General features: G+C 34.6%; 1 protein-coding gene and 1 long non-coding RNA gene across 2 annotated transcripts; one reads left to right on the top strand and one right to left on the bottom strand.

Annotated features, from left to right (window-relative positions):
- The first annotated feature begins 240 nt into the window (after positions 1 to 240).
- LOC123668174 lies at positions 241 to 11,086 on the top strand. Its single transcript, XR_006745519.1, has 2 exons — positions 241 to 297; positions 11,040 to 11,086. It is a non-coding gene; the product is annotated as an uncharacterized LOC123668174 (long non-coding RNA).
- Positions 11,087 to 11,946: 860 nt separating this feature from the next.
- Positions 11,947 to 55,085, bottom strand: LOC123668209 (homeobox protein DBX1). Its single transcript, XM_045601998.1, has 5 exons — positions 54,356 to 55,085; positions 32,655 to 32,774; positions 31,507 to 31,578; positions 29,809 to 29,954; positions 11,947 to 12,294 (listed from the first exon to the last, which is right to left on the bottom strand). Exons 1-5 carry the CDS (start codon positions 55,083 to 55,085, stop codon positions 11,947 to 11,949), a joined length of 1,416 nt encoding a protein of 471 aa, XP_045457954.1.
- Positions 55,086 to 60,948: the final 5,863 nt, after the last annotated feature.

Below are 60,948 nucleotides of genomic sequence, written 5' to 3'. Positions count from 1 at the left end.
TTTGAACATTATTGAGGTTCTGTTGTCAAAGCTTATAACTCTATAATAATAAATAAAAGAGTATATATGCGTGTGTGTGTGTCAAATACACGGTAGTGTGTGTAATGTCTTTTTAATAATTTAATGTATTTTTATGCATAATTTTTAAAAAGTATGAGCATTCTACACTCCTCTATATAAACTATAAGTGTGAGAAATTTCATACTTCTCCGTCCACGCAATTTTTGTAATAATTGTGTTTGCTCGCAAACGAAAAAAAAACCGACTTCAATTACATAGACAAGTAATACAACGAAAGTTGATTCACTACGATTTTCGAGGGTTTCCCTTAATTTCTTTAGAATTCCGTCATCAGATCCTGGTTTCTTTATCATGGTATTATCCCTGGGATATCTTCTTTTCAACAAGAAAAGAATTATCAAAATCGGTTCATAAACGACGAAGTTATACCCGAAAATACATTTAAAAAATATACAAAAATATACATTTGAGTAACCCCTTCCATTTTTTAAGTCGGTTAAAAGTAGGTACAAAGTTCTGCTTCGCGTATTAATATATAGAAGATATATTGTATATTTGTAATAAATGTAACAATGTTACAAATTTTCTGAAATGTTGGTGATATTAATTAAATGTTGCAAAATTCACAAATATTTTACGTTATAATCCGACCCTGTGGACGTCAAGTGCTGTGTTTACAAGCACTATGCTTGTATGTTCACTATTGATGGCTTTATGGATGAGAGTTGCGTGGATGCGGCGTTTTATAATCATTTATACGTATACATTTGGAATTAAAATAAATATCTTTTATCTTCTTTCGTTATTAAAAAAAGTAATTGGACAAAAAAATGGAATAGAACAATAATTTTGCTAGATATTAACATACTTAAAGACGGTAAGATTAGTGAAATTGCGGGTATGTTGCCGACCTTTAGGGAAAGATTGTTTGCAAAAGCTTTTAATACCTAAAAAATTTTCTATTAGGGTTGTGCGAATATCGTTCGAATCAAATCGAATCGAATATTAATATATAGACTAACCGCTTGGCGTAGTTTGTAGTGGCTATGCTTTCTGCTTCACAGGTTGCGGATTCCGAGTCTGGGTGTAATATTTGTATTTATAAATTTATATATGTAATATTTCTATGTATATGTATATGTTATACAAAAAAAACTATTCAGTTAAATCAGTCAGCTGTTACCTATAACCTTTAAGTTGCTTACTATAGGAACAGACGATGGTATGTGTATGTTATATATTATTTTTTATTTATTATAAGAAATGATTCGAAATTCAAATCGAAAAATTCAAAAATGATCGAAAAATTCGTAAGTTCGAATTATTCGCACACACCTATTAACAATCTTTTCCATTATTTTCCTCGAGAAAGCGTTTTAAATGGTCACAGAAATTAACGACATCTTTAAACATATAAAAATTAATTAATAAGTCACGTCTGTTCGTTTTCTCACATCGTTGGCGCGTGTGATGTACAACACAACACAACACAACACAACATTCAACTTATTGTTACTTATGAAATAACTGCTCGAACACTGAATTATTTTCACACAAAATTTGAAAACAGGAAAATAGTGTACATAAATATAAACCTTTGTTTAAGTTTTTGTGTTTGAACACGCTAATCTCAGGAACTACTAGTTCTAGTGGTATTGCAAAATTCTTATTGAGTTGGACTGTCTATATCTCGAAGAAGGCTATAGGCTATATTCTATTTTAGTATAAACTAGCTGACCTCGTGAACTTCGTACCACCTTATTTTTTCTTCTTAAATATAATAATTACATATATCAAAATAAATATAGCCTATCTGTCAAATTGGATCAAACAGCACACGGTGTGCAAATTTGATTAAAATCGGTTACGTAGTTCAGAAGTCCATCGCGGCCAAACAACGTGACGCGTATTTTATACCTACATACTTACTAGCCGACCCCGCAAACGTTGTTTTGCCAATTATGTTATTAACCTCCTAAATCCCCCCTTATAACTTAGGGGTATGAAAAATACATGTTGACCGATTCTCAGACCTACCCGCCGCCCAGCCGTTTCATAGGAGTATTGTAACTAACATTGTGACATGAGAATTTTATATATAAGATGATTGACTGTGTTTTAAAAGGGAGTTTCTTGCTGGTTCTTCTCTGCAAAATCTACATTCCGAATCGGTGGTAGCTTCACTTTAAAAATAATTAAAATTTAAATTTTTAAAACAATGATTTGAAGGTGCTTTTAAAGCTATGATGTCAAATATGAACAAAGATCGTTTTGATCGTATTGATCAAAAGTGCTTTTCAAGTCTACTTGAATAAAAAAAAATTGCTTTGGTTTTTATTAACCGACTTCAAAAAAAGGAGGAGGTTACTCAATTCGACCATATATATATATATATATAAATGTGTTCGGGGATAACTCCGTCGTTTATGAACCGATTTTGATAATTCTTTTTTTTTTTTGTTGGACTGGAGATATCCCTAGTTTGGTACCATGATAAGGAAACCAGGATCTGATGATGGGATCCCAGAGAAATCGAGGGAAACTCTCGAAAATCCACATAACTTTTTACTGGGTATAGCGATTTTGATGATTTTTAATTTAATCGAAAGCCGATGTTTATCGTGTGGTCAAATTTAAATTTCATCGAGATCTGATTACAACTTTTGGAGTAATCTTTGATAATGCGTATTTACTTGACTATTTTTTCGTCTACCTATGTTGTATTACTTGTCGATATAATTAAAGTCGGTTTTTCTTCGTTTACTGCAAACACAATTATTGATTTAGACTATCACTAATATGTAAAACCATGTAGGTATGTATTTACCATATTTCTTGTCACCTTGTGTTCCGTTTTTAGGCTAGAAAAAATATTAAGAGGAAAAAAATTGGTTTTAATAATAATAATAATATTTAACTATTTATTTCAGATTTACATCCATTAAATTGTTAGTAACATATGAAAACTTAGAAACTAATGTTAGTAGGTAATTTTAGTACGACACACTGTAACACAATTTGGTTTCAGTAGATACTGTAAATTAAGAAAAATAAACGACGGAAATTGTAAATAGCCCGTTTTACGTCTCAATAATAGCTATTATATTTATTTATTTGTTTGTTTATTTATGTGTTAACACAGTTTCACTACCACCTTGGAACTTATAAAGCCGACCGATGGCGGGATAAGCATCCAACTGCTGGCTTTGAAATACACAGGCGGAAGACGGGCAGCAGCGTCTTCGATGCGATAAAGCCAGCCCTGCGGTCACCAACCCGCCTGCCCAGCGGCAGCGTGAACACTATGGGCAACACATATGAGTTCACGCCATTTTTAGCGCGAATTTATGGGGGCCAATGTCAAGCTGTGGATTGCGATAGGCTGAAGTGATAACAATAAAATATTAATTACAAAACAGAACACACCGCAAACACTACATGCATTCAAATCAGTTAATCCAAATAGCGACATATCAAATGCTACAAAACTGGCAACTAGAATATGTAGCAAGATGGTTTTGTGGTATTTTTATAAAAAAAAATATGGTATTATAGCAGTTTTTTAAGTCTTTTTTGTTAAGTATTATTTCGTTCTCACGCAGAAATGTCTAATTGTAACTAAATTTGTGTAAACATACCTTTAGAGCTTATCCGCTATACAAAAAACGTATAAGGCTTTAAAAGGCCACACGCAATGGATGTACGATTGCTATTTTTACAATTTATACTTGTACATTGAATATTTTGAACTGTTTTATTTATTTTTCAATTTTCATTATTTTATACTTTCCCTGTGTATATTTACATTTCTTTTCAAATTTTTAATCGTTGATAACATACTTTTTTATTTTTTCAATTAAGTTTGAATACATATAAAATACGTTTATATTACGTTTATAAGTACAGAAACTAAATTTCGTATTTGAGTAACATTTTAAAACAATATTCATTTAAATTGTTACAATTAATCGTTAATAATAAAGCAAAGTCAAACGCAATAGCTAGTATAACTCTCACCCCTTAAAAATACTGACGCATGAACGCACCCAAAAAAAAACAACAATGGACAATATGGCGGCTAATTTGACATTTAAAAAACGCGCCAATTCAATTGTCAGATAATTTATCGATGTTTTGATAGTAAACGCTTTTTTAAAACTAATGATTGTGTATCTTTTTAAATTCATTCTCTCGTGTTGGGAGGTGATAAATAATATTTCATGCAACAGTTAATTTTTAAATGTTGCTGTATAAAGTAGATTGTTGTCATTTGTAGCTTTTTTTACTTGTTCGTTTTTTTATTTGTCAAATGAAAAAGACTTAAATATTTATTTACATACTAGCTGACCCGCCGAACTTCGTATCGCCTAACAGTGACTTTTAAGTATTATCACAAATCTTTTGTATGGGAGTATAGAAAAGTGTTGTTTTTAGACTTTTTCAGAAAATTAAAAAAAAAATTTTTTTTAATTTTTCTCTCCGTAAGAACCATCCTCGTACTTCAAGGAATATTTTAAAAAAAAGAATTAGCGAAATCGGTCTAATCGTTCTCGAGTTTTGCGCTTAGCAACACATTCAGCGACTCATTTTTATATTATAGATGTAAAGTAATCCATATAAGTTTAGGGCGACTAAAATGATACTAAAATTATTAGTAATTACGAAATTACTTTGTTTTTCATAATTAATTATTTTGGAATAAGTTCATTAATTTGGTTAAATGGCGCCAAAAGAGAACAGATTTCGCCAATGTCACATAGAACGGAGAAGACACGAAGGAGATTGATCGGTGCGGTTGAGATCACAACCTTAATCCTTAATTATATTATAAAGATATAAATATAATTTGTTTAAAATTTAACTCGTTAATAAAATAATTTTCACTCACCTCAAGTTTAAATACATTTTTTACTTGACGTTAAAACAGATTTTTTTTTTTAATATTAATTTATTAATTAAATCCAATTTATAAATTTTCATGAAAAAATTAACCTAAGTGGATGGTTTTTTTAAATATTAACAGTAAGTGATAAGGCCGCCATTGTCTTTTTTTTTAGTTTTTTTTTGTTAAACTTGTAAAATGATTACTATTTGTATTATATGCAATAATACTATTAATACATTTGACTATTATAATTGTCAAATGTCATAAAATTTAGTACAATTGTTATTTTCCATATTTCGGCACAGTTCTTTTAAAAAAATTTTTTCCCTAAGAAAACCAAAATGGCCCAGCCGTTCTCCAGTTTTGCTCTGAGTTACATTTGCAGTTTTTTTTACAGAAGAAATGTGTTTTATATTACACATTAGAAAATAATAAAAAAGGGTTACATTATGTTATATTAATAATATCTGTGGGGTCGTAACTCAACTAATTCAATAGTTAACTATTGATAAATAATATTTATAATACATTTTACGTACCATTAGTTAATTTGTTGATTTATTGAAGAATAATAAATTTATAAATAATCTTGATACAGGATTTTAAGAGGTTTTACTTTGTAAAGAAATTTATACAAGATTTAAAAAAATCATTATAGAGTTCCTTGTAGGGTTATTTGTGTTTCTGTCATAGTTAGATAGATTATATTATTTGTATTAAGATTTATTGGGAATTTGAACTATTTTCATAATCATTGAACCAGTAATTTTGTTTATTATTTTGGGCAATAATAAATTAGGTCATGTCATACTTTTAGTGAGAAAATTGAACACGAGGTTTTTTTGATCTCTATAGTCTAGGTAGTAGAAATTAGTGAAACTCAATAATGGTTATGACATTAGAAAAAAAAGTTTTCTATTTAAGTTGTTAAACAATAAAATTATTCATTTGACTGTGTTGTTTAAAACATTAATAACATTATGCGTTACAAATTTTAAACCAACAAGTTTTAAAAAATAGCATCCGAAAATCGAAAAATTCCTAACTTCAGTCCGCCATTTTGAAGCGGCAGAAAAAGGCGGTAAATAAAACAAAACAAACAGCTACAAAATAGCAGCTGCCCGAAGCAGGCTCGCTTTGATTGAGCCTCCGCCTATTTCAAATTTCCAACGCTTTTGACACGCCACGGGAAGTTCAGGTGTCCGGCCGGATACGGATTTTTTTCAACTTTTTATTATATAGGACGTTCGGTTTTTTTCTCTGTAGAATGTGTGACTTTTTTTTTGTTTTATTATGATAATAATTACAAATAATTATGATGAAATCGTAAAGAAGTCGTTTTGAATACACATTTCTACTGCAGATTTAGCCGTGATACACAACTACCTAGTATCTAACTAATAAAAACTTGTTTAAACCGGTTTTACAATAACATTTTACTAACTCATTTTACGCACCATATACTTTATATATTTGTAAATATTTAATGTATCGTAAGATATCAAATTATTAGAACTAGTTTTATGACAATAGTCTTTTGAAACAGATTGTGATTTTTTTTAAGTTCTCAATTAAATTTGTAGACAAAGGTAATAGATATGTTGGAGATAGTGTGGTTCTTCCTGATAGACCCGAGAGCCTGTCTTGGTACGGGCCTAGAGGTACACCTCATTACCCGGGCTTGCCACACGGGGGCACGTTGCCTCCGGGGTCTCATTATTTTAAGCCCGTTGGGCCAGTGTCAGAGACAGTCATTAATACAGTCTAAAAACCAAATTTGACGAGGTATTTGGAGGTTGGCAGCACTGTCGGGCATTCGATCAAGATAGCAAGACAAACATGTCGCACGATAGAGAAGAAATTTATGAAAATCATTAAAATGAAAATCTTGGCAGTTAACACGTAATGTCTTTACTTAAGTATTAAGTAACTTGTCTAATAAGAAAAGTATTGACACCTCAGCAGCTCTTTACCTTACTCATTACAAAAACTAAACGTTACTCGAGAGCAGAATTATTCTTATGTGGATCTTCTGTCTGTAACCCAGACTACTCCAGCTTTTGAGCAAAGAGCTTGCTGCATCTCAATAGTGCTTTGACTATCGTATTTTTTAATTCCTTAAAGATTAATCTTTGACAATAAAATACACAATGTTGTTGGACACGACATGTCGATGATATAAAACGCAATGCATGGAAAATCTCTTCAAGTGGTCACGTGACTGGCGCGTGGCATCTGCTTTAAGACTGGGACAAACATAGAAAAAAACAGAGAAAGATATAGACGTATTTAGTAATGGTTTTAAGAATTAAGCTCATGTTTACAAATCAACCGTGCAAGATTATATGAATAGCTTTGTCTTGCAGTTACATTACATACATTACAGCCTATGCAGTCCACTGCTGGACATAGGCCTCCACAAGTTTACGCCAAAAATAACGTGAACTCGTGTGTCTTGCAGTTACACCCGCGTAATTTCCGATCAAATTTCAGGATAATAAAAACGACGAGACGAAACGGAAATAGCTAGAAAATTCATCTATTTTCACAAGGTTTTTGCATTTATAATATGAGCGGAACAAAGATATATGGACTTGAAATGGGGCGTTGGTTTTCACGATATATGAATGAGCTTATAATATATCTTTTTGTTAGCAGACTTCAAACAAAGGAATCAAAAAGGAGTTCTCAGTTCGTCTGTTTTTTTTTGTTTGTTGCTTCATAACTTTTTAATACTGGCTTACAATTTTGAGTTTTTTTTTAATGTTTAAAAACCAGTGCTTGACGTGTGCTTCATCTAATGTCAAATTGAGAACCCCGTTCTTTATTTAAAGTCAGTTGGTAAAATCTTGATAATGTAAAACAAACTATTAAACTGGTGTAGCACCATCATCTCAATCGATACCACCAGATGGTGCACGTGTCGCACACGTCAACTACACGCGCTTGATCTTATATTTAGGGGAATTAAATAAATTGCCCTCAGTCACTGATAACCATCCTAGTTTAGTGGTGCGAGTGACCTGAGGGTCGTAGGTTATATTTGTGTTTGTACAAATATTTCAAGTGGAATTGCGGCGAAGTTTAGATGACTAGTTTTAAAAATCATCTCCTCTTTTTATTCTTCTCGATTTGTTTCTGGAGTGTCCTTGTAAGTCTTTTAGTATCTTGAAGAAAAATGAGATAAAAAAAATGAAAATCATATATTAAAAAAAATACTAAAATAATATATAATAATATTAAATACTGTGTTTAAATAGGCTTCAAAAGCACTTTTATTCCATCTCTATAAAATATATGGTGTAAAAAATAAACACCTAAAGGCGTGAAGGTGGTAAATAAATGACCCTCTGCTCCCGACGTGTCGCACCTTAGTATTTATAACGTGTGACCGCCCACTGGCCGGAAATGTACTTTTTTCATTTTGACGTTAATTTGGGCGGGAATTCAGTTTAGGTTATTTTATGTCTTAAGTAAATGATTTTTTACTTATTACACATACATTAAATCGCTATTGAATATTGCTCTCAATTTTTGTATCTTTCAATGTTTCTAATTTATAAACAAAATCTTGTTAATTTTTTGAAGTATTTTATGTATTTTACCCTTAAAAAGGTGTGTCAAAATACGGCCAAATAACTGTCAGTTTTGGAGTTTTCTTCCTTTTTTATTATTAACAAGCCACGATATGGTTACCTGCTAATTACCAAATATTTAGTAATTATTAAAATTTATTGTTTCGGATATAGGTGCTACAATTTTTTTGAAATATCGAGTACCACCGATTTTTTTAAATTTGATTTTTTAAGGTTTGCTTTTCAAAAGAGGTTTTTATTAAAACTTGAACTTGAAAAAGATTTAAAAAAAAATTAAAAAGTAAAAGAAAAGTCGATAAGGGATTTTCAAATTTTATTTTATCACATGTATGACACAGAATTATTTTATTATTCGGTAACTTTTAAAACTTAATTAATATTTACATTTTTTGGTGCATTTAAAGTTCTTTGAAATTTATTTAAAAGTGTTTTCGTATATTTATACAGTAATACACAATTTTATCATTATTTAAACTAATAAATACAGTAAATACATACAACAGTAATGTCTCGAATATTTTTTAATAAAAAAGTTTTTTTTTTTAATAATTTCAATAACAACTAAAGAAAGAAAAATACCAAGTTCGGCAGTTCTGCACCTATATATACTTCGACGATTCATAATAAATATGCTAGCTATATAACTCAATTGAAACCAATATTTCTTTAATTTTTGTTACTTCTTAATTTTCCAGGTATTACATACTGTATGTAGAAAATAATTTTAAAGTTAAATTAAACCTTATTGTAGGATAGTATATTATATATTACACATTATTAATTATTATATACTTATTTTATATATTTACAGCTTCATTTATTAAAATTATTAGTCAATGTTATGCTAATAAAATGAAATACAATTTACAAAAATTTGAATACTAGAGATAAATAAATTTGTCGATTTATCTTTCAGGTTCTTAGTTGTGTGATAACTTAACTCTAAATAATACATTAATTAAACAATGATTCAAAAATTGTTTTTAAGCCTAGTTAAATAAAATTATTTTTAAATTTTACTTCACATAAAAACTTTTTGATAAATAATGAAGTACTTGTGAGTAATGGTTATTCTATGTACAATATCAAAATTATATACTTTGTAAGTTTTTACTTTTTCTACAATAACTTTACAAAAAAAAAATCTACAACAAAGAATTGTAGAGTTAAATCTTTTTTATTATAAACTTGCCGTTTTATTAAAAGAAAAAATAAATAAATTTAATGACTGATTGAAGAATTAAATGTATTTAAAAAATACAAAATATATACAATACAAATACATCAATGCCTATTTATTTTACACGATCTTATAATATAATTACAGATTAATTTTCTTTGAAGTAATTACAAAGATAAATAAAAAGTTTTCATTTACATGTCTTATTTAGACTTAAAGGTTTATCAAAACTTATTCAATGTTATTTGCCAAATAAGTCCAAATTGGATATGATACAAATCATAATTTAATCCTTGTTTGACAGTACACATTCGTCCTTCAAACTAGCTTGTCAAATATACGATTCTACATTGTATAATCATATGTTTGACTAGCAAGTTTGGAAGAGCAATTTTTTAAACATGTTTAATAAATAGTTAAAACGTTGACACAGCGTGTAACTAACTTTTACACGAGAATTTAACTTTGAAAGAACAAAGCCTATAATAAACAACACTTAAAATGTCTCGATTTAAATTTAACGACAATTACCATAAATTGTTCATATTCAACTCCTCAGTAAAAAGTTATTGCGGATTTTCAAGAGTTTTTCTGAGACCCCATCATCAGATCCTGGTTTCCCTATCATGGTTCCAAACCAGGGATATCTCCTTTCCAACAAAAAAGAATTATCAAAATCGGTACACCCAGTAAAAAGTTATTGTGGATTTTCAAGAGTTTCCCTCGATTTCTCTGGGATACCATCATCAGATCCTGGTTTCCCTATCATGGTACTAAACTAGGGATATCTCCTTTCTAACAAAAAAAGAATTATCAAAATCGGTACATCCAATAGAAAGTTATGCGGTATAATACAACGTAAGTCGACGAAAAAAGCGTCAAGTAAAAACGCATTATTAGATATAACTCGAAAAGTAGTTGTTAGATTTCAAATAAATTTAAATGAGACCAATAGACACACACCACGTTTCGACTAAAAAAAAATTGTCAAAATCGGTCCACACGGTCAAAAGTTCTGATGTAACATACATAAAAAAAAAAACAGTCGAATTGAGAAACTCCTCCTTTTTTGGAAGTCTGTTAAAAATAAATCTATACACAGAGTTAATATTTCAAAGAGATTTAGTTTTAGTGTTTTGATTTTATTTTTTATATTTCTGTATAACAATAGAAATCACTATATGTTTTATAGGTATAAAAAATAATGTACTGATCAATTTCCTTTGTGTCGTCTAGATTGTGTGCATTGGGCAAGAAAACAAATTTACTTCTTATTAAATTTCTATGATATTTGTGTTTGCTTGAAAACGTAATAAAAACCGGCTTCATTTACATGGACCAGTACCATACAACGTAGGTAGACGAAAAAATAATCAAGTAAATGCACATTATTAGAGGTAACTCGAAAATAACTAGTCAGATCTCGATATAATTTAAATGGGACCATATGAAAAGTGCCAACTTTCGATTAAAAAAGAATCACCATCATAACATACATAAAAAAATAGTCGAATTGAGAACCTCATCTTTTTTTTAAACTTAGTTAAAACAATTCAATACACACATAACAGAACACTTAGGGATTATAAAATTGTTATTACATAAACATGGCTAACTTACATTGACCCAAAATACAGATTTTGTTCAGATTGTAATCTTTTTTATTTCTAGCCAAGTTTCTAAGAAACAAAACTTGGAAACCTATGGTTTAGTTATGTCGTGATGCACGCACACACTTTTATATATATACTAGCTGACCCCTGAAACGTTGTTTTACCATATATTTTATTGGCCTTCTCAATCCCCCCCCCCCTCTTATATTTAGGGGTATGAAAATAGATGTTGTTCGGTTTTCAAACCTACCCTATATGCACACAAAATTTCATGAGAATCGGTCAAGCCGTTTTGGAGGAGTTTAACTACAAACACCGCGACACGAGAATTTTATACATATATTAGACTAGCTGACCCAGCAAATGTTGTTTTGCCATATATAACCTCCTTAATCCCCCCCTGTAACTTAGGGATGTGAAAAATAGATGTTGGCCGATTCTCAGACCTACCTACGCACACAAAATTTCGTAAAAATCGGTCCAGCCGTTTCGAGGAGTTTGGCAACAAACACCGCGACACGAGAATTTTATATATTAGATTTTTTAATCAATAGGTATAGGTTATATTTAAGAAATTTTGTATACACCATATTATTTTAACGAAATTTACATAATCAGACAATTATTCTATACAGATGTTAGTTAAGCACGTCATGTCACATTGATTTCCTCGTCAGACGCGCTCGCGTCAGTTTCGTAGTCATCTTCCTCCATATTGGTAAAAACATTTTCCCTTACAAACAAGTTACTAGCGGCCATCTTGTCTTCATAACGATAATCTTGACAGTTTGACGTTGAGGCGTACATTTTGTTTTTTATTTCATCGTCTTCGTTCGAGACTGGAGACATTTTCGGTTTATCGGCTTCAGCATCTGATAGATCTGGGTGTGGGTTGTTCTTGTTCGGTAAAGTTTGTTCCCTCGAACCGCCGGAAGCTAGGAGTTCCCGCTCTTTTGAGTTGCGCCATTTCATGCGACGATTTTGGAACCAGATTTTCACCTGTAATAGAAATATGGTATCAGTAATGTTATTAATTTGTTTGCTTAAACACTTTGAGTAAATGAGGTAGGGCACAGCAGGAATTTCCTGCTTAAAATACGGAACAGCCCGACTGAGGTAGTACCTCGACCTTACAGACGATCACAGCTAAAAAATACTGTTTTCAAGTAGTATTGTGTTCCTGTTGGTGAGTAAGGTGACCATTGTAAGGGGGGGGGGGATCGGGGATTGGGTCGGCAACGCGCTTGCGATGCTTCTGGTGTTGCAGGCGTGCTCTTACTCTTACTCTTATGTGAGCATTACGCTTGTTTGCCGACCTCCTCCTGATGAGATTTAAAAAAAATGTAATGTATGACGGATAAGGGATTTCTTTTTATATAGATGAATTTCCTTGAGCATACGGTTAACTTATTTTATTAAGAGGCCGAAGATGGGCAACAGCGTTTTCGGTGCGACAAAAACAGCCCTGCGGTCACCCACCCGTCTGCCCAGCGTGGTGACTATGGGCAACACACATGAGTTCACGCCATACTTGGCGCGAACTTGTGGAGGCCTATGTCCAGCAGTGGACTGCGATAGGTTGAAGTGAGTGAGTACGGTGAACTCAGCCTATGGACGCCAGCAACACCAGGAGCATAGCAAACTTCCCCAAAACCTTAGAACTTAATAACATGGGCAAGAGAACTTAAGAGCAGAATAGCGAATATTTTCTCACGAATATACTTCTCAAGTAATTTTGTTTTTTTTCAATTGTTTCCAAAGTATTGTATCATGTGTGATAATTTTTATTGCAAATTATACGTATTATTATTACGCCTAATTGTGTCATGGGTTTTGCTATTAAACTTTTATAAGTTTTATTAGCATAGGTATGTAAACTTTTAAGAATTGTTTTGTATGAACTTATAAGAAAAACTTTTTTCTGGTGACAGCGGACTAGCGCGAGATAGCTCTGGACCGGGATCGCTGGAGACTTGTGGTTTCGGAGGTCAAGATCCACTACGGGTCGCTGAGCCAGAGGAAGTAAGTATGAACTTTTAAGAAGAAACAATATAATTGTGTTTGACCGCAAACGAAAAAACTGTCGACATCAATTACTTAGACCAGTAATTTTTTTTTTAATCTTTTATTTAATGGGAGTTTAATCACTTAGACCAGTAATACAACCTAGATTGACGACAAAAAGTGCTTGTCAGATCTCGATTAAATTTAAATGGAACAACATGACGAGCACCACCTTTCGATCAAAAAAAGTGTCATAGAAATCGGTTCATCCAGTAAAAAGTTATGAGGTAACACACGTAAAAAATGAAAAAAAAAAATACAGTGGAATTGAACAATACAATACAATACATGAAGCAGAAACTTTGTACCCCTTTTTACGAAAATTGCGCGTACGAATTAGTATGAAATTTCGCTCAAATTTTGTAATTTATAAAGAGTACAGAATGCTAATATTTTTTTTTAATTATGCATAAAAATACATTAAATCAATAAAAATATATATATTACACACACTACTATTCTTTCGTTATTATTATAGAAGTATACTTGACAACCTCTGACAACAGAACCATAATAATGTTCAAACTTATAATCTGAATTAATTATGGTCGAATCTCGACCACTAGGCAGCCACTAGTTAAATATAATTGTTTTATTACCAAAAAGTTTTCACTATTATTTTAAGAACACATTTATAAATTATTTTTATTAGCAGATGTTAACCCAATATAATGTACTTTTTTACAATATTAATGATACTAACGCGTGCTAGATCGAATAAAATGACAAAAAAGACCATAATAATCGTTAAAATTATGAATCGTCATCAAAGGGCATAGTTTTTTTTCGCCATCGATTCTTCATTTTCTGGTGATTTTGTGAAATCTAACAGTTTTCGGTCTCATTGTGTTCGTGACGGGATATTGATGGGGGGCGGGGTCGGGCTGGCCCTCCGGTGTTTACAATACGGTTAGTGTGATACGGGACAAATTGGGTTTTTTGTTGTTTTCCTTTGAATGAAAAAGTATTTAAAACGGTTGTAAATGTTTTATTAGTTATATTTTGTGTTTATCATTTAAAATATTGTCAATGAATCGTTTTTTGTTATCATTAGACTATTTTTTTCTAATGTTTACGCGAATTTCACTCATTACTCATCTCGTCATGGTCACGGGAGGACTGGACAGTACAGTCCTCCCGTGACCATGGTTGCTGTAAAGTATCAGAAACATTTGACATCTAAATAAATGGGACCAATTGGCACACACCACCTTTCGATTAAAACAAAATTTGTCGAAATCGGTCCACCCGGTCAAAAGTTCTGATGTAACATACATAAAAAAAAAATACAGTCGAATTGAGAACCTCCTCCTTTTTGGAAGTCGGTTAAAAAAAAAACTTAATAAACCGCGATAAAATCCGAAATAGATGTTTCCTTATAATCATTTGATTAATTTTAAAGTCAAGTTTTCTTTATTTTTTTTTTAACATAGACATTCATCAGATCATTAGTCTTCAGCGAAATTACTTCCAATACCGCCAGTGGAAGGCCCGAGGGACGCTGCTATGGGTCTCCTAATAGTAGAAGTGACTTCAAAAAAAGGAAGGTGGTCTTATTTCAATTGGAATGTTGACAGATAAGTATATTTAGATGACGACGCGTTGGCGCAACGGTCACATCACTGTTTTGTGGTTGTTGCGCTGGCGATTGCTTGTTCGCAATTTTATTGGCCATACAAATGTTTGCCGTGGTCGTGGTGTTTTTGCAGTCCTTGTGGGTTTCCCCACCGTGCCTCGGAGAGCACGTTAAGCCGTCGGACCTGGTTGTCCGCCAACCCGCATTGGAGTAACGTGGTGGATTAAGCTCTGATCCTTTTCCTACACGGGAAAAGAGGCGTTTGCCAAGTAGTGGGATATTACAGGCTGAAGCAATATTTAGATTTAGAAATCTTGAATAAAAATTAGCTCCAGATTTGTGACATAAAACATACGTCAACAATGTTTTCTTTTTAACTATTAGCGTCCAGTGGCGCAGTTTATCATGACATGACATAGTTTTCGCACCTGGTTTGTGAGTTAGATCCTCTGATTGCGTTTTATTATTGTTGTTTTAGTAACTAGTTGTGCTCCGCTATTTCATCCAGGTTAATTTGCGAAAGATTGTGCCAAGAAATATACTAAAATATCTAAATAAAAGAAATAAATGGAATATCTAACACAAAAAGATTTTTTAAATTTGAACTAGTAGCTTCTGAAATTAGCGTGCTTAAGCAAACAAACTTTCAGCTTTATAATATTAGTATAGATATAAAATCTATTATGCATTTGTTTAAAAATATACCTATATAATTAAGCATATCGACAGTCACCAAAATTACGGAATCAATATTTAATTATTTGCAACTTAATACATGTAACAAATGACTTATTATTATGTAGGATTTTATTTTTGCGTTACCCGTTTTTGCGTTACATTAGGAATTCTAAACATTTTTGAATATCATATCAATTTTTGATATGATATTCGAAAATGTTTATGACATAATATGTTATTCGCTGAATATTATTTTAGTTTTAAAGAAGTTAATATGTATTTTTGGAAATAGTGTTTGGAAAAGTGATTTGTTTCATTTTAATTAACTAAGTATTTCATATATTTTACCGCAATTTTTTAAATAATAAATAACCGTTATTGAAAAAAAAAACTATCAATCGAAGCAAAGATGTAAGAATCTATCACAAAAATGTATTAATTTCGAAATGACAAATCGCTCTCAACGAACGGAACGAATCAGTTATTGATCGATTTTTGAAATTCGAACGAGTCATTTGTCACTTTTGAATTTTGAAAGCGCTTTTTTAGCGCGAAACAAGCGGTAATTGAAACGCAACAGATTATCTATGGGTGTCTAATCTTTGACGTTGTCTGGCTAATGATGTTTTTTTATGGACTTTTTTGCTAATTTTATGTGTTTTCTTTATGAGTACGTCTTTTTACGTATACCTTATAATCTATCAATATTTAATGCTTTTCATTTTTATCCATTCATTTCTCCCTGTATTTTTATTATTATTTAAAATATAATCGTTTGAATCGTTACTGGATTGAAGAAAAAACGAGTTTAATCCTGCGTAAGATACCTTTAATGCAAGAGTTATACTGAATTGAATAAACCTTCAAACTTTTCACTGCTGGGCAATTTCTCGTCACGCCTATTAACATTTTTACATTTAATTCCTAACTAGGAGTTAAGATCGCTATCAAGTGTCTATGATAACAACCGGACAAATATTTGTTAATCGATTATGTACAAGTGTTTAATGACGACCGCCTTTATTAATCTAACTGTTGGATTTCCTAATAAAATAAATAATAAAATAATATGTTTTGAGTAAAAATATATGACAAAAAAGTGGAAATTGATGGTGAGAAAGAAAAGCGTATGATTTAAGCTTTTATATGAATACCTATTGTTTAGAAAGATGAAATAGATAGGCTCTTACGAAACATTGGCGAAATTGGTCGGGCAATTTTAGTACTGCTGAATGCCGTTAATCTAAACTAATAAATAAATAAAATCCCTTCCATCAGTCCATATTTATTAACAGTCAAAAACAAATGAAATACCTACAAACTAACCTCGACTAGCAACTCAGTACGATTCCACACCTAAATACCCTTTTTGACCATCACGTAGTCGCACATTTAGCGACAATATGCCAGATGACGCGACCCTTTCTGAATCTGACTTGAGCTAGTGATGGGGTGAGTGTCGATAGACAAATATTATTATATTGATAATAGCTAAAATTTATTTATTTATTTACAATACAAATAATCTTACTAACTTATAGCAAGAAATATTGTTTTAATTTATATTTTATATTGGTTTTTATAATTTGATTCAAGATATGACTAAATCGGTCGTGGTTTCACATTAACATAATTTGAAAATATTCACTGCCGAGCTTAGGATTCAGCACTTTTTTAGCTTTGTGGTGAGGCAAGTAAAGCTAAGTAGGTAAGTAATTTTTAATTTCAATATAAGTATACTAACATACTTGTAAGTTTCCAATGTTAACATATGGACTAAAAGTGTCTTACTAAATGAATATTATCATTATTGTTATTAACTAAAATGAATTTATTAAAAGAAATATTTGTGGGATGACGATTAAAAAGTGCTTTTAAAGTCTACTTGAATATAGTAATATACACGTAAAGATAAAAAAATATATATATTTTGATTTTAATTCAAGTAATTGCTCTTTTTAATTTTTAAGATACACACGCGGTCAACTGTTTCTAAGGGTAAGGCAGCTATCGCTAAATCTCTAAAAAGCTTTATTTAGTAAAAAAAAAACAGAGGCGAGGGCAGTATTTCATTGAATATTATGTTAAGCTAAGTCGATTTCGCTTTTAATTTAAAACGCTTACGTAATTTATTTAATCATCAAAATTTTAATATTACACCACAAGCCAGACTTAACGCCTGCTAGTTCTCCCAATCTATAGACTATAAAATAATGGAAAGAATGGACCATATATTTTTTTAACTTTTTAAATTATGGTTGCTAACAGTAATAATATACGTATATTTGTTTCATGAGTAGTTGCTGCTTTAATTATAAGCACACTTCATAGATACAACGACTAACAAAAGCTTAAAAATGAAAACCATCAAAAACAAATGACAATTCAAATAAACTAAGGATAAATTTAAATAAATTAAAAATTATTAAACAAGTAAAAACATATTATACATCTAAATATGTTAATTAAAATATCGCTATAAAGCATCGACACAATAAAATAAAAGTCGCATCCCTAAGCAAGACTGGGGTGGATTGGACTAAGAATTAATTACTCTTTGGCATATTCACTTTTATTACGAATTATACCGAATAAAGAGATAGGCGCGACTAGTGGGGGGAAATTAGGAGGAGGGGGAGTTAGGGACGTCCATTATAGTGTTGTGATTATGATAAATAGATTTAGAAAGATTTTGTCTTAGATTATACAAGCTAATAGCCGCAAATTCGTCTGTATTTTTTATTATAATTCTGAAAAGTTTCTATGTTTGTTCAAACTCTCTAATCTTAGGAACTACATTTTTATATGGTGTGACAAGGAGAAACTTAAATTCTGTTCTGTTACTTTTGTTGTTATTACTATTTTGTTGTTATTATTTGTACGCTACCTTATCCAATACCTTATTTAAGTATATTTACTGTACGAAAGCATATTTAATGATTAGTTATGGGTATAAAAGACTTTTAATTATTATTACTGGTACTACTTATATTAATTACCAGTATGCTAGTTATAACTAGTTAAGGCTCGCGGTTTTATTCTCGTAACTTTTGATTCCCTTAAACCCTCATGATTAAAAGTAGCCTGTGTGTTATTCCAGATTACCTATATACGTATCAAGTTTAGTTGCCATCGGTTCAGCAAGTATTAATGTGTTTGCAAGCTTTCGTATCCATAATACCTATCAATAGCATTCTGTGTATAAATTACTTTTTTTGCCTTTAACCAGGCCCTTAGCGCAGTTAACTGGCTTTGCTTACTGCTCCAGTTTCGTGGATTTGATTCCCGCCCTTAATTTGGGTGTAACATTTATATTTATATTTGTATTACAAATTTATATACATTTACTCGGCTATCTTAGGAACAGACAACCGTGTGTGTTTGTTGAACATATTTATTTTATTATTTATTATCAAATAAATGCAAACATAGAGTCAATACAATTCCCAAATAATATACGAAACAGCGACTCGTCCAATGAATGATTTTCGGACGTTCCAAATTTGAAATATTCATATTTAGTATGAATATTCAAACGCGCGCTGTTTACATTCACGGCGTTCCAATTTCGAAATATTTGCATTTATTTATTTTGAATTTGGAACGTTTTTGTGTTCGCGCGGTTTCGCGGTTTGATTGACAGGACCGCCATGTTTGTTTTGTTTAATTCGAGCTTTTTATTTTTTTATTTGCTTAGTTTTTTTTTCATAATTTGAATAATGTTTGCGTATGTTCTTTTTAATGTAACCCTTTTTAGTAAATTGATATTGTATTGTAATATTTAAATATCGAATTTGTTTGTCTTGTCATGATGTTTTTATTCATAATTTTGGTATCATGGGAATTATATTGTGTATAGAAATTTTATATCAATATTAAAAATATTTTGTGTTATTTTTATTTAATTGTTTATAAAAAAAACATGCAAAGTAATTTAAAAATTATCAACTTTTTAACTCTCTCTCTCTCTAACTCTTTTATTTTCAATAAAGTTGTATTTTTTGCCTTATCTACCTCATAGTCATCATAGTCTCATCAAAATATCAATCAATTAAACAAATATCTCTATCATACTTGATGCAAGTAAAATAATCCAGTTAATTTTGAGTTAATTCGTCCATTAGATCTGGCAACACTAAAGTCTCAGATAACCAATACTCACAGATTACACCATTGTTAGGAACAATTAATTCGAACAAAGCACAGAGATAAGACTGAAAACTAAAGACGGCATACCGCCATCATGCATTTAAAGTTATTTCTTATAAGATTTATTCATTCTATTTAGTATGGTATTTACTAATATGTACACGTGATTGCTAATTACGTTTTCTTTTAGTTTAGTTTTCATTTGTGTAAAAAATATTTAAATAAATACCTAATGTAATATCGTGATTTAATTGTTAAATTGAATAATAGTCGTTACTATTAATATGAAAATAATTTAATAATTTGCGAAAAACTTTAAAAATTCAAAGAACTATAAGCTACTATTTGAGCCTCGATTATAATTTTAAAAAAGTAATTCGAATAGGTATTTGAGAATTCAAATATCAAAATTATAAGTTAAACTAAACTGCCATTATTATTATAAAAAAACTTAATCGAACGTTATAAAAATTTAAATATCGAACGCAATAAATATAAAGCCGCTTCCACACCCGAGGAGCGTGTCCGCAATCTTGGCGCGCTGCTTGCGTCTGACGTTAAATAATTGTTGGCCGCCGGATTATACTAAGATTCTATTAGACACGGTTTGTTTCTTATTGGTATTAGTTTTTATTAATTATCAAGTTATTTATTAAGTAATTGAGAATATTTTGTTAAGTTTAGTATTAAAATAATTTTGTATTAAAGATTCTTTGACAAACAAATGTATATTTAAATATTTAGGGAATGACTAGCAAATTAAAGAAATTTAATTTTGTACTGTAACGATTACGTAACTTATAATTAAATGAAATAAAAAATGTAAAGTGATCGATAGATGTAGGTGTAATAAAATATAATATCACGGAAAGTACAAAACTATATACCATAAAAAATTTCATACAACTGTTGATACAAGCGAGAGAAATTAAATTAAACAATGCTACTAGCTGTGCCCCGCGGATTCACACGCGTTAACTTGAGGAAAAAAACTATAGCCTTCCTAGATAAATGGACTATCCAACACAAAAATTATGTTTCAATTAAACCAGTAGTTCCTGAGATTAGAGCATTCAAATAATATTATTAGTACCTACCGATAGATGAATTGTCATAATTTATGTACGCGCATAACTTTCAAAAAACTGCACTGAATTGAATTCTTTTTTATGTCTGTATGAAAGAAAAGTTACCTAAGGTATGTTGTTATAAATACTTAATTACTAGTAAAAGAATAAAAAAACATTGCCATTATTTTAGAGCAATCCCATTCTACCCTTTATAACTCTGTATTCGGGGAAGGAAGTAGGAATTTATTTAATGACGGCGTCCCGAGGGATGAGGACTGACGGGCTGAGGGTGAGTTTTTATATATTTTATCGCGAATTAGGAGTTTGTGTAATCTTTAATGGTTGCTGACTTTGTTTTATAATCTGTTTGTTTTATTTTTTTTTTTTGTTGAGATTATTGTTTTAAAGAGTTAAGGGAGATTTTACGTTTAAAGTTGTATATAGTGTTTTATGTTCTTTTTTAAGCTGATTCTAGTGTTTTTACGCTTATATATTGAATAATAGCATCTGCATTGTGCACATACCTACCTATTAACAAGTAAATACGTTTACGAAATATCGTTATTTCGATTGGTTATATACCTAACTAGAGTTACTATATAGATAGAAGGGTTAGAAGTAATGCACTATGCTGTTTTATTCACATAACAACATTAAATTCGGACCGGAAACAGATATTTCACTGCAGCCCATCGTAGTCGCGGTCTTTCCCGAGATCGAAGCCGCTAAAAAGAGACCGATTTTGGTTCCTCAGGCCCTTTATGACATCATAGTTGGTGTTGCTTATTAATACTCCTCTGAGAATTACAAGTGGGTCTCGATTTTTAACATCCTCGACTACGAGGCCCGTTCCTTTTTTTGTCAATTTTTCCTAGGCCTTTGTCCTATCCTCGGCAGTCCCAAAGCCCATTATTATCTTTCGGTCCCTAGCTTTTCGGACCCGGTCGACCTCTATCCACCCCTCTTTTGCATCGATGGTTTTCCTTACGGTATCGAGGACCTCGTCCGCTGTCTGTTGATCGCTCTCCGAGGTGACGACCACCGAGTGCAGTGCTGCAGGTCTTGTGGGCTGCTGCGGTCTCAAGGCGGTCACTCTGGCGTAGCTCAGTCGCTGCTCCTCCATCATTTGACTTTTCTTTGCCATTTTCTCCCCGAGAGCCCTCATCTCCTCCTTACTTTCCAGCAATAGTCGGGAGTGCTCCTCAATATTTTTTCTCAGTTCGAGGTCCGTGGGTACCGCGGCCGTGGCGTCGGCGCTTATTTTCGTCGACGCCTCGCCCGCGGATCCCCCGTCCCCTATTCGAGCCTTTTCGGCCACCATGGCGTCCAAAAGCTTACCGTAATCCTCGATTACATTTTCCAAATTCTCCCTGTACTCCTTTTTTAGGTTTTTTGACGAATTTATAACGTGTTTTATTTTTGTCACAATTTCATCCAATAATGCATATGCATCTTTTTGGATTGATGGGAGATAAAATTCCTTTCCTTTTATTGGAAATCGAGGGGTGACCTTGTAGGAGTTTCAGGGGTGTGGGTCTTTCTACCGGGTCTGCCTGAGTTGCGGATACCAAACGTGTTGGGGGTGCGTCAAAATAGTCAAATTAAATAATATAGTAACTATACAAAATAATATTTAATAACAGGTAGGTATAGGTAAGGATCTCAATTAAGATGGCCGCCAGTGACCTATTTCTGTATCGGTTCTATATCGAAGATCCGAAAAGAAACACAAAGCAAAGATAAACGCTCAGACCACGACAAACATTAGTATAGCCTGTATAATTATATCTATATCATGAGCGAGAACAGACAGTGCTGTGATCGCTACGCCAAAGCTTAGTCAATTTCATATGATAAGAGTATTGAATTATTTGAATTCAGAAGACTAAACTGAAGTGAAAAGACTCCAAGTCACAAAAGCGCCCTAAGGGTAAAATTATGAACTATTAACCATTCAAACGTGTAATTCAATTTTTTTAGAATATATCCAACTACTGAACATAACTCGGTCATTCCATTCAGGAAAAGATCATTAACATACGCATATGGAAGAAATTTTTAAAAGTTTCTTAAATTTTTGTTATTTTACTTCAAGAAATATACGCTTGCAATCTTATATCTAAACCCACCTTTATATCGAACAAATCAACAGAAACAGACTATGAACCACATTCGAACGGCCTAATCCGAAAACATTCAATAAACAGTAAAACCTGCTTCGAAGTATCCTATAAAAATCAGATATCATAAAAAGGCCGGTACGAGAAACCGAACGCGAAAAAAAACAAATCAAACTCTCGACCAATAAGAAACGCGGATACACTTTTATACGATACAAATCGTCCAATAGAATCGCGTTTTAAGACGTAACAAGAGCTATATTTTTGTCTCTTTCTAACGCACGCGTTATATATATTCCTATTTCGTTCCGATGCCCTGTCTTGAGCAGTTAGACGTTATTTTGTAAATTTATAGTTGTCATAGAAATACACTTTTTGTTTAGTGAGCAATTTCTTTTTCATTTGTGCTTTTATTGAGTCGAAATGGCCGTATTGGTTGTGGCGGGTTATTTAGATCAAGGGTTCTTGCTGAGATTATTAAATATAAGATTTCATAATAATGTGTTTTCAAAGCGTTTTTTATCTTTCTATTCGTTTTCGTATGAAATTATATTGTTATATTACATCTAGGTACTATTTCATTCTGTAATTACATAATTATGTTTTTGGTTTTATAATTGTATCACATGTATGTCGGGATAAAAAGTACCTCGCTTGTGTGTTATTGGAAGTTTTGCCAGAAAGAGCAACCTTTCCATAAATTGTAACTTGTATTTATAATACTATCATATGGAAAAAATTTTTATAATCCTCATCCAGCTTGCCAGAAAGTTTTGATTCAAGTCGCCCCATCTATAATCGAAAGTCGCAAAATATTCTTAGAAGTCGCCCAATGAAAATTTGAGTATACACTAGGATCTGTCTGTCAGTTTTTTATGACAGTCTATCATAACAGACTCGAATTTAAAAATCTGGGGGCACGGTAGTGCCCCCGCCAAGACGAACCAAAAAAAAAAAAAAAAAAAAAAAACGAAAAGCACTACCTATCTTTTCTCGAAGTGCTTCGTCGTTTTTTTGAACCCTCATAACTTGGGTTTGGATTATACCAGATAAACAAAATTCTAGGGATATGATGTCAATAGTGAACTTATTAAACATATAAAGTTTCAATTGCATAGCTCTTATACTTTAGATTTTATTGATATCTAAAAAACCCCGATTTCGTCACTCACTGATGATCATCAAAATTCCTAGAGTCTTCCTGAAGTCTCAGAAAGCTGAAATTTGGTATGTAAGCTAGTATTAGTACACAAACAACAAAAAAATTCTAAGACTTAGAACTTTTACCCCCCAACCCCTTAAACTAGGGGATGGAAGTTTGTATGAGACTTCCGCAAATTTTGATGCTAGAGGTCTGAAAATTGATATAGGGACTCCTTGTTATTATTAATAATAATAAAATACATAAAAAATAAAAATCGGTTATTAGTTTATGTCGAAAATTTACATTTTGTAATTTTGGTATTTATGTTTTGGCGGAGATCACCGTTTGCATATCAGTTCAACATAAAATCAAAAACAGCGTGCTTAAACCGAATATGGTGAAGATTGGATAATATTTATGATATAAAATGTCTCGGAGGTAAAATGCAACTATAATATTGTCATAAGCAACTTACAAAAAGAAGTGAAATCCCACCAAAAACATTTTCATGTAAAATGTTGCCAAGACGAGATCATATGGCTCGCACTGTCAAAAAGTTATCAGATCTCATGTAGAGCCAAGCTTCTAATTCTACACGCCCTAACTCTACAAGCCCTAACTTCACAAACTCTACACCCTAGTCAAAATATGTGGCTTGGCCGTTTCGCTACCGTCACGTGGGCGTAAGGTGAAAAAAATTTTCACTGTTTTTTACTTTTCTGTCATACAATAGTTCTATTAAAGAAAAAATAAAAAGAAGAAGAATAATTGATATAAATATAATACAAATAAAAATAAAAAGAGAAAATATATTTATATAAATGAGACAAGAAAGTCGTCATCTACAACATCGGCAGCCGGTAGTAACGAAACGGCCAAGCCACATATTTTGACTAGGGTGTAGAGTTTGTGAAGTTAGGGCTTGTAGAGTTAGGGCGTGTAGAATTAGAAGCTTGGCTCTACATGAGATCTGATAACTTTTTGACAGTGCGAGCCATATGATCTCGTCTTGGCAACATTTTACATGAAAATGTTTTTGGTGGGATTATTTATTTAAAATATTATTAACTTACATGATGTCCCAAGATACAAAAGATAAAATAAAAGATACAGATAAAATATATTGACTCAATTTCAAAATTAAAGGAAGCTTATTGGGACATAAAAAAAAAACAATATTTTTTGTAACGGTTTTTGTACTTTTAACTTGTTGCCAACGCTGAGGATTAAAAAGAGCCTAATTTGCGACTTGTCGCCCAAACTTAAAAAAAGGAGCGTATCCATGAAAAAAATCGCCCAATTCGCGACAAATCGCCCCATTTGACAACACTGAACCTCATAAGAACATGGACAAATGCATGCCAAATTCTCATATATCGAGCTATAAGAGGCTGTGAGATCTATGAGTATTTGGTCTGCATTTTATTTGGCTTATGAGATTTTTTAACCGACTTCCAAAAAAGGAAAAGGTTCTCAATTCGATTTTATTCTTTTAATTTATGTTACTTCTGAACTTTTGACTGGGTGGACCAATTTCGACAATTTCTTTTAATCAAAAGGTGGGTGTCATTTGGTCCCATTAAAATTTATTTGAGATCTAACAACTACTTTTCGCGTTATATCTAATAATGCGTTTTTACTTGACTATTTTTCGTCGACCAACGTTGTATTATATAACATAAATTTTTACTGGGTTTACCGATTTTGATGATTTTATTTAATCGAAAGCTGATGTTTATTAGATACTTTGAGAAGGGTACCATCGGCCGATACCGGTCTCGGTATGACTTGGTTGTTAAACATAACTTCCGTTTTGTCCTAGTTCATACAGAGACCGACACGCTGGGAGGACTCGTTTAGGCCGACCAGCATTTGGCCTAACTCATCCAACGTCTCCGCAAAGATGACAATATATTCGGCGATATCGGTCGATGGTACCCTTTTCGAAGTTGTTCAGGATTATATTTACCTAGGCTATACTATCCAACTAGGCCGCAACAACTTCGAGAAGGAGCCCGATAGCAGGATTCGGTTGGGCTGGGCGGCATTTGGCAGGCTTCGTCGAGTCTTCACTACGAAGATTCCGCAATGCTTGAAGACAAAAGTCTTCGCGTCTGCCTGTGTCTACATACGGAGCCGAGGCGTGGACACTGACGAAGGGACTGGTCCATAAGCTTAAAGTCGCTCAACGAGCAATGGATCGGGCTATGCTTGGGGTTTCTCTCAGAGATAGGATTAAAAATGAGACTATCCGCGAGAGAACGAAAGTAACCGACATAGCCCACAGAATTAGCAAGTTGAAATGGCAGTGGACTGGTCATCTGTGTCGCAATACCGATAGCCGTTGGAGCAGACGGGTCCTGGAGTTTAGACCGCGTCTTGGCAAACGCGGTGTGGGATGTCCTCCGGCCCGATGGACCGACGTTCACGTAAGATTGTCGGTGTAGGCTGGATGAAGATTGCGAAAAACTGGGATGTCTGGCACGAAATTGGGGAAGTCTATGTCCAGCTGTGGACTGCAATAGCCTGAGCTGACTGCTGCTGATGTTTATTATGTGGTCACATTTAAATTTCATCGAGATCTGATTACTTTTTGAGCAACCTTTGATAACGCGTATTTACTTGACTATTTTTTCGTCTGCCTACGTTGTATTTACTTGTCGATGTAATTAAAGTCGGTTTTTTTTCGTTTGCGAGCAAATACAATTATTTTCCATAGGGGCGTAGGATTTCTTTATATGGTTATTGGTCATTTTATGTTCCTAATATTTCGACATCGTTACAAGCCATAATCCTATGATCAGAATACAAAACACATAGAAAAACATAGTGCATATCTTGTCCAATTCTACATAAAACTTTGTGTTAGTGAGAACAAAACTCGATATACTTAGTTTGTTTCTTATAGGTACTTTTTTTTTTTTTATTTGTTCAAAATACAAAAAACACATAGTTAAAACTTATACATAAGCCTGCCACGAAAACTCACAGGAGCTTATCCGGACAAGCCGCCGCGTCGCATATCATATTATCATATAATATCTTTATCGTACCGTACCATGTTAGGCCATTAAATTTAAACTAAGGTAATTACCAAAATTTTGTAACTATTAAACGCTTAAAGATTTTAGTAAATGTTCTTTTAGTCATCTTCTATATTTTCGTTTGTCTTAAATCTATGTAATTATATTTCCTGCATTATTTAGACATTTTAATTTTTAAACATGACAATAGTAGACTTGGCACAGCGGTCATAGTACCTACTGACAAACATTTGTTTTGGCCATATAGATGTTTGTCGTGATCTGGGTGTTTGTGCTTGTTTATTGTGTTTCCGCACCCCCGACACAGGAGAAAATCCTACTGGGGGCCGTCGAGCGTGAAGTGTTTGTGGGGCGTTCAAATTCTAATAATTAATTAATGACTGTTCATTAGGTAAGTTTCATTTATCGCATAGACGTTTGGGGATACGTGTGAATGTATGGAAATAGATGTCCAATATCATTGGCATGTTATATTTATTATTAATTGTAGACCAAAAAAAAAACTAAGCAAAGTTTTTAAGCTCTCACGGTCATTTGAGCTCTGACTCTACAGGACCAAAATAGTCATTTTGCTACTGATTGCAACTGTCACGCGTGAGGACGGCGTCTGCAAAGCTGCCGAACTATTAGTAGTTTCAAAATATCGATCTCGGTAAGTTTCATATAAGTAAAAATGATTATAATTAACCTTCAAGATATTTACAGATTGTTTGACGACGTGTTGGCGCAGCGGTAATAGCACTGGCTGTTGCGCTAGCGGTCGCAGGTTCTGTTCCCGCTTACCACAGACATTTGTATCGACCATATAGATGTTAGTCGTGGTCTGGGCGTTGTTTGTGTACTGTGTGTATTTCCGGACCCCCAACACAGTAGAAAATCCTACTGGAAGAGCCGTTGAAGGTGAAGCGTTTATTAATTCTTAACATTTTTTAATATAAAAAAATCGATCGTTTCAGCGGAGATCGAACCTGCATCATCGACTGACCGTGTCGATGTACCCGCTAGGTCGAAATTTTTATGATGATTATATTCTGTCTAAGCGACCGTGGCGCCGTCTATAGTGAGTTCTTTACAGAAACCCGTAACTATTCAAAGTTTTTTCTTAATTCTTCACAAAACAAGAAGTTCTTGTACCTATGTATATTTAAGACGTTTTTTTTTTTCGTTTGTAAATAATTTCAAATTTTTGGGTCTAAAAATATTAAATTTTAAAATGTTATAAGATAAAATAACCCTTCAAAATACCACCGTATCGTTATAATTGTCTGATTATCTCAAGTCAACAAATGCTTTGAGCGCAAAATCTCGAAAATGCAAATAATATGTAATCGTTCGCCGTCGCGGCTGTTTCTGACGCACCCCTTGTTGGGGGATGAAAATTTTTTGTAACACCCTCCGCTACATGGGGGCAACGTTTGATATATCATTTTCGTTTCGGAATTTTCGTTATAATTGCTTGTGTTTAGGAGATTTTTTTTGGGTTTTAATATTTTAATTAGATTTCAAAGTAATTTTGTGGTAATTTTTACTTTATTAATATTCATTATTATATAAAGGTTATTGATAATATTTGTCAATAACATAAGTTACTGATAATATATATCAGAAGGAGATAAAACTGGGACTTATTTTTAGTTTTGAATTTGGCGTTGGCGTAGCGGTCATAGCGGCTGTTACACCGGCGGTCGCGGGTTCAATTCTCGCTCACGACTGACATTTGTATCTGCCATATAATGTTTGTTATGGTCTGGGCGTTGTGTTTGTGTATTGTGTGTGTTTCCGGACCCCAGACACAGGAGAAAATCCTACTGGGGGATCCGTTGAGTGTGAAGCGTTTATTAATTATAATTCACGAGTTATCAATAGAAATATCTGACACATAAAATGGAGGATAATAGTGATCAAGAAAAGTATACCATAAATTTTTATCTGTTGGATACTGTTATATGTTAGATAGCTTTATCAGCAACCGATGAGACAGTCCCTTACAGATGTAATCTTAATTTCTTTTCTTACCATTAATCCTATAGGTACTATCGGATTTCTTTTTATTAGGTTTTTAAACGAACCGTTGAGTTTCTTATCAAATAGGTCATATTAGGAAAAACCGTCCGTGTGTGTATAATTATATACATATATTAAAATGTTTATTTATAAAATTAAACATTACCTACAGTTACCTGGATATCCTTCAAATCTAACTTTTCAGCCAGTTTTATCTACAGTAAGTGCCTATATGAATACATAGGAACCTACAGCACTTTCTGCATAGAGATGAGAGGCTATGAGAGTCTATGAGATCTGATAGATTCTTATACCTCGGTATGAGAATTGGGTCTGCATTTGTCCATGTTTTATGAGACTCTTTCCATAGGGGAGGACTAACTAAAATATTATGTAGGTATATAGGGTAGTTTCGAATAACTTTGTAACGTTAGGACGTCTGAGACCTCAGTCCTCCCGTGACCATGGTTGCTGTAAAGTATTCGAAAAAATCCGAAAAAGTTATATTAATATAATACTTATATGAATATATAAAAAAGGCAAATCGTCAATCATCACGGTCGACTGTTACCTATAACACATACATAAAGTCACCGACCTTAGAGACAGACGACCGTGTGTGTATTTTGAACATATTTGTAAATAAAAAAAGGTGTTTTGTTACCTGACTATCCTTCAAGCCTAGTTTTTCAGCGAGTTTCTTCCTGTCAGGCTTCGATATGTACTTTTGTACCTGGAACCGTTTCTCTAGCCCTTTTCTCTGTAAGTCTGAAAACACCGCCCTCCTCATCATGCCGCGTCTTGGTTTACCTGTGAATTCATTTAATTATTAATTTACTTAAATAAATATAAATGAACGCATGCTCTGAACTTTCGAATTAGTTTTTATACCCGACTAAGTAATAGATAAGTAGGAGGGTAATGTTTTTCGAGTTTATGTATGTATGTAGTTTTCTATGTTTTCCACTACAGCCTAAATAGTTTAGCGATTTAGTGTGAAGTGTATTCAGTGCACTGTGTATTATATTCCATTCGATACTTTCGTAAGCTACAGATATTTTAATGTATTCATAATATGATTATACACGTCAAATTATTGCAGGGACAAACTAAGAACCCAAATAAATTAAATTGATCGTAGAGTAACCTCCTCCTTTTTTGAAGTCGGTTAAAAATGAAATGAAATGAAATTAATATATTTCGATATAAGGTGATTACACACACTTAACGAACGTCAAAAAATACATTTACAAAAAAGTTAAGGTAGCAACATTATCAATCAATTAAAAAAATTACATCTAAACATTAGGCATGTTCCAAACTCAGTTAATGTACCCAGTGTTTTTGTCCAGCATAACTTAGTCACAATAATTAATGAACACTAAATCCTAATATCTTGGTAGACATTACCTTTCTACTATATCCTTGATTTTATTAAATATGATCATTTCATCATCATCATTTCAGCCTATTGCAGTCCACTGCTGGACATAGGCCTCCACAAGTTCGCGCCAAAAATGCGTGAACTCATGTGTGTTGCCCATAGTCACCACGCTGGGCAGGCGGGTTGGTGACCGCAGGGCTGGCTTTGTCGCACCTAAGACGCTGCTGCCCGTCTTCGGCCCGTGTATTTCAAAGCCAGCGGTTAGATGGTTATCCCGCCATCGGTCGGCTTCTTAAGTTCCAAGGTGGCAGTGGAACCTTGTTATCCTTTAGTCGCCTCTTACGACACCCACGGGAAGAGAGGGGGTGGCTATATTCTTTGGTGCCGTAGCCACACACCACAATTAATATTGAATATGATAATAAATAAATTAATATCCTTCGTGTAGGCCGAGAGAAAAAAAAACCGGAGGAAAAAGTAAGTACTCTTTTAAAATTTAAACTCACACGACAAAAATCGCAAAAGCGTGACCACGAAATGATCAGGACAAATACGAGACAACCAATCGTGTGTGCCGAAATAAAGCCATACGTAGGATAGGTACTTTTTATTCCGACATTCCCATGTCATAGGAAATTACCTAGGTGATACGACGAGGTACTCGTAGTTCATCATTACAGCCTATACAGTCTACTGCTGGACATAGGCCTCCACAAGTTTACGCCAAAAATAACGTGAACTCATGTGTTTTGCCCGTAGTCACCACGCTGGGCAGGCGGGTTGGTGACTGCAGAGCTGGCTTTGTCGCACCGAAGACGCTGCTGCCCGTCTTCGGCCTGTGTATTTCAAAGCCAGCAGTTGGATGGTTATCCCGCCATCGATCGGTTTTTTAAGTTCCAAGGTGGTAGCGAAACTGTGTTATCCCTTAGTCGCCTCTTACGACACCCACGGGACGTAGTTGTGATAAAAAAATCTTACCTCTAGAGCTATGCGCCCAGGGAAACCCGCCGGGTAGTGGGAATACTTGCGTGTGTGCTTGTGCTGGCCTTACTGGTGACAAACAAAGAATACCAACTTTAAACAAGAAAATAAACTAAACATAAATGAGAATTAAAATAAGGTCATTGCGCCTAATAAGCATCGGGTTTTTGCAAACCCTTATAAATAAATCTTTTTATTTTTAATTTTTATTATCTCTATTACTCAAATATCTACTAACACCAAAATTTAATCAAATACCCAGAACTATATTTAATAGCGTAATATCTAATAAAAAACTGCAAAGCCAAGTCGACCCAATTTTAAAGACAAGTCAAACCAATTTTAAAGCCAAGTCGAGCCAAAACCATGTAATATTTTTCTAACAATAACCGAATGTTTTCATAGGCACGCCCAATTACACGGAGCTAATCTCGTTGTATTGAATTCCGGATTAATTTTTAGTGTTTATTCAAGTTGGGGTCGTAACAATGGGGTGGTTTCATTAAAGCTATCCGTATTATTTTTTATCTTTAAAGAGATTCGTGTTAACAGTTTTTTATCTATAAATATAGATAGAATGAGGGTCGACGTTTAAAAATGGGTAGAAATACGGATGCAATTGCAGAAGATAACTAGTCCATCTATTTTAATATCCATAAATATATGAAAGTTAACTAAATTTAAATATACCGATTCCGGAGACGGTTTCGGATATGAAATTCTTTCGTAATCATCCTATTGTAGTAAAATCTCAGCCACCCGCAATCCTTATCAAGCTTCCGGCGACGATTTTACGTAGATCCTCTGTCCGGCGGGCCGGAGGACATCCCACACTCCGTTTGTCAACACGCAATTTCTACTTCAGGACACGCCTGGGCCAGGGGCCATTGACACCCGTGACCAGCCCAGTGCTACTTCATTTTGCTGCTTTTATACTGAACGCTGAGTGACCTAAATTTGTCCATACTGGTTCATAATATTAGAGTACATAAGTTCGGCGCGAACTTAAGGGCTGCAACAGCTTGAGGCAAAACAATTAAGCTCCAGCATGTGGTCTTCTCCTACATGGAAAAAGAGACCAATGCCCAGCAGTTGGTTGTTACAGGTTGAATCAATAAATAAAAAAATATAAAATAATATCTCACCTAAGTACGGGTGATGACAGTGCGCGAGAAGATGCTGTAAGTGGTGTTGGACGGGTATGGGTCTGCTGGCGATAGGCTTCGCGATGGGCCAGGGGTTCCCGAGGACCGGCTGACGGTATTCTGTTAAAAAAAACACATTACATTCAGTTGAAGTAGTAAGGACTAAACAAACTTGACTTCTTAAGACAATGACATATGACTTGTCTTGTTTTTTTTTTGATCTTTATAGTTTAAACGGGGACCCTCACCAAAGGTGGGGACCGAGCGTAAGCATAAAAATGGACTTTATTTCCTTTTTGATATTAGACAAGTTAAAAACCGCCAGACCGTTGGTTTAGTAATTGTCTTTATTGTGTTTGCTCGCAAACGAAAAAAAAAACCTACTGCAATTTACAATAATACAAAAAATACAACATAGGTAGTCGAAAAAATAGTCATTTATCATTATCATCATCATCATCATCACATATCATCGGACATGACAATATTTCTTTAATTATTCGTAAATTCTTTCTTCGCTCCACTTTTGCGTGTCCGTTTGCCAGGTGGCAAGGGCCACCTCCAATCTTCTCCATTCTGGTCTTTCTATGGCCACTCTATCACATGTTATTCCCGCGACTTATCTTATGTCATCGCCCCTTTCTCCTTATAACTAAACAATTTTATCGGATTTTATCGCGGTTTTTTTTTTATGCCCGATATTTCGTATAATTTACAGCAATTATGGCCACAGGAGGACTGAGGTGTCAGACGTCCCAACGTTACAAAGTTATTTATTTACACTTTCGCACACCAATACAAGGTTTTAACAGTACTACAAATATTTTAATTAGTCCTCTCTACGCAAAAAACTTAACAAACCGCGATAAAATCCGAAAAAGTTGGTTCATTATAATGAAAAGCTTCTTCTTTTAATTCGGTTAAAAAGTCGATATATTCACGAAAGACAAATGTGTGTATCCGATTCGCCTTGCCAATAATCCCGTTACAATATATCGTTGTTTAAAAGAAGTTATACATAAAAATTAAAAGTCAATTATACAATTAAGTAAAGACGCCTCTCAAACGGGCATAAAACGATCGAATTATCGCTAAACACCCTTAACGTAACGCTATTACGAACAGAAAGCGTATCCTGCGACTTTCTCACACAATTTATAAGCGGACAGCGATATTTTGAATTTATTAACTCAATATTTTTTTTTTAAGGTTAATAGGAAATAGCTAGCATAAAATATATTATTTTTCAATTGGATAAGAAAACATTTTTATTTTTATTTTGTAGATGTGTTTAAAGTGAATTTATAATTTTTTCATTGAAATATAATGAAGTTTATTAATTGATCAATTTCAATGAATTGCATTTGACGTATAATTGAAGGCGGTAAAACCAAGGAGGCCGCCGCTACTGGACTTATTACAGACGTCTTACTTTACTGATTGTGACTCAGATAAATTTATAATGGGTACTAAAACGAAACATTCATTTGAAAATACATCACCTTGAATCAGACATACGATTTTCACCTTTAAGACAAGTCGTAAAAGCAGTCAACGCACAGGAATGAAATTAAAAAAAAATTAAACTGAGTCAATACGACAATTTTTTTTAAGTTTCCTAATACTTACAAAGTTTATGAAGATACTTATGAAAAAAAAGTCAAAGAAATAGAGCAGAAAATTATGAAAATTTAAGAAAACATCGATTAATAAGATTTATTTATTTTCTCACCACAATATTGCTAACAGGACATTAGATAGGTACATAATAACATGAGCACTAATATTGTGGGAGACTGGTGCCTTAGCTAGGCTCGAGGCCTGTGTTTCAGGACACCGGGTCTCCACCCATTATAAAGTACATTTCAATTAACATTAGCACGGACATTAACAATTATGTTGTAAACAATATAATATGATATAGAAAATTTATGTAAGTATTTATATCTAAAGAAATAATAATTTAAACATTGATTAATTAAACTAATTATAACAAAAATTGTAAATAAATAATAAACAAAAATTGAAATCCACGACAACTTTTATCGAGTAAAATGATTCCATACAAAATATTTGTATCAATAAAGATAAATTTACAGTAACAGTTTTATTAAAAATCAAAATAAAAGTTATTTAAATAGGCTTTAAAAGCTTCAAATCGTCATTTCACAAATTAAAATTCTAATTATCGTAAAAAGTGAAGCTACCACCGATTCGGAATGTAGATTCTGCAGAGAAGAATCGGCAAGAAACTGCAGTATCGAAATAAAACGCAAAAAATCAAACAGACCCCATCAGACAGCGTCTTAAACCACACGCTCTGCACCCTATTTCTTACTCCGCGTCTGTCAGACCCACGCCCGTCGTTATATATTGTATGGCCTTTGTAATGCCATTAATCATTTTCAAAGTGTTTTGTTTTTGACTCGTATTAATTTAAACCTACATTATACGATGTATTGATGGGTCTTAATGTGTAAATAAGTTTGTGTTGTATACCGTATCGATTTATTTACCTATGTAAGAAGTACCTACCTACATACAGAAGTAAATTATATATATATTCATATTCTTTATTGCACTTTAAAAAAAATAACATAATTACAAGTCATTTTTGTAGAGGAGAGCTCTCTACCAGTCTACCCATGGTGGTGAGAAACGTTATTCCCGCGGGACACATTAGCGCAAGAGTGATAAAGTAAAAAAAAACTGAACAAAAAGGTTTAAAAAAAGCTATATACCTATTTTGGCCGCGTTGGCGCAACGGTTACAGCCATGGATTGTACCTGTTGCGCTGGCGGTTGCGGGTTCGATCCCCGCACATGACATACATTTGAATTGGCCATACAGGTGTTTGCCGTGGACTGGGTGTTTGTGCAGTCCTTGTGGGTCTCCCCACCGTGCCTCGGAGAGCACGTTAAGCCGTCGGTCCCGGTTGTTATCACGTACACCTTATAGCGTTCGTTACTCATAGTAGGGAATATATCCGCCAACCCACATTGGAGCAGCGTGGTGGATTAAGCTCTGATCCTTCTCCTACATGGGTAAAAAGGCCTATTCCTAGTAGTGGGATATTACAGGCTGAATCAAATTATTATTATTATTATTATTACCTTAGGTATCTTTAAATCAAAAGCGACAAGGCATCTTCTAGGAAAGCGCGCACCATCTTAGGCTGCATCTTCACTTATCATCAGGCGCGATCGCAGTCAAGCGCTAGTCTATATATTTATTATTGTAACTTTAAAAGCCCTATGCCGACGATAGACCATTTCCTTTACCCTAAGGTTGTCTGGAAGAGATCGCGTTTAGCGATAAGCCAACATTTGTACCCAATGCATATATTGTTAAAATATTTGCTTCTTTGCCATGTATTATTTCTGGTTTTGGGGTACAAAAGTAAATCATTTGTTAAATCGCCTACAATTCACTGTTTCTAAATATCTTTCAGATTCCGACATCGGCTGGTTGTAATGTTATCATTATTAGTAGAATAATCGGACTGTACAATAAAAACAAAAAACTACCAAAAACTCAAAAAAACGTATATCAGTTAAACAATAACGTTATTTAATTAACTCTCGTTCATTAATACACCCGACTCCCGTTTGGCGGCAATTTTTCGCGCGGAGTGTGAAAATAATTGATTTGAAGGGGAGAGTATTGTGACTGAGGTTAGGTTGCTATTGTGGGATATTCGCATTAATAGCCTTTTTATTATTTCAGAAAAGTGTAATTACGAGTTTAAATTGTTTTAATTTTTAATTATTAATTAGTGTTTAAGTATTTTATTTATAAATTAATAATCAAAATACAATCAAAAATGACTTCATTCGAGTAGACTTCGATAGTACCTACTTTTGAATCGTCATTTTACAAAATAAAATTACATTAAATAATAATAATAATAAATGTATAATAATTTAGAATCTACATGAATGGTTGGTTCTGAAGAACCTTTTTTTACGTGGGGAAAATCCTTCACGGATACCCTCCAGCGCGGGGGCGCCAGAGGGTTATGTCAGACTCCTGCTGACTAAAAAACCATCACGTGTGAGCAGTCGTCCGCCTGGGTGGGGCGAGATGGGGTCGCGCTAGCATTCGCCACCTCGCCCCGGCGGTAGGCCCGGACAAAGCCTCCGGGCCCCGGCTGGTTCTGAAGAACCTAACCTAGCCTAATAGTTTCATTTAATTTCATATTATTTATTATTTCATATTAATTAACTAAATACTAATTTAATTATAAAATTAGTAAATAAATAAATTATATTAAAAAAATCGTAATAATAACGATTCAAAAGTGGTTCTTCTTTGGCTTCAAGTCTACTTTAATAAATACTCTTTTGATTTAATTTATGTTCCACACAATTTCTCTGTATACTTACATATATGATTAAAAAAATTGCAGTCGGGCTAGAACAGATTATTTCAAGATATTTTCTGCTATGTCCCTAACTCATAATTCCTCTGAAATAAAATTTGTTTATATTGAATAAAAAAAAGTTCTATAACGCGCCTTAGTCGCTCCTAGTGTTGCAAGCTTCAATACGTTTCGGTAACCGCTTATGATCATGCTTATTTGTCACCATAATGGTTATAAAAATAACTAAACACTGTCCTAAAAATCATAAACAAACAAAAGCCTATATTCCATTCACACATTTGTGATGTCAGTTTTTTATCCAACACATTTGTATCACATTAACAACAATAAAAAGACAATAATAAATATCTCAAACGCCGCCCAGCTATCAAAACAGCTAATAAAACGAGCAAATAATATAAATATTATTATAATCCGAAGATTATTTCGGCCATTGTTGTGGCGTCCATGTTGTTTTTATGCCACTTTTTGTTGGGATCAATCTCTTTGTTAAAATTACGATCTTCTATTCGATTTTTTAATATGTTTTCTCAAGTGCGTGTCTTTTTGTTGTATTCTGCTGTTGCGGATTATGATTTAGTGAACTTTTTTTATTTATTTTTCTTGTAATATCGTTCTGGATTCTTCAATCGTGTGTAAAATATTATGGTTTAATTTATAATATTATCTCTTTTATATTTCGTAAATATTATTGAAGTACCTACTAAGATTTTAATGAGATATCTTTTTGCATTCTATACTAGTGTTGGGCCGTGTCTTCGTTTTTGTGGAATTTAATGTAGATGTGTAATAATGTTAATTAATATAAAATAGAATTATTGTTATAGCAGAATTAGTATCGATAACTGGTCATCAACGTAAATAAAATATTACTAGAAATAAATGCTAAAAAGTACCTACTACTTGAACTGTAAACAAGCTGACGACCGTGGTTTTGTGTGCGAAACAAATTACAAGTACTACCTACGTATATCACTTATGTAGGTACGCCTAATAAAAAAAAAACTATTTTTTCAAAGTTTTTTTTTCTCTGTAGAATTTGCATTCTGAATCTGTGGTGGCTTCACTTTAATTATATTTAGGTACTTAATTTATTGATAGAAATATAATTTGCAACGCTAACTTGAATAAAATGATTTTTGATTTTGATTTTGAAACAGCCCTGTTATGGACTTCACTCCGTTTCTTAATAGAATGACAACTTCATTTCTAGACGTCATCATCATTGGCCTTAGTCCGTCTATTGCAGACGATTTAGATAGTGTCAGACAAACACTGTATCGCCTAGGACACTCTTCAGGAAAACGCAGAGTTGCCTAAGCTCTGCGCCACCCTCTCGACCTCACTGGCTAGGCCCACAGGAACGACGAGTCGATACGTATGGAGCCAGTTCGGCTGCAGGAGTGTTTCGCATTTTAGAGCTATGCCACGAATGCGTGACGGAGACTCCATCCCGGATGCAAATGAAGTTTTCCTTTTCCAGGACCGTGATGATTTCGAGCCAGGTTTATCCCTCAGTCGCCTTTTACAACCCCCACGGGAAGAAAGGGGGTGGTGATATTCTACTCGGCCGACACCACACGACATATTCTAGACGTAGTATCAATATAAAACATAGGTTACACCAGATTTTAAGTTAACCCTTTCAAGATTACAACTGTAAAAACCGTATTCAATTTGATGTAGTAAACTGCAAGATATCTGAACAAATATACAGACAGACAGAAAGAAAAATTCTTGTAATATGTATTAAGACTCTCATAAAAATATCTATAATTAGTTTATCTTAAATATTTCTCATGTACAGACATCAGGTGGTTATAATTTAACTATAGGCAAAATTTCAACGTATTTACTGAAAAACATAATATTAGAAAACAATTAAAATATAATCTAATTCACCAACAATAACCAATTATTAAATAAAACGATTAATTCTCTAAGCGGCGCCCTGAGGGCGGATCGAGGGCGGAGGCGTTGTCGTAGAAAACTTAGCCCTCAGGGCGTCCCTTCGTGATTTTAATTATTTTGCACGTATTAATTTCTCAAGGGGAGATCGAGAATTCGGGAAGGTATCTGTTATTTGAATAGGATTAAAGTATTTTGTAAATTATATTGGGCTGGCTGGGCAAGTCAAGTTGGTGATCTAGAGTTTATCTTGGAGTTCTATGTCGCCTTTCATTCTATCATACGCTTTAAAAACTTTCTCCCCACGAAGGCTAAGATGGAACTAGTAAAATATCTCTTTTTACCTATTATTGATTACGGCGATGCTTGCTGCCCAGAGTTAAGTGAAAAGCTCCTGACCAAGTAGCAAAGATTGCAAAATACTTGTATACGTTTTTTTTAGGGGCTGTGCAAATACGACCATATTTCGTCTTAACGATTTCAACTCCAATATTCTCTGTACCCCTTATTCAACCCTTATACACCTTTTTATTTTATATTTGACGACGCGTAGCGTAGCAGTCATAGCACTGTCTATTGCGTTGGCGGTCGCGGGTTAGATTCCCGCTCACGACAGACATTTGTATCGACCATATAGATGTTAGTCGTTGTCTGGGCGTTGTGTGTGTTTTCGGACCTCTGACACAGGAGAAAATCTTACTGGGGGCCGTTGAGTGTGAAGTGTTTATTTAATCTTAATTCTCTCTAAAGGCTCTTCTCTAAAGGCTTTCTCTCAAGGGTCAATTTTTCTATCACTTCAGCCTGTCACAGTCCACTGCTGGACATAGACCTCCACAAGTTCGTACCAAAAATGACGTGAACTCATGTGTTTTGCCCATAGCCACCACGCTGGGTAGGTGGTTTGGTGACCGAAGAGCTGGCTTTGTTGCACCGAAGACACTGCTGCCTCTCTTCGGCCTGTGTATTTCAAAGCCAGCACTTGGATGGTTATCACGCCATCAGTCGGCTTTATAAGTTCCAAGGTGGTAGTGTAACTGTGTTATCCATCATATCTTTCCATACCTTCCGACAATTCGGGTCTTGTGTCAAATTATTTCGCAGTCAATGCCTGTAGACTGTGTAATGAATTACCGGTAAGCATCAGTAACACTGCTACTAGACTTTTTTTTTTAAAAGAAAGGTTAAAAAATTGTACCGAACTAAATTTAGTCAACAGCCCTACTTTACCCTCATTTTTTTTCTCTTCTTTTCATTTTGCGATTATAAAGTCTAAGAATTATCTTGATTGTGATGTTATGAAGTATGTATGTGTATTTGTTCTTATAAGGATATTTATTTTGTTTTGGTGTATGTAATTATGTACTTATGTATGCCACCACATTGGCGCAACGGCCACAGTACTGGTTTGTGGCTATTGCGCTGGTTGTTGCGAGTTCGATGCGGGTTCGATTATTTTATTATTGTTGTATAAACCTACTTTAACGCTGTTTTTTTTATTTGTACGTCTTAAGGTGGACTGCTAGACGAGACTATAAGGCATTAAGTCCGCTTTTTGCGTAACGTGTTATTTTAAGTTGCGTAATTAAGTTTTAAATAAATCTATACTAGTAAATTGAGAGCTGGTTTTTTTTATTCAATTATACTGCGAAAACTACTGAACCGATCGGAATAATACTTACAGCATAAGATGCAGCGTGTTTCGGAGTAGGTAGAATATGATATGTTAGTGATTACCTAAAGTGTAAAAAAAATATGGACTGACAGATGTTGCCAGTAAAAAAATATATTGAAAGTAGTGTACAAGATTTGATGAGAAATTTACAGTTATATACATATGATATTGAATCACAATGATAATTTGATATCTCATTTCTCGTAGAGTAAAATTCACTCCAATTGGCTCTCATTTATAATCTATACTAGTGTTATAAAGCTAAAAAAGTTTGTATACCTATTTGTTTTTTTGAACACGCTAATCTCAGGAACTGAACTGAAAAATCTCAGGATTTTTTTTATATATAGGTATTCTCGAGGAAGGCTTTTTAAATATTTTTGTACGTTTTTACTCAAATTAACGCGGATGAAACCGTAGGGCAAAGCTAGTAATATTATAAATTTTAAATAATGTTAAAGCAGGAGATAATACACACTCATTGTGTCTGCGGGGAGTGTTACTGGCGTTAGGTTTGTGAACGCTAGTTTATATTGTACGTACAATTTACTTGATTTCCTTGTTTAATTACAATTTAATATAGTTCCAATTATGTTCTAATTAATGCTTCGTTTCGTTTGGTATTTATTTAGTATTTACATTGTAATCTAATTGTATGTCTCATTTTCAGTTAAAAAAATATATGTGGTACGTACTGACTGGTTTTCAAAGTATCTATACAAGCAGCATCATTTACAACTTGGGTCTAATTATTAAATAACAAAAAAAAATGAAACATGAATAAAACAATTAAAACGTTACTTTACCAAAGAAAATAATTAAACTTTTTATACATATACTCATATAAACAAAAAATATAAACAACATCGTTACTGATTTAAAAATAAATTGTTAGACCAAAATAAAATAAAAATTAAACATCCAACACTGGTCATACACAATAAATAAAAAAAATCATCGTTGATTTAAAAAAATTCTTCCTTCTAAAAAAATAACCGAACAGATAATATAAAACCCGTAAAGCCGAAATTCGAAATCCGAACGTTAACTCGCGACCGCATCCCATCGGGTCGTTTAAATTCAGAACGCGTCTGCGGTCGTGTTAACCGTCAGCGAGTGTTTCAAAATTAGAACGTGTGCACAGGTTAGGTAAGTGCATTAGTGTCGTGCGGTCGCCAGATACACACATTGATACTTAAAAAAAAATTAACTGTTTATTAGTGTTAGTGTCAAATTAAGAAAAAGGTTTTAAATTTTTATTTCCGTAGATAATAAACTACGACTTTTAATAATTTAATTGTTCTTTTTTCAATAAATAACTTCTGTTAGTGCTCTTTATATATCACTCTAAAGCACTTTTTCTTTTTTAAAAATATTTTTTAATGTTTACTGTTAGAAAAGTAAGGCAAAAAGATATTTATTCAAGTCTGATTTACTTAAAAGTTAAAAATTCATATTCACGTCATTAACTTTTTCTAAAATACAATTACGTACAATAAAAATAGCGATATCAAAACTCCTAAATACCCTAAACGAACCTAACACTAACTGTATAACAATGAAACGCACCTGCAAAATCCCATTTAATTTCACTCAATAATCGAATCTGAATCAGAACGATTCATAATCAATCGATACTACATCGAAACTTTATCGCCCCTAAAAAACCTAAGTAATATAAACTCCCAACTTTCAACAGGAATAAGGACTATGACGTCACAAGCCGGAATACGGTTCAGTTTCGTTTGGCGGAAAAACGGTTCGGAATTCGAACGCTAGTCGTTCGAAATTCGAATATTATCGCAATATGGCTCCGAATGACATGTTAATATGAGTCCGGGAGCCGAAATGTATAATTTTATTGAATTTCTCCGATAAGGTTTTCTTTTATATCCTCACTTTGATTTTACTTTGGTTTGACGATTCTGCCCGTTAGGGAAGTGATTTGATTGTCATTTCGACGATGATAACTACATTTTTTTTACTACCACTTAGTTCGCAACGTTCTTTTTATAACATTAATGTGGCAATAGTCCTAAAGGTAAGCGGCTATCGTAGTAATTTTTGCACTTATGGGTTATATTTGGGTTACCCCATCGCGCCTTGGAGAGCACGTAAAAAGACATGATATTTCTTGTATAAGATTAAGGTGGTAAATAATGGTACGGTTCACCTGATGGTAAGTGGTTGCTGTAGCCTATAGACGTCTACAACACCACAAGCATTGCCGACCCTACCGCCGACCGTCCCCAGGAACTTTCCACCTTACTCACCACTACTTGAGCGTAGTGTTATTTAGCTGTGATCTTCTGTAAGGCTGAGATACTTCCCCAGTCGGCATATTCCAGATTTTGAGTTAGATATATCCTGTTATGCCCTACCTCACTCGTACCTATACGCGCCAGATAATTTTTATACCACTATGGTGGAAAACAAGCGTACGGTTTCCAAAACCAGTGCATTGTTATAACTTCATCACTTCAGCCTAATACAGTACACTGCTGGACATAGGCCTCCACAAATTCGCGCCAAAAATATAGTGAACTCATGTGTTTTGCCCATAGTCACCACGCTGGGCAGGCGGGTTGGTGACCGTTACTGCAATACCATCAATGTAAACACGGAGTACTAATAGTTTTCACGGATGTATCAATTACGCTTTTCTTTTTGTTTATAACATAACGAAGCTTTTTCTAATGAAATTCCCGTTCCTCCCGTTTTCCGATTCCTCTGTTCACAAAGACGCGGGAAAATTAAAATTCTGTAACTAACCCATAACGAAAAATATATGGGATGTCTGGCGCGAACTTGGGGAGGCCTATGTCCAGCAGTGGACTGCGATAGGCTGAAGTAGAAAAATATAATCTATACTAATTGTATAAAGCTGAAAAATTTGTTTGTTTCTTTGTTTGTTTGAACGCGCTAATCACAGGAACTACTGGTCCCATTTTAAAAATTCTATCAGTGTTGATAGCCTATTTATCGTTTAGGAAGGCTATGTGTTATTTTTTCACAGCTAGCGTTTAAGGACGCTATCACATTTTTTACTCGCTCAAGTTTAGGTATTTAAATCGCAACACATTACGCGCACGCACACATTGATACCGCTATCTGCTCGATTTTGTACCGACGTAACTAATCTTGGTACTTGAAAGTATTAATTTTTAATTTTACTGGTATTGATTAGTAAATTGAGTTGTAAGTTTATAGTCGAACTTGGTAACTGTTACTAAGTACCTACTATTCACGGAACCTCTCCCCTACTCTGTTTATGACGATGTCTTAAGGCGTCAGGGTATCTACTACTCGTTCGTCGTACTATACAATAAAATATAATAGATAAATAATACGCTTATTTTTATAATTCAAAATCACATACAATTTTAAGTTATATTATTATAGTTTTAACATTATAATAATATAAATATAACATATTTTACGTAAACAATCTATATAAATAAATAAAATTGGAGTGTCCTTTTGTTATATTAAAATACTGCTTTTTACTAAATGCATACGGATGTATACACGGTCGGTACGGTGTAGTATTTACTTGGCACCGACTTCAATATTATAAAATATTTATTTAATCATTATTTATTTATTTATTTATTTATTTATTTATTTATTTATACTTAATGTACACCGGAATACAGACACATATAAAGAAAGATACAATAGAAGATGTACAAAGGCGATCTTATCGCTAAATAGCGATTTCTTCCAGATAACCTATGGGTACAGGACACGATACAGTAGCAGCGGTTAAGGTGTGCACAAATTAAGGAGTAAAGATCAATTATAAATAGATAAAAACTACGATATGATACACTTACATAATTATTAAAAAAGAAAAAAAAACATATAAATAAGTAAATATTTTCTGATTAACTAAATCAAAACACGAATTACTTTGTACTAAGTAAGTTTATTTTTCACTTTTTATTTTCCTGTTAGAGGTCGGTTTTTTTTTGTTAAAAATTATTTTATTTTACAATTTTTAGTGATGGGTAGATCTAACAAGGATGCTTTTTCTCTTGTGTCGGGGGTCCGGAAACATACACAATACACAAGAACAAACACCCAGATCATGACAAACATCTATATGGCCAATACAAATGTCTGTCCTGCGCGGAGATTGAACCCACTAACGCCAGCGCAACAGCCAGTGCTGTGACCGCTGCGCTAACGCGTCGACATACTATGAGTAAAGTTCGCTATCAGGTGTACGTAATAACAACCGGGACTGACAGCCTAGCGTGTTCTCTGAGGCTACATTGGGAGAACCACAAGGATTAACAACTAGACCGAAAATAAATATTTGTACAAACATAAATATCCACTCCGAGCGGGAATTGAACCCGCGACCGTCAGTGTTTAGGCGCCGCCGACACGGCACATGCACCATTATATCAAAGCGGTCGTCAAACAGCAAAAGGTAACTGCTGTAAATTGTTGAGAAATTCCCTCGAGTGTTTATGGGCTCCATCATCAAACCTGGTCCTGCGACACAGATGACCACACAGCAGGTAATTGTTATAAATCGTTGAAAAGTTCCCTCGATTATCTTTCGCCTCCATCATCAGACTGTAATGGCACTTGTAACTCATATAGGTGCAAAGTTCTCATCGATAGAAACGAATTAAGTTCAAACAGCGAGTAATTGCTATAAATCGTTAAAGAGTTCCCTTGCCTATCTTTTGTCTCCATCATCAGACTGTAATGGCACTTATAACTAATACAGGTGCAAAGTTCTCATCAATAGAAACGAATTAAGTTCAAAAAGCAGGTAATTGCTATAAATTGTTGAAGAGTTCCCTCGACTATCTTTCTTCTCCATCATCAAATCGACTCCAGACCTTTATTAAATAGTAGTGCTTTATAGTACTTAATGAAAACATGATTAAATTTACTAGTCACACGTACGATTTTTGAAAGTTTCCCTCGATTTCTCTGGGATCCCATCATCAGATCCTAGTTTCCTTATCATAGTACCAAACTAAGGATATCTCCTTTCCAACAAAAAAAGAATCATCAAAATCGGTTCATAAACGAAAAAGTTATCTCCGAACATACATTAAAAAAAAAAAAAAAATATATATATATATATATATACATACGGTCGAATTGAGTAACCTCCTCCTTTTTTGAAGTCGGTTGAAAAGAAGACAAATTCCGAAGATTACTTATTATTATTGATTATTATATATAAACCACATGCATAGCAAAGACAATCGATTGTGAAGTATCAATTTCGTCCAAGCACAGTACACACAAGGAACTCATTTTTTACGTAATTATTACTTGCGCTGAAGCGATACAGCCGTGCTTCCACGAGCGCGTTTCAAGGACTACCTATTTTAAATTATTTGAATTTAGTAGATGCTGGCTTTGAAAGGACATGTACCTAAGTTTGTCATTTTTTAGTAATGTCGTACTGATTTAAAACGGTGCGGAGTTTGTTGCTGATTCTTCTTAGCTGAAATTACATTTCCAATCGGCGTTAACTTTACTTTTGATTATGAACATATCAAAGAATTACGCCGCGTTGGCGCAACGGTTACAGCGATGGATTGTACCTGTTGCGCTGGCGGTTGCGCGTTCGATCCCTGCACATGACAAACATTTGTATTGGCCATACAGGCGTTTGCCGCGGTCTGGGTGTTTTTGCAGTCCTTGTGGGTCTCGTACCTCGGAGAGCACGTTATGCCGTCGGTCCCGGTTGTTATCATGTACACCAGATAGCGATCGTTACTCATAGTAGGGAATATATCCGCCAACCCGCATTGGATGATGATGGACCCGCAGCGTGGTGGATTAAGCTTTGATACTTCTCCTACATGGGGAAAGAGGTCTATGCCCAGTAGTGGGATATTACAGGCTGAAACGATATCAAAAAATTATATAACTAAAATAACGAATTAAAAAAAATCATCCATTATTAATTCAGTCATATGTTTAGCCAGCGCTTCTAAGTCCTTAAAATGTGGGCTTGAACTGAACTAAATTAGCCTGTAACATTATATGATTAAGCAAACGACTTTTCAAATCACGCTCGACTATAGATGAGCGGATATGTTCCCTACTATGTGTAACAATCGCTCTCAGGTACCTATGATAGGAACCGGTACCGACGGCTTAACGTGCTCTCCGAGGCACGGTGGGAAGACCCACAAGGACAAAAATGTTTGGATTTTCGGGAAAGTAATATTTGTACAAATTCAAATATCCATCCCGAGCGGGAATCAAACCCGCAAATGGTCGGTGTTTTGGCGACTCGCAGCACTACACAAGAGCGTTTATCTACATAATTTCAATTAATTACTTGAATAAGTATCATTTGCGCGTGAATCAAGTCATAAGAGAGCGCATGGCTAAATTTTCCTTAATTATCTTATTAAATGACTTAAAAAAGATTTTATTTATAAACTTACTGACGCGTTAGCGCAGCGGTAATAGCACTGGCTGGGCAAGTCAAGTTGGTAGTCTAGAGTTTATCTTGAAGTTCTATGTCTCCTTTCATTTAAAAAATTTCTCCCCACGAAGGCTAAGATGGAACTAGTAAAATATCTCTTTTTACCTATTATTGATTACGGCGATGCATGCTGCCCAGAGTTAAGCGAAAAGCTCCTGACCAAGTTGCAAAGATTGCAAAATACTTGAATACGTTTCATTTAGGGGCTGTGCAAATACGACCATAGAAGTATGGTTATCTTACCGATTCCAACTCCAATCTTCTCTGTACCCTTTATTCAACCCTTATACACCTTTTTATTTTATATTTGACGACGCGTCGGCGCAGCAGTCATTGCACTGTCTGTTGCGCTGGCGATCGCAGGTTCGATTCCTGCTCACGACAGACGTATGTATTGACCATATAGATGTAAGTCGTGGTCTGGGCGTTGTGTTTGTATATCGTATGTTACCGGACCCCCAACGTTTATTTATTCTTTATAAAGTAGCTGACCCCGCATACGTTGTTTTGCGATATATCTTATTAACCCCATTAATCCCCCAACACCTTATAACTTAGAGGTTTGAAAATTAGATGTTGGCTGATTCTCAGACCTACCCGATATGCACACGAATTTTATAAAAATCGTTCCAGCTGTTTCGGAGGAGTATCGTAACTAACATTGCGACACGAGAATTTTCTATAATATAAGAAATTAGCTGACCCGACAGACATTGTCCAGTCTTGCTAAATGTCGAACGCCTAAACGGAACGGTTTAGTCAAACCGTCTAATAAGATTTTTAAATATTTTTTATGTTTTTTGAAATTTTCCGCTTTTCCGCACAATTTTCTGAATGATGATCTGATGAGAATGGAAACGACACGATGGATAGATTAGTTCAGTAGATATTATAACCGTCGTTAAATTATGAAGATGTAAGAAATAAGTATGTAAAAATACAAAACGGACGCTCGACTGGTCTTATAAACCTATGACAAGGTAGATCTTACATAGGTACCTTATATTTGCGACTGTCCTTGTTGGAGGCTCTCGAGGCCTGTGGGTTATCATCGTGAAGCAGTCAGTCCCGTTTGTCATCATATACACCTGATAGCGATCGTTACTTATAGTAGAGAATATATCCGTTAATTTGCGGTGGGGATGCGTGGTGGATTAAGCTTTTATCCTTCTCTTACATAGAAGAGGGCGATGCCCAGCACTGGGATGTTACTGCCTGAATCGTGTTAGTTTGTAACTTAATTTTACCTATAACAAGTCAACGCATTGATGCTATGATAATTTTTTTGTTTTATATAAACATATAGATTTTTGTCGTGATCTGAGCGTATGTGTACTGTTGAGTGTTTCTGGAATTATCGTCAAACTGTAGGCATTAGGCAACTCGTAATCAACAGGCGTTCCGTTCGTCTGACGGTAAGCGGTAACCTTAGCCTTTGGTTTCTCACTCATACAGATACTCAGACCACCCCCAGGAGCTTTCCACCTTAATCACAATCCATACAAAAGCATCGCTATTGGAGGGTAGTATTAGTTAGCCGTGATCTTCTGTAAGGCTTGTAATTCACAGCCGGATTCATACATAGGTACACATACACAGATTTGCGTAAAATATTTTCTATAACAATGGCGGTAAAGAATAATACCGTCCGCCCAGTTCATTACATAATTATTAAATAAATAAACAATAATACATAACATAACATTAAACGTTTATAAAAATATAATAAAACCAATAACAATTTTCTCTGAAACATCTTAATTCACTAACAGCTACAACATGGCGTCCGGACTTTTTCAATAAAATTGTAACATCTGGCGGGACACTTAAGCTCGGGGGAGGGAGGGGGATAGACATATATAGAAGGCGATAAGAGTGAAAGAGAGGCTAGATGTCGAAATTAATATGTCTTTTTCTTAGCATTTTCGTCGGACGCGAGTCGCTTTATTATTTTATTATTGATGTCAGGATATATCTCCATTATATGTTTGTTGGTGTGAAAGAGTTATTGCTGTGTTGTAATAACTTTCACAATAAACTCTAAAAGCTAACACATACATGCCTTCATATTTGTGTTAATTTATCAGCTTTTATTGGTTAATACAAACCAGTTTTTAAATTGGGAATTTTTTTTTTTCAAGTAAAACATAAAGAAGTAAAGACGCACGCTTGACTGGTGAGTAAGCTGATGAATGTGTGACGAAAATGTTACGAAAAGTGTGATCGGGCGAGGCGAACGGAAGTTGAGAGGGAGATATAAATTAGTGAAGATAGAAAGAGAGAGATTACGTGTCGTAAGTTTTACTTCAGTCGTGTGATCTAAAAGCACACTTGTTTTTTTATTTTACTACTATAATGATTTTATTTTACTACTAAAATGATTTTAATGATTAATAAAACTGGGTGCGTAGATATCTGGACAAAACCAGGAGCTAGAGCTAGATTTACAATTGATTGATTTTATCTATTAAAAGTTATCGTAATTTGAAACGCGAACTTTGAGTTAAGGGGGGGGGTGACGTTTGATATATAGTTATTTGTCAGCGATAAATATTTATTTTATACATAATGTAAATATATTAAACTAAAAAAATAATCAAAATAAAAATCAAAAACAACTTTATTCAAATAGGCTACAAGAGCACTTTCAGATCGTATTTTACAAATTAAAACTTTAAAAATATTTTTTTTTTTGTAAAAGCAAACCACATACCATCGATTCGGAATGTAGATTCTGCAGAGAGGAATCGGCAAGAAACTCTGCAGTTACTCTTTTGAAAATAATATATAAACTGTGTTTTAGTACAAAATTAGTAATATCTTGAATGAAATACAGCGTCACTAAGTCCACACATCTTTATCAACTATGTAATCTTGCACTGAATAATACGCTTTATCTATTAATTTTTTTAAATAAAAACTTCAAATTTATGTTGGGACAATTTCAAAATTTTTTGTGGAATTTTATTATACATGCGAGTACCATAACCCAGAAAGAAGACGTTTACTTTGCGCAGTCGGAAACTTGGAATTACAATTTTGTTATTCCTTCTCCTTTTTACACTGCGATTACTACATTTTTTTTTCAAAAAAATGAATATTCTGGTGAATATACATCACTATCATCATTTCAGCCTAATACAGTCCACTGCTGGATATAGGTCTCCACAAGTTGGCGCCAAAAATGGCTTGAGTTCAGGTGTCTTGCTCACCTCCCTCCCACCCTCACCACGCTGGGCAGGTGGGCTGGTGACCGCAGGGCTGGCTTTGTCGCACCGAGGACGCTGCTGCCCGTCTTCTGCCTGTGTATTTCAAAGCCAGCCAGTTAGATGGTTATCCCGCCATCGGTCGGCTTTTTAAGTTCCAAGGTGGTAGTGGAACTGTATTATCCCTTAGTCGCTTCTTACGACACCCAAGAGAGAGCGTGGCTATATTCTTAATGCCGCAACAACACAGCAGATCACACAGCCCTGACCTAAGTTCTAAAGATATTTAAATACTCAACTACGGGTCGACGATCTTTATTTAAAAATCTAGAATACATGTTTACGTATATTAAAAATTAGGTTATCTGGCGAAATATCTTCCGCCATTTCCTTTCGTTAATATATCCATTTATTTGTAGCTTTATTTCATACAAGTTTTGTCCTGACAATGGTGCACAGAAGAAAAAATATCCCAGTCAGTGCCACCTTTTTAAACTAATGTGCGTACATACTCGTATATTCTGGCAATTTATTTTTATTTACAATACAACTAGGTCTGCAAACAAGTGTACGGCTCACCTTGATGGTAAGCGATTACCGTAGCTTATAGACGTCTGTAACACCAGAGGCATCGCAAGCGTGTTGCCAACTCTATCCCCAATTCCTCCCAGGAGCTCTGCTCACCTTACTCACCAACAGGAACACATAACTGCTTGAAAACAGTATTATTTAGCTGTAATCTTCTGTAAGGTCGTTGTACTACCCCAGTCGGGCTGCTCCAGGAATATTTTGAACAGGAAATTTCTTGCTGTGCCCTACCTCAGTTAAGATAGTTTATATAGAAGTTAAATATAGCTGTCTACTCGCTGGTTAATTAAGCTCTTACGCGTAACATATATAGAATTTGTTTCAGCGCTTGATGATTTTTGGATGTAGTCGTATAACTATCCACAACGGCTCCACTTTGTCTGAGATATTTCTATTTGCAAATTGTAAATTCTAAAGTTGTTTGTTGATTTATCAGAGACCTTTGAAATGAGTCCAAAGGCGTTAAAGAGGCTATTGGTAAACGTCTTATGGAAAGAAAGTTTAAAATGTTATAAAAAAGTGTGTGTGTCAGCTCCGATGCGTGACAGGAGTTTTCTACTTAAGAATAATTACCGTAATACTTAAAAATATATATTTAACTTTCTCTTTCTAGCACGACGTTAAAACGTCACCTTACGGCAGTTTTCAATAATCTAATATATAAAATCCTCGTGTCGCGGTGTTTGTAGTTAAACTCCTCCGAAACGGCTTGACCGATTCTCATGAAATTTTGTGTGCATATTGAGTAGGTCTGAGAATCGAACAGCGTCTATTTTACACCCCCCCTACATGTCAAGGGTAGTCCACCCCTAATTTTTTTTAAAATTTTTTGATAAATTATATGTTTTTTATATTATTATGATTTGGCGTTAAAAAATACATACAACCCTAACTTTTCACCCTTCTACCACCAACCCCTATTTTTAAATAGCGTTTAGCGGCAAGACAACGTTTGCCGAGTCAGCTAGGCTATCTATATTTGCTTTTACCTACTAGCGATAGTTTTAACATAATTTGTATGGAGCTCACGTTAAAATTCTATCTCTAAAAAGTAGAGTCAGATATATATAGAGTATTGAAACTGGCTATTAACCATCAGCCAGTCAGTGTTTCACACGTTTGCACTTTCGCATTTATTTCATATACACACAGGACTTATTTCGTTTTTTAAGAAGTAAACTCTAATGTACAAGAATAAAAAACAGACAAAAAAAACAGACAAAAAAAAACACAAAAAAACAGATATGTAAAGAAACACCATCAGCGTCGGACCACGTCCTAGTTTTACTAGACAGTCACAGGACTTTCGATGTCTTAAGTGACAAAGCGTCTGTAGGACTAGCATAATAATGCAAAATGTTTTATTTTGTTTTCGTGTGTTTACGCGAATTTCACTCATTATAATGAAACGACTTTTTCGGATAATTGTCCTAAACGTCGGGCATTAAAAAAATTAATAAACCGTGATAAAATTCGAAAAAGTTGCTTCATCATGATGTTTAAACAAAAAGCATGGACAAATTAGAGTCTGTGGACCACATGATCCACAGATACTTATATCTGATGTACCTACTTATAACTTAATTATATTGGTAGGACACAGCAGGAATATTCTGCTCAAAATATGGAGCAGCCCGACCGGGGTAGTACCTCGACCTTAAAGAAGACCACAGCTAAATAATTCTGTTTTCAAGCAGTATTGTCTTGTGTTGGTGAGTAAGATGACCAGAGCTCCTGGGGGGGATTGGGTATAGGGTCGGCAACGCGCTTGCGATGCTTCTGGTGTTGCAAGTGTCTATAGGCTACGGTAATCGCTTACCATCAGGTGAGCCGTACGCTTGTTTGCCGAACTAGTGATATAAAAAAAAAAATATGAAGCAGGGGAGGAACTGTGAAATATAATTTTTTTTATCAAAATTATATTAATTGTAAGTAAATTAATAATAGTTAAAGTTAAGCTTCCATCGATTCGAAATGTACATTCCGCAGAGAAGAATCGGCAAAAAACTCCGCAGTTTCTGTAGTAAAAGCCCTCACTTATATTATAAATTTAGTAGATAATGTTTCAGATGAAGTACAGAATGACTAAGCCCACACATCTTTATCATTAACTAGCATCCAGCCCCGGTTTTGCACGGATATTTAACAAAAATTTCAAAATATTTTTTTTCTGTAATTTGTTTGAAAATATAATATAGCCTATGTCACCCACACCCGCGGATATTGTAGCTTCCCAAAAGTGAAAGAATTTTTCAAATTGGTTCAGTAGTTTCGAAGCCTATTCAATGCAAACAAACAATCAAATCTTACCTCTTTATAATATTAGTATAGATATAATCTTGAACCAAATACACCTATCTGTAGGTATCGATGTTCGGATAAGGGTTTAGGTTTTAGGGTAGCGATGGGAAACCAATCGTACGCGTGCTAAAGACAGTGCGTGACAAATTCATTTGCTACCGTCATTTGTTACCATAGACGTGGAAACTATTGCTTCTAACGGCAAATAATTTTGTTCTCAAACAGAAAAAATCTTGTAAAAATATAAGATTAATATATGCGAATAGAAATATGTCATAAATATAGTAGAATTCGACGGTAAAAAAGAATAATGAAACAAATAAAACTGTCAGATGTCACCTGTCAAGGTTTCTGTCAAGGCGTCAAGATTTTACTACGCGTGGTCGGGAAGAAACTTGGCAGTTCTGTTTTCAAAATTAAATAGAGACTGTTATCTCTACTGCACCGACCAATTAATCTCCTTCGTGTGTTCTCCACTCTACGTGACATTGGCGGAATCAACCGTGCTACTTTGGCACAACTGAAAGCCACTAAACCAATCAATCAATCAATCAACTTGGCAGTTAAAATTTTATCACTCTTCTCATATTTTAATTAATTCCTTTTGTTAATTAATTGATATCTTGAACACACACACATGATTATATGTTACTATGTTAAGAAACTTAATTCTTGTTTCATAAGTAACAGCCGACTGATAGACCAATTGTTAGTAGTAGGTATACCTCAATAAACTTTGGCTATCAAACAATTTTAATACCTACATACTTTGAATTTGTTTATTGATGTGACATATTGGGATTTATTATGATTGAGATTCGGACCATCTCCGCGTGGAATTCAAGAAAAAGCTATTGTCCAGTTCGCAGAGTTATAAAATAAATAAATTTCTGAAATAAAAGTAGCCTAAGTAACTCTTATTATATTAGCTACCTGCCAGTGAAAATCCCGTCAAAATCGGTCCACCCGTTTCAGAGATTAGCCGGAACAAACAGACAGACAGATGGACAGACAAAAAGTGTCAAAAAATGTTATTTTGTTATATGTATTATGTACCGTGTATACATCCATATGCATTGAGTAAAAAGCGGCTATTTTAATATTACAAACAGACACTCCAATTTTATTTATTTGTACAGATTAATTAAAACATTATAAAGTACATACCATTAACATTTTTAGTCGGATCACGTTCCTCGCCCAGTATCGCACTAACACTAAATTTCAGCAAGGGTTTTTTTTGTTCATTATTAAACTCTTCACAACTCCTAACCATATCGTCTGTACTATACTTCTCCTTCTCCCCTTCATCGCCAGAATTCTCCTGGTAGCCAGAACTCTCTTGGTAACTGTGTAAGTTGAACCTTTTCTCTAACTCTTCCAATCTCCGAATGCCAGATTTCTTGCAAGCGAATGGCGGACAATCGAAAGAACCGCAATGACAGCGTCGGGCTAGATTTGGTATGTTCAAAACTTCCTTATCGCATCTATCGTCATTCCTCTGATAAATATCATGATTGTAGAACGCAGCATCGTTTTTCGCATTAAAATCATCATCTCTACTTTTCGAATCTTCATCATCTAACTTCTCGATCTCATCTGTACGGTTCTCGTCATCCTGCTCAGCTGTTTTAGCTTCATCACCGTCTGGAGTATTCTCTCTGGAGACGCTCTGTCTCTGCATGTAAGTCTCCAATTGTTGATTTATGAATTGATTGTGAAAATTGACGGTTTTCTGTTGATGCAGAATATTGTCGACGAGAAATGGTGATGTCATATTAAACGTGTTTACATTAACTTTGTTGTAACAGAGATTTTGAATTGTTTTCAACATAATGTTGTGGTTGGCTACGAAAGGGTTCAACTTGATTCCATTTTTAAGGTCCGTTGGGTACATAACTTGACTTTTTATTATTCTAGCATTCTTTAATTCTACGCGAGTATCCTTAACGTAATATTATCGTTAGTTTGTCGGTAAAGAGACGTGCGTTTTACTCCACGTTCGGACGTCAACTGACGTTGGGGTGTGTTCGCAAAAGGGGCGGGATTTAGGGTGGTTTTTAGCGGTGCTTTTGTGTTCGTACGTCCATATTATCTTGACCTCTCCCCGCGCTAGTTACGGACAAAACAAAACGTTGTAAAAGAGAGATGGGTTGTAATGTCTTAGGTCTGATATAGTGGTCACTTGGTTTTGCTAGCAAGTTTTATTTTGCCGTTGGTTCTAATGCAATTTGGTCTTAATGGGTATGTAATAGGGTCGTTTATTTTCTTGTCGGGTGTTTCTTTTACGTTGTTAAGATGTATGCACCGCTATGTCTGTATGTAAGTTTTATTCATGGGTTAAATATAGAAGGGAGTATGTTGAAAGTTAAATGGCGTCCTTTGTACCGCATATGCGATGTTATTGCTGTTTTATTTGATGATACGATTTAATTATTATATTTATAAATTTTATATTTATCTATCGTTTTAATGAAATAATTTATTGATATAATATTCTTTGGATTCGTGTTTTTAAACAAGGTGGCTTAGTACTTATTGTTTTCTATTACACATTAATTTATTGCAATTGCTAGAGTTCAATGAACTTCAATTTCTCCAAGGTTGAGATTTTTCTTGTGGGTCTCTCCACCGTGCCTCGGAGAGAACCTTAAGCTGTCGATCCCGGTTGCTATCATAAATACCTGATAGCGATCGTTACTCATAGTAAGGAACATATCCTCCAACCTGCAGTGGAGCAGCGTGGTGAATAAAGCTCCGATCCCTAAGTAAGCCTGTGCCCAGCAGTGAGATGTTACAGGCTGAATCGTAGATTTTCGTCTTTCTTCTTTTCTTGTGAAAAATATATTAAATTATAGTTACCTTTTTAAAAGTGTTACAGAATTTGTTTTCTTCCATGGTTACCAAAAAGGTTTCACAAAGTAGTTTTCTTCTATATAAATAAAAATCAATACTTATAAATGTTGTTGTAATTCACGAACTTGCAGTGTAGCGTGGTGGATCGGACTTTAATCCTTCTCTTACATTGAGAACGAGTTCAAAAAAAAAAAAATTTGAACGACTGCGTAATTCAGCTAAAGACAATTGAATTTCCTACAATTTTGTAGAGGGTTCTTTGGAATGTTAAAAGAATGAGCAGAAAGTTACCTACAATTTCAGTAAAACGTAAAAATTATATAAAACTTCATTCGATGAACGGGTTTTCTTCGTTTGCCAGGATAGGCATAGGCAATACAACACCATACGACAAAAGGGACTATCCATAAATTACGTCACCTGTTGGAGGGGTTAACAAAGTATTGCATTGTGTTGCAAGGGGTGTGGGTGTCCAAAAATTTGTAACATTTCAATATAATACGCATATGAAATTGCTAACTAAATGGAAATACAGTAATGTCGAAACAAATGTTTTAATTTAATAATTAAAAATGCCTAAGAAGTGTCAGTGTCATAAATGTGACAAACTGTGACAAGGGAAGAGGTCAAAAAATCATATTATTCGTGTGACGTACCTAATTTATGGATGGCGACCAAGACAAGATATTTTATTTTACGCCGGGGTTAAAGCGACTACTTACGACACTAAACCAGTATGTTCAAGTACCAAAACGTAGTAATCTAGGTACATTTCGAATCGGTGATAGCTTCACTTTAAATCATAATAATTTAATTTCTAAACGATTCGATAGTGCTTTTGAAAGCAATTTGAATAAAGCTATTTTTAATTTTTGATTTTGAGTACCATCAGCTGCTACACGGCTCTACGACTATATGCTACGAAAATTCGTAGCACTAAAAATCTCGTAGACCCGACGTAGCTATAGTGAGTAAAAGTTTTATTTGTTTTGGATTACGTTATGTGGACAGAATATTGGACATTCTTGGCTTTTTGGTGTTCCGCGGTTCCACTCGCGTTAATATGAGGAAAAAACATACTAAAATGCTACATAGCCGAAGCCATTATAAGCTGAAAAATTTGTTTAGCCCCCTTATGTGGAATTAGAGAGCACGTTAAGCTGTCGATGCCGGTTGTAATCATAAATAACTGATTGCTATCGTTACTCATAGTAGGGATTATTGCCACCACAGTGGTAGGATGTTACAGGGTGAATCGAATTATACAGTAACATATAGCTAGATAACACTACCGTCTCCAACGCTGGTCCGTCGAAGACTGAGAGAAAATTAAAAGAAAAAGACCGTTAAAGAAAAAAGCGTTCCGATTTTGAAATTAGCCACGCCCCGCGTTTATTATTGGTTACTTCTTACAAACTAAATGGTCTTATCTACCCTCATTACTGCAATATAATTTTAGACTCTATTTGTGTTATAAATATAGTGAGTATTTGTTTGAAATTGTTTCCAAGGATATTTTAAGAAAAAAGGTTTTAAGGGTTCAGTATGAATATTGCTCAACTGTATTTGAAGTAGAATAATTGTCGACTATGGAGGTTTTATGGAGAATTTTTATACGAATTTTATATAATCGTATTTACGTAATTTCTGTTGTTGAGCTGCGGTTTATTGAAGTTAATATCGTTTATTTGAAACAATTGTTTTTTTTTTGGCTGTTCAGGTATTTACAAATATTTCTTTTTTCCTTTTTATATTTTTCCTATAGACATTATATTAATATTGCGTATCTGTATTAATTGTCTGATGCTGAAATCTGTCTGTTTGTTTGACGAATCTCAGTTATTAGTTTTTTTTCATTAAAAAGTTGTGGTCTTAAGACCTGGATGGTACTCTAGCTGTCTAAGGTTCCTTGTAAAAATCAATTTATAAGTATATATGTATTTATGAGTGTATATATGTATGTACGTATGTATGTATGTATCTATCTATCATCATCATCATCATTTCAGCTTATCACAGTCCACTGCTGGACATAGGCCTCCACAAATTCACGCCAAAAATGGCGTGTACTCATGTGTGTTGCAGATAGTCACCACGCTGGGCAGGTGGGTTGGTGACCGCAGAACTGACTTTGTCGCACCGAAGACGCTGCTGCCCGTCGGCCTGTCTATTTCAGAGCCAGCAGTTGGATAGTTATTCCGCCATCGTGCATCGGCCGTCTTTTTAAGTTCCGAGGTGGTAGTGAAACTGTGTTATCCCTTACTCGCCTCTTACGTCACCCACGGGAAGAGAGGGGGTGGTTATATTCTTTATTACCGTAGCCACACAGCCAATATGTATGTATATGTTTAATTTTTTGAATAATTATTATAAATTTACTGTAACTTGCACACCTATGCTGACGCTAGACCATTTCCTTTGCCCTAAGGTTGCCTGGAAGAGATCGTTTTTTAATGATAAGGCCGCTCTTTGTACCCAATGATATGTTGTTAAAATCATTCTTTCTTTGCTATGTATTATTTCTGTTTTTTAACCAACTTCAAAAAAGGAGGAGGTTACTCAATTCGACCGTATATATATATATATATATATGTTTGAAATGTATGTTCGGGGATAACTTCGTCGTTTATGAACTGATTTTGATGATTATTATTATCTCCCTTAGCTAGGCAAATTTACCCACATCTATTTTATTATATTAATAAATTATTCCTACTTCACAAAATGACGATTCAAAAAAGGTTTTTAAAAATTGGATATATAATAAGTAATAACATATCGGTATCGGTCGATGGTACCCTTCTCGAAGTTGTTCAGGATTATATTTACCTAGGCCATACTATCCAACTAGGCCGCAACAGATTCGAAAAGGAGGCCGATAGGAGAATTCGGTTGGGCTGGGTGGCTTTTGGCAGACTCCGTCGAGTCTTCACTTCGAAGATTCCGCAATGCTTGAAGACAAAAGTTTTCGAGCAATGCGTCCTGCCTGTGTTAACATACGGAGCCGAGACGTGGACACTGACGAATGGATGGTCCACAAGTTTAAAGTCGCTCAACGTGCAATGGAACGGGCTATGCTTGGGGTCTCTCTCAAAGACAGGATTAGAAATGAGACTATCCGCGAGAGAACGAAAGTAACCGACATAGCCCACAGAATTAGCAAGTTGAAGTGGCAGTGGGCTGGTCATCTGTGTCGCAGGACCGATGGCCGTTGGAGTAGACGGGTCCTAGAGTGGAGACCGCGTCTTGGCAAACGCAGTGTGGGACGTCCTCCGGCCCGTTGGACCGACGATCAACGTAAGATTGCCGGTGTAGGCTGGATGAGGATTGCGGAAGACCGGGATGTTTGGCGCGAACTTGGGGAGGCCTATGTCCAGCAGTGGACTGCGATAGGCTGAAGTGTAATAACCTATTTGATAGATCAATCCTTTGGTGGACATTTTTTAAATCTTCATTGGAAATATATGCTAAATTAGCCAAAGTTCGATTTTTTTTCCATTAGCCTTTGTTTAGCGTTTTGGTAACTTAAGAAAGTATTTTTAAATTTTTGATTTTGATGCTACCTTATCCCTATAAACGTCATAACGTTAACTAACCCCTGATCATACAAACCCCTCAGTTAAAGAACGCTATTTATGCTATTACAACGATTTGACACGGCCCGTTGTTGAAGGGTTAACGTCATAACAGTTTCATATTTACCACGTATTATTGTTAATAATATAAGTCATGCGTGTGCAGTGTAGGCGCCTAAAACCTGCGGTTGCAAGTTCGATTCTCGTCGTAGTTATATTTTTCTAAATATTTATAATTATATACAAATATTTCTTTCCAGTTTTGATGTCAGTTTTTGTAGATCTCTAATCGTGCCTAGGAGAGTCTAAGCTGTCTAGCGTCATGTTTTGTCATAAGTCATGAGTTACAACTCGCTTCTGGCCGGTTGCTCCTTCCCAAATCAGTAGAAGGAAGCAATCGTCATAAGAGTTTACAAACCTGCTAAATTCAGGAACCTCCAGCTGGTTATCGACCTATCTTCGCAACACGCTTGGAAAAGTATACGAACAAATAAATATGAATTGATTCGAAAGAGCTGCCGAGGAATGAATAGCCCGCTACAGAGCCGGTCACTTCTCCGTCCACCAGGTGCACCGCATAACGGAGCACATCTTAGTGGTATTCGCCATGACAAGAACCCACACGACCGGGGCTCTTTTTTTCAATGTCGAAAAGTCTTTGACAAAGTCTGGCGCAACGGCTTAATTTATAAGCTGTATCAACTGGAACTGGCTACGGCACTAAAGAATTTAGCCACCCCCTCTCTTCCCGTGGGTGTCGTAAGAGGCGACTAAGGGATAACAAGGTTCCACAACCACCTTGGAACTTAAGAAGCCGACCGATGGCGGGATAACCATCCAACTGCTGGCTTTGAAATACACAGGCCGACGACGGGCAGCAGCGTCTTCGGTGCGACAAAGCCAGTACTGCGGTCACCAACCCGCCTGCCCAGCGTGGTGACTATGGGCAAAACACATGAGTTCATGTTATTTTTGACGTAAACTTGTGGAGGCCTATGTCCAGCAGTGGACTGTATAGGCTGTAATGATGATCAACTAGAACTGCCAGACTCTTGCTCAGCATACGAGGCTATTTGTCAAACCGTACCTTCCGATACAGAGAAGGAAGCACTCACTCCTCACCTCGACCGATTGGAGCCGGAATCCCTCAGGGCTCTGTACTCTTGCCGTTCCTGTACTCTCTACACTTACACACAACAGCCACTTCACTCAAAATCTTAACCAGACGTTTCCAAACTGCAATAACCGCACTAAGCGAATGGTTTAGGAAATGGAAAATCGAGGTTAACCAAGGCAAAAGTGCAACCGTACATTTTTCAATACCCCAAG

The sequence above is a fragment of the Melitaea cinxia genome, chromosome 30, assembly GCF_905220565.1.
Source record: "Melitaea cinxia chromosome 30, ilMelCinx1.1, whole genome shotgun sequence".
Lineage (NCBI taxonomy): Eukaryota > Metazoa > Arthropoda > Insecta > Lepidoptera > Nymphalidae > Melitaea > Melitaea cinxia.
The sequence above is the reverse complement of the archived record's forward strand: the minus strand, read 5'-3'. Positions and strand labels throughout refer to the sequence as shown.

Excerpts from the sequence above, each read along its gene's own strand:
- LOC123668209 (XM_045601998.1), bottom strand. The coding sequence starts at position 55,085 with ATGTACCCAACGGACCTTAAAAATGGAATCAAGTTGAACCCTTTCGTA. Across the intron at positions 29,955-31,506 it reads CTGGGCGCATAGCTCTAGAG|GTAAACCAAGACGCGGCATG; the intron begins GTAAGATTTTTT and ends ATGAATTCACAG. Across the intron at positions 12,295-29,808 it reads TAGGCTTGAAGGATAGTCAG|GTGAAAATCTGGTTCCAAAA; the intron begins GTAACAAAACAC and ends TTTCTATTACAG.